The sequence below is a fragment of the Typha angustifolia genome, chromosome 8 (assembly GCF_048772165.1).
Source record: "Typha angustifolia cultivar Huaian chromosome 8, ASM4877216v1, whole genome shotgun sequence".
Classification (NCBI taxonomy): domain Eukaryota; kingdom Viridiplantae; phylum Streptophyta; class Magnoliopsida; order Poales; family Typhaceae; genus Typha; species Typha angustifolia.
In genome coordinates, this window is record NC_133246.1 from 10,731,797 (window position 1) to 10,792,744 (window position 60,948).

The 60,948-nt window shown below is 37.2% G+C and overlaps 4 protein-coding genes across 7 annotated transcripts; 2 read left to right on the plus strand and 2 right to left on the minus strand.

The window, feature by feature from the left end:
* The first annotated feature begins 3,978 nt into the window (after positions 1-3,978).
* LOC140764709 (uncharacterized protein At2g34460, chloroplastic) lies at positions 3,979-13,929 on the plus strand. Of its 2 annotated transcripts, XM_073103421.1 has the most exons (6): positions 3,979-4,139; positions 4,226-4,429; positions 4,541-4,657; positions 8,499-8,771; positions 8,884-9,073; positions 13,791-13,929. In XM_073103421.1, exons 1-5 carry the CDS (start codon positions 4,029-4,031, stop codon positions 9,046-9,048), a joined length of 870 nt encoding a protein of 289 aa, XP_072959522.1. In that variant the 5' UTR covers positions 3,979-4,028; the 3' UTR covers positions 9,049-9,073; positions 13,791-13,929. The 2 variants fall into 2 exon arrangements, with proteins under 2 accessions (XP_072959522.1, XP_072959521.1); XM_073103420.1 differs by lacking the exon at positions 13,791-13,929 and having other exon boundaries at positions 8,884-9,180.
* On the minus strand, positions 9,437-15,256 carry LOC140764708 (GDSL esterase/lipase At4g10955-like). The gene is made up of 2 exons (XM_073103419.1): positions 15,132-15,256; positions 9,437-14,118 (listed from the first exon to the last, which is right to left on the minus strand). The coding sequence occupies exons 1-2, from the start codon at positions 15,215-15,217 to the stop codon at positions 13,257-13,259; spliced, it is 948 nt and encodes a 315-aa protein (XP_072959520.1). The 5' UTR covers positions 15,218-15,256; the 3' UTR covers positions 9,437-13,256.
* Positions 15,257-32,127: 16,871 nt separating this feature from the next.
* On the minus strand, positions 32,128-36,295 carry LOC140765230 (GDSL esterase/lipase At4g10955-like). The gene is made up of 2 exons (XM_073104205.1): positions 36,133-36,295; positions 32,128-33,397 (listed from the first exon to the last, which is right to left on the minus strand). The coding sequence occupies exons 1-2, from the start codon at positions 36,216-36,218 to the stop codon at positions 32,419-32,421; spliced, it is 1,065 nt and encodes a 354-aa protein (XP_072960306.1). The 5' UTR covers positions 36,219-36,295; the 3' UTR covers positions 32,128-32,418.
* A 15,891-nt stretch (positions 36,296-52,186) lies between these two features.
* On the plus strand, positions 52,187-55,755 carry LOC140766050 (probable disease resistance protein RXW24L). Of its 3 annotated transcripts, XM_073105449.1 has the most exons (3): positions 52,187-53,554; positions 53,678-55,174; positions 55,382-55,755. In XM_073105449.1, the coding sequence occupies exons 1-2, from the start codon at positions 52,285-52,287 to the stop codon at positions 55,123-55,125; spliced, it is 2,718 nt and encodes a 905-aa protein (XP_072961550.1). In that variant the 5' UTR covers positions 52,187-52,284; the 3' UTR covers positions 55,126-55,174; positions 55,382-55,755. The 3 variants fall into 3 exon arrangements, 2 of the variants coding, with proteins under 2 accessions (XP_072961550.1, XP_072961549.1); XR_012105274.1 differs by having other exon boundaries at positions 52,187-55,178; XM_073105448.1 differs by having other exon boundaries at positions 52,187-55,174.
* The last annotated feature ends 5,193 nt before the right edge of the window (positions 55,756-60,948 follow it).

Genomic DNA, 60,948 nt, shown 5'->3' on the forward strand with positions numbered 1-60,948 from the left:
AACATGCATGTACATAATATATAATATAACCTAATTTGATAAAGGGATCTAGGGGATAAGACTACTCACACTGATCAGAAGATACAAACCATGTATCCCTTACATTCGCCCATCAACCGTGTGACACTTCTCGTTAGTAAGGACAACGGGGTCTCAAATAAGGGGTTCGAGATCTGAAAATGTTTAAGTAACATAAAGTTAGTTGTTTATCCCATTATAATGCGTTCGTGTAAAATATGATGATTTATTAGATTTTAGAATTTCTACTTATTTTTATGATTGGCTAGATTTTAATTATAAATAAAATATAAATATAGATAAAAACCTAATTATAATTAAATTATATCTTGATTAATTAGGGACTATGTAGTCATTATCTTATTTGTTACAAAATAATAATGTATAATAAATTAATAGAATTACTTAAAATGTAGATCATAAGAATATTATAATATAAATCTAATAATTATAATTTACAGATCTATCTATTAATCTAATAGATATATAAATAAATAAATAAATATAAGTATTACATATATTTATACCTAATTAATCATTAATTATGAAAATTATCATTAATAAAATTATATTGAAGGATATATAATATTATTAAAATAGTTCATGTCTAAATAATCTATTTGCATTAATTAAGAAGAAAAATACCTAAATAAATAACATAAATAAACTAATTAAGCACTGTCTGCTACAGTGCTGGGCCGAGCCCAACACTGTGCAGAAAGAAAGAGAAGGAGTTGAGGAAGAAGGAGAAAAAGAAAGAAAGAAAGAAGGAAAGAAAGAAGAAGAAGAAGAAGAGGAGGAAGAAGAAGAAGAACAGAAGAGAAAGAGAAGAAAGAGAGGAGGTGAGGGAGGCGGTTGCGGACCCGGGCCGGCGGGGAGGGCACCGGCCGCTGCTGGCCAGCCAGCGGTCGGCCTCTCGCCGGTGGCTCGGCTCCGACGAGCCCACCCTCGGGCAAGAAAGAGAGAGAGAGAGAGAGAGAGAGAGAGAGAGAGGAGCTCACCAGCGCTCATGGAGGTGGCAACGACGACGACTGGCCTCGGCGAGAGAGAGAGAGAGATAAAGAGAGAGAGGGAAGGGGGTAGAGGAGAAGTAGTGGCGGCGCCGAGGCCCGCCGGGGCCCATCGCGGCCAGCTGGCCGCAGGCGCGTGGCGCCCCACCAAGCTGCATGAGCAGCTGGCATGGGCACGAGGCCGGCCACAGTGTGGCCGGTCGCGTCGTGCCCATGAAAATTTTTTTTTTTGGATTGGGTTGTTACAGTACGTGCTCGTCTTTTTTGATATATTCTAGTGTATAGCAGGAATTGGAGCGAGCACTTGCGGCATGTGCGTGAGGTGTTGAATATCTTGCAACAAAACCAATTAAAAGTCAAGATGAGCAAGTACCTTTGGGGAGAGCCACGAGTGGAGTACTTGGGACATATAATCTCAGCGAGAGGAGTGAAAGCCGATCCAAGCAAGATCAAGAATATAGAGGACTGGCCGATTCCTACTAATTAGCGGGAATTGAGGTGATTCCTTGGGTTGACTAAGTACTACCGACGATTCGTTGCCAACTACGACAAGATTGCTGCCTCGCTGACCTCCTTACTTAGAAAAGGAGGGTTTCAATGGACGGGCATGGCGACGGAGGCATTCGAAGCATTGAAGACAACTATGTCTACCGCACCGGTTCTAGCACTATTAGATTTCAACAAGCCCTTTGTAGTGAAATGCGACGCTTCGGGTGAGGGCATTAGAGCAGTATTGATGCAAGAGGGTAGACCCATGGCATATATGAGCAAGGCATTGTCAAACCGGTCACGACAGCTATCCACCTACGAGCGTGAAATGCTAGCAATTCTACACGCCGTCACCAAATGACGACCCTACTTGATTAGCCAATGGTTTACTATTCACACGGACCAACGTAGCTTACCTTACTTCATGGAGCAATGTGTGTACACCCCAGCACAGCAACGGTGGGTCACAAAACTCCTTCGGTGCGTTCAAACACCGTGTTCGAATGCGCCTGCTAATGCCTGCATCACGTTCGCAAATCCAGAGAAGTGCGAAATATGTGCATTCGAACGCGATCGGGCGCGTTCGAATATGGTTAGCGAAAATGTACTGTTTAGGGTTATTTTTGAATTATTTGGTTAGCCTCTAAAGGTGTGGATGGCAACCATAGAGTCATTATTGATGAATTGAGTTTTTGCCTTGCCTCTTTCATCTTCTTCGCTCTCATTCTTTCGATGCTCGGCGATGTTGCTTCTAACCTCCTTCGATCGGCCAATCACTCTAGTCCCTTAGGGTGGCTCACTCCTCCCCCTTCTTCCAATCTATCCAACACTAGCCCTAATCCTTCCACCACCACTTATTCACTGGTGCCACCCCATTAACGCTGGTCCACCACCATCCACCAACATCTAGGATCTCGTGCCTTCATCCACGGATCCTAAGACAAACCTCCCAATATTCATCCACTAATCGGACGATATCTTAAGATCCCTGTATTTGGTTCGCCTGAAACTTGATTTGTTGGAAAGCTCTTTTTCGGGGCTACAACATATCAAAGTCTGACGTCAATCCAACGGCGGCATCTTTCAAAATCTATTTCCCAAATTTCGTGTCAGATCCTGTCCAGATCTGAAATTCGGAATAGATCGAGCCTTGGCCTAAAAGGGGAGATCGTATCAACTTGTCCATAAAACAAACCCGAATAGAGGGGTGAAGAGTTATTCACCAAGAGCATTCTCGAACAATCAATAGAATTATCATTTGGAGAGACATCAAAGTCATTTATCATCCTTACTAGGGTAAGCGAGTCACTAAAGAGCTTGAAGTTTGTCGTGCTAACCTGATTTACCAATCTTTTTATCTCATCCAGCATGGTTAGGACTTCACCATAAAGAGCATTTAAGCAGTAGTCCACATAAATAGAGTAACCATTTATATGTAATATAGTTTTCAAGCTTCCTATAGCCAAGCCTAAACCATAATTGATACCACCCATCCAACTTGTGTCCACCCCATAATCAAATCACTAGGAGCAAGTCCCTCGGAGCTACAAAGACTCCCATGCCACTTGGCAATGCAAAATAAGAATCCTTAGGTTCTAACATGCAAATGACCTCACAAACATTGGAAAGGGCAATCAAATCGACCACTATTGCACGAGGAGAAACATTCGCCTACTTGAAGATCTTTGAATTTTCTAGACATCCAACCCCAAAGAATGGAGAAAGCAGAAGAGAACTCAATTTGAGTAATGGTGGGGTTAATAATAGAGAGCTAATCATTAAGCTTGATAGTGTTCACCCCCTACCATGAATGTAACAACCTAGCACTAAAAAAAATCATGCACATGGCGTGTTCTCGTGCCTATGTAAGCAGCAAGCATGTAGGAATGCCACGCACCATCACCGTCGTTATAGCAGCCAAGTGGTCGTGAGGGCCCTTTGACGTCATAGCCACCGCACTCCCTCACCATCTTTCTATCTCTTTATCTCACTCTCCTCTCTCAAGCTCTCTTTTTCTCTCTCGCTCTTGCCGACACCGACCTGCTGCCACTAAAGTTACCTTCCTCCTTCTCAATCTTCTTCTCTTGCCTCTCTCTCTTGCCTCTTTCCTTTGGGTTTGGGTTCGTCGAAACGGAGTCGTCGACGGGAGGCCGGCCGGTGGCTAGCTAATAATGACCCCCTCCCCGCAGACCCATATTAATAAACACAAGATAAAATTAAAAATTAATATTGCAGTAAACATGCAATAATTTTATTTCCTTGCGAAAAGATATTAAGATATTATAATTATTTTATACATAGGATAGGTAAATTATAACTGATAAATCGAAATAACGAGAGGGTGCAAAAAGGAAGATCACATTAGTTTTTTTTTTCTCTTTTGTCCACATCGCGTAAAATATATATTTAACCCTTATCTTTTTCTCTTGCAATTTCTTCTCCGTCTCATTAAATGGGTAGATAAGAGAGAGAGAGAGAGAGAGAGAGAGAGAGAGAGAGAGATCAAACATTATGTCCACTGTCATCCACCGCATCCCTCTCCAACGGCCACCCGCCCCAACACACCTCTCTGCTCGTTCCAACCCCACCAAATTCTTTCGCTCCTCCATTTCACCTCCCAAGGTTAGCCTCCAACTCTCATCTCAGAACGCCCTTATCTCCTTTTCTCTCATTCACCTCTCTCCTTCTCTTCTCCTCCTCCTCCTCAGATGGAGGCGTCAAGCTCAAGTTCCGAGGCAACGCAGCAAGAACTCATCGATGGAGGCAAGAAAATTTTCGTCGCCGGATCCACCGGTAGAACTGGTAAACGAATCGTTGAGAAGTTGCTCTCCAGAGGCTTTGGAGTCAGAGCGGGCGCCGTCGACTTGGATAAGGCGCGGAGTAGCCTTCGTCGGGACCCAAATGTGGAGTTTGTGAGTTGGAATTCTGTATTCTTGGAGCTTGGAAGATTTTGATTTTCTGCTCTTTGTTGTAGATTTCATGGTGTGCTTTGGTTTTCGATTCTTGGTGGGTGGGATTGGCAGGTCAGGGCCGACGTCACGGAGGGCCCCGACAAATTGGTGGAGGCGATCGGCGATGCCGATGCGGTGGTTTGCGCGACAGGATTCAGGCGATCATGGGATCTTTTTGCTCCATGGAAGGTTGGTTCAGAGAAATTATCTAATACTGGATGGGTAGATGGTTTTAGCCACGTTGTAGTGCAAAACTGATCAGTGTGACTTTGGAATTTAGTAGGAAGATTTCACCTAGAGAAATTTGGAGTGTGTCGTACGAATTGCATATTTACTGGAAACTACACTAAAATGCTTCAGCTTTTAATAGATAACAGTGGTGTTTTTATTTTATATTATAATAAAAGGATTTCCTAAATGAATGGGATATGTTTGGCTGCCGTCAGTCCAATGGTCAAGGACTCCTACAAACATAAATTGGAAAGAAATCTGATAAATGTGGTATTCTTTTGATAGATATTGTTCACTATAGTTGTGTCCCAATTAAAAGTTCTGTTGGGATTCTAATCCAGGAATACTCACACAATGTGGGCCTCTTTAATTATTTGCGCACAATTTTGTTGACTACCTAATACGAAGACAAAACTAAGTAGGTTATACCTGAAAACATTACTTTTCTGTGTTTGTAGAATCTCCAGAAGGGAACTTGTTGTTGCTGTTCTTTATTTAGATACATATCGGATAAGATTAAACCGCTTCAAATTATATTATTTTTTATTTATATTTTATAAAATAAGATAACTTTTGGCAGGAGTGTTTAAACGCAAGTGGATGGCATTCGAATGCCTAATTTCGCGTTCGCATATCTAGAGTCCTATTTTGGGGCGTTCGAATGTGATCGGGGTGCATTCGAAAGCATGACGGATAAGTTGAGTCGTAATAGGATTTGTTTAGGGTTTTTGGATGATTGACTAGTCTCTAAATATGTGAAAAAGCAATCTCTTTGGATTATTGATTATTAAAACTTGTTTTTTTATCTAGGCTTGAGCTAACTTCTCTCTCTTCCTTTCTCCCCCTAGGAATCCAATCTGAGTTCTTGTCTACGGCTGAGGTTAATCTTCCGTTACTTTCCGAAAGCTCCTTTCTCCCACCTCATCTAGTTTAAAGCACTAATCCATCCACCATGCCTATAATTATATCTCATAACCCCAACCACATATTCCACATCTATTTGCTACCTCCTAATCTTTGGTTATTGTTTTCTACATATCTTTCGATCTACTCACCTGATCGATGAGATTCCGATTGCGTTGGATTTCTACCTCACAGAGGAACAACATATTCGAATCTCAAATTGTTCCAACGATTCAATCTATCCTAGGTACGTTTGCAAATTTCTTGCCGAGTTTTGTCTAGATTATCAAATCGGATAGAAAAACATTTTTACTAAAAACAACCATAACAAGTTGGTATTAGAGCCAGGTTTTCTTCACGCATCTGCAATGACATCAACCACTAGATCCATGGCAGCTCGAAGAAGAGAAAAAGAAGTGGAGACATCCAAGCACACGGAAGAGAGAAACTCTACACCTCCATGCACAGACACCCAAAGGCAAGAGGACCAAGCACACGCAATGCTACCTCCTCTTTCCTCCTTCACAGATCCAAACATGGAGATACTATCAAAATCTATTGAAGCATTGGGACAGATCTTCTCCACTATCCTTGTCCAAACCATTGGAACCTTAAGTCAAATTATTACGCAACAAAATGCCAGGTTGTTGCAAGCGATCCTAGAAGGGCCAAGTTGAGGACCAGAGGTATCCAGATCTTTCACCTTTGAACCCCCTATAATGGATCCACCAATTGACCAAAGACCACGAAGAGAGACCACACTCGAATTAAGGAAAGATGAGCCTCATCGACAAGTGCAGTTCGTTGACGAAGAACATGATGATCCCTGAATTGAGAGGGAAGAAAAAGAAGATAACGCCATAGCTGCAGCAAGAGGACACCATAGAGAGAGAGAATGACCCATGGAGCATTCTCCCTCGGTTAGGATTGGAGCTTACTTCAATCTAACCCATGATACTAGTATCCGCGGGCGAATGGTGCGGTTGGAATTCCCTAAATTTAAAGAAGGTGATCCGTTGGATTGGCTTTACCGCGTCGAGTAATTTTTCGACTTCCATTGCACTGAAGAAGATCAAAAGGTGCTCCTTGCATCTTTTCATTTGGATGCTGCTGCATTGCATGGTATCACTTGACGACGATGTATAAAGGAATAGCAACTTGGGCAGAGTTCTACCGTTTGATCTATAAATGGTTTGGATCGTCGGCATATAAGGATTTTGATGCTTTATTGACAAAGACGGTCTAGAAGACAATGATGCGGGCATAACAAGAAAAATTTGAGTGGGTGTCTAATCGTTGTGTACCACCTTGGACGGACCAGCAACATAAAGCCACCTTTATTGCTAGATTGAGGAAAAAAATTCAAGCCAATGTGCACTTTGCAATCCCTGAACCTAGGGCAAGCAATGGAGGATGCCTTACTCATAAAGGATAAGCATCGAGCACTTAGAGGGCACTTGAGACAATCATGGAGTAGCAAGCTACAACCAATGCCGACACATGCACTTGATGGACCTGTACAGTGATGCTGATTGATGGAGAAATCGAGGAGTAGCCAAAGGGATTACCACCAGAGCGTGAAGAAGGATGTTCTAGTATAATAGCTTGGACGGACCACTGACAATGTGATGTGGGAGATGAAGGATGACTTGATGGACCATTTTTCTCACTTTACACCTTAAAGACAAGATGAGGGAAGCGTGGTGGGTTACTGCGGTTCTTTATTTAGATACATATTAGCAAGATTAAATCGCTCCAAATTGTATCATTTTTTGTTCATATTTTAGGAAAATAAGATAACTTCTAGCAGATGCATTCGAACGCGGAGTTCGAATGCCTGATTTTGCATTCGCACATCTAGAGCCCTATTTTGGGGCATTTGAATGCGATCGGGGTGCATTTGAACGCGTGACAGATAAGTTAAGTCGTAATAGGATTTGTTTAGAGTTTTTAGATGATTGATTAGCCTCCAAATATGAGGAAAAGCAGTCTCTTTGGATTATTGATTATTGAAACTTTTTTTTTTTTTTTGCATCTAGGCTTAAGCCAATTTCTCCCTCATCCTTTCTCTCCCTCGGAATCCAACCCGAGTTTCCGTTTACGGCTGAGGTTAATCCTCTGTCGCTTCTCCCTCCTCTCTCTACTAACCAGCCATACCTAAAAGCTCCCTTCTATCACCTCATCTAGTTCAAAATACTAATCCATTCACCATACCCATAATCATATCTCATAACCTAACCCACATATTCCACGTTCATCCCGCTACCTCCTGATCTTCAGTCATTGTTTTCTACATAACTTTCAATCTACTCACCCAACTGACGAGATTCCGGTTGCGTTGGATTCCTAACTCACAGAGAACAACATATTCAAGTCTCAGAATATTCCAACAGTTGAATTGATCCCAGTTACCTTCGTAAGTTCTGTGCTGAGTTCTATCCAGATTATTATATCGGATAGAAAATTATCTTTACCAAAAGCGACCATAACAAAACTTACTTTTACTAAGCTTACTATACTCTATCTCTATGAATTCAATGATTGTGTAACCAGGTAATATGATTTCTGTTCTGTTTCCTCTTCTAAATATCCTGCCCTATTGCATTGTGAGACTAATATCTTTCATAGTAGAACCTTGTCCTAGGTAATTGTTCATCATCATCATCATATGGCAATACTTTCTTGGAACTTATCAGAACCTTTTATTAAATATTACTTCTTTTACTTGAAACTCGTCAATGGATTTTGTTGAAATGTTGTATTGTGATCTGTCAGCAATTTTGGCTTTTGTACTTGCAATATTTTGTCAAGTTCTTTTTTCAGTCTTTGCATCTCTATAGACACCACCTTCTCATAAATATGATTAATAACCAGCTGGACAAATATAATTTTATAGGTGGACAACTTTGGCACAGTAAACCTTGTGGAAGCATGTCGCAAAGCTGGGGTGAAGAGATTCATACTTGTCAGTTCAATCTTAGTTAATGGAGCTGCAATGGGTCAAATCCTGAATCCAGCTTACATTATTCTCAATGTATTAGGATTGACTTTAATCGCAAAGCTGCAGGCTGAACAATATATTAGGAAGTCTGGCATAAATTATACCATTATAAGGCCTGGAGGGTTAAGAGATGAACCCTCAGCTGGAAATATAGTCATGGAACCAGAGGTATCTTCAAGCGTTCTTGACCTTCTCACTGTCTGCTGTATCCTCTTAAATGCCCTAAATTCGTCGGTCTTTTACATACTCTTTCTGTGTTCTTATCAACATTGGATTGCAGGATACACTTTATGAAGGTTCAATATCTAGGGATCAGGTAGCAGATGTTGCTGTTGAAGCATTGTTGTGCCCAGATTCTTTCTACAAAATTGTTGAGATTGTTTCTCGAGGTGAAGCTCCAAACCGTTCACTGAAGGATCTGTTTGGTGCTATTAAGCAAAGCTAATTTTTCCCTTGTCAAGCTTTGAATGGTATGACCTTTATTGTTCTATTTATTGTTCCTCATAATATGCTACTCTTAATTCTTGTTACATTTTCCTCCAGTCTTATGTTGAAGAAATAGTATTTATATTGAGCATGTATAATCTCTTTCTTGAGAGTTCTTGTATGAATTTATTTACTATTTAACTGTTGTATGCTTCTAAGTTATCATGTAAAGGGTAAATATGATAATTCTTGTTCATGGCTGGCTGACACTGTCATGTATCTTCTTTCACTGCTTTTGATACGAATAGGTAATGCATGCCAATCTGTAACATCAATATCCATAAGCAGAGAAAATAATGATTATTACTGAGTCATGACTTGTGCTGAAAGTGCATGCATTCAGGGACATGATTAAGCACATAGTCCTGATATCTCTCTTGGCCCACAAAGTTTAAAAGTTTGATAATTGATAATGAAATTTGAAATAACAATGCAATGGCCTCTATTAAGTTGGCGATATATGTTTTAGTGTAATTGGTATTAAGCCATGTTAAGAGGCCTTTGAGAAATTTGAAACCCATGCCTATGTGTTGTCAAGAGTTCTTTTAGTTTATGAGTTACTTAAAACCTAAAGATAACACATGTTTCTTAGCATAGAACAGTAACAAACTAGCAACCAAAAGAAAAGAAGGAAAAGAATAGGGAAAACATAATAGTAATCCAAGACTTTACATGAAGGCTCTAAGAGCAAAAGATCAAGCTTTCACACAATCAGAAGGAAAATTACTAGTGGAACTCTCACTCTGAACTTTAGTTTCATTTATCCTTTGACAAGGAAGGATAAGTGTAAGCAGACTGTTTGTTAGTATCTAGAACCTAATGATCATGCAACAATTTTGCAAACAAGTAACTGGTCTTCCTCATAAAGTAGGTTATTGAGCCTTAGCCCAAGACCTATCGAGATGTTGAAGAATATTGGATTATTGAAATTTTGGTACCTACATACAGGGATCCACAATCATCTAGATTTTAGGTAGTCCACTAAAAGCTAATAGTGATTGAGTGGATGAAGAATAAGATTGATCCTTCATACCTGTGTCTAAAGTTTTAGTCAAGATCTCTGTACTTGCTATCTTGTTGAGGCCCTAGCTGCTCTTCATCAACTATCCTATGATCTCTCTTTTCCATAGTCCAAATTAGCATGCTTGTTCTTCATTCTTGCACTCTTCCTATTTCTTGATTATCTTTAAATTTTATTAATTAATGTCCTAATCATGTATAATTAGCTTGGACCGTCAATATTATCTGTTTAGTAGAAGATGATTAGTTAAGTTTGCAGATTGATTTATTTGTTTAGATAGTCGCAACTCATCGCATCACATCTTAAGCATATGGATAAATAAGTCTGCTTAAGTCAAAGTGTTCCTACCAGTAAACAATTGCATGAGGTCATAAGGGGAATATCATTCACCGAGTACTTGGCAATAAAAAACACTAACCAGGAACAGTGTGTTAACTCCTGCTGTTAGCAAATAGCAACTCAAACAAAATTTTACATTTATCCTGATTATGCAAGGAACTGTAAAGAAAAAAAACAGTCTCAAAATCCACTGGAAGAAAACTTCGATCCAATGTTGTGAATAAGTAACTTAGATGAGGTTGTTACAACATAAACCAAGTCTTTAGATCAACTCTGCAAACGAAGGGAATCTTGAATAGGAAAACAGTCCTAAATCTACATTAGAAGATGTGTATTGCGACATATTCATAATAAAAAGCTGAGATGAACATATTGCAGCATAAACGAGGTATTGATGTCAATCTTCTTAGACAAGGAACTTTTAGGTACAAAGAGATTAACGTATTTTCTTCACAAGATTCAAGATCCAATAATGTGAATTAAGAGCTGAGATGAGGATATTAGTAAACAGGACAAGTATTTATAACACAAGTTTATACAAGGAACTTTGCGAGGAGAATAGTGTTAATCCTAATTTTAGAAGATATATGATACATGAATGATAATAATTAACAGCTATGACAATGTTTTAGACTTGTAGGGTGAACTAAGTTTCTAAATGAATTCTGCTTAACACTGGCGATTTAGAGAATGAAAGCTCAAATGTTACTTGACAAGATATGATTTGATGGTGTGAATAAACTCATAGTATTATAATGCTAAAATGTGAATCAAATCTTTATATTAGTCCTTATATGAGGACATTTAAATTAAAAAACAATAGTCTGAAAGCTCATTTGAGAAGATATATCATTCAAAAAATATGAATCGAAAATGGAGACCAGCATCTCATACCATAAACTCATAGCATTTAATCTGTGATTCTAGAGTATAAAAACCAAAGAAATATTTCAGATGAGACAGTTAGTAATTGGTCTTTTGAGTGTCTTTATTGAGACACGTCTGGTTAGGTTTAAGTTTGTTTTGGCTACTTTTCTATTTTCGTCCTTTAATTGGCCTATTTTTATTTCTTAACTTTGGTATTTTGATCTTTTTTGGGATTAGTTTGAGGCCTTTTAACAATAACTTAGTATTTGGTGATATTTTATTGGTATCTATATGGGTAAGGTCTCTTTGGACCTAATCTAACTAGGAATTTCAAGTTTCTTATCTGCTTATTAAAAAGTGGGCTGGAGGTCTTTTGTAATAATGACTGCAGTTATGTTTTAAATTAAAATAAGGAAAAGAGATGTTCTCTCTCTTCTTCCTTTCTGTTAACTGTAGATTGGTGTGATGCCAAATTGTGTGGGTTGAAGTCCTACCAGAGTGATTCCGTATTATCTTTTGTACCTTTTATCTTCTCTTTTATTCACCTGTTCTTTCATCCCTGTTCCTTCTTTTACCAATTTTCTTTTTTTTTCTTATTTTCTTCTTTCACTGCATCGAAACCATAAAAAAGATAATAGTATCTTATCAGATAGTACTGTAGGAATCTATACAAACATTTTATTTAATCAAATTTCAGATCAGATAGCTTTTCTCCCTGTGTTGTTTTCTTGTTTTTTTCTATTGGAATCTATATATTTGCTCAATTAGGACTATTCTACCTTGATTCCTTCTCTCTCTCTATATCCGGCCTACATCAGTTTTGTATCAGAGCTGTTCGTCCTGCATCATGTTACTCATGTGAGGGACTTCCATGAGTTGATAAATGATATGGTCCTATAATGTGAAGAAAGGAGTGAGATGAGGATCTATACAAACATTTTCTTTTTTTTTCTTGTTTGTATAGATCCCTGTTCCTTCTTTTACCGATTTTCTTTCTTTTCTTATTTTCTTCTTTCACTGTATCGAAACCATAAAAAAGATAATAGTATCTTATCAGATAGTACTGTAGGAATCTATACAAACATTTTATTCAATCAAATTTCAGATCAGATAGCTTTTCTCCCTGTGTTGTTTTCTTGTTTTTCTATTGGAATCTATATATTTGCTCAATTAGGACTTTTCTACCTTGAATCCTTCTCTCTCTCTATATCTGGCCTACATCAGTTTTGTATCAGAGCTGTTCATCCTGCATCATGTTACTCATGTGTGGGACTTCCATGAGTTGATAAATGATAGGGTCCAATAATGTGAAGAAAGGAGTGAGATGAGGATGGTATGACATGAATAATTCAGATGAGATATTAAAATATAAAATACATTATTAACATAAGTCCTGGTTATGGAACGAATTCCAGACAAGGTAAACAATTCCAATCTGACATGACAAGAGATATGATCTGCTAATTTGTATAAAGAACTGGCAAGAGGTTAAGCTACAATAGAAACCAGATCTTACATCAATCACATTTACTCAAGCAAGTCAGTGAAGAAAAACTATATCAAATCTCATAACATGACAACAGATATGATGCAATAATGTGAATAAAGAGCAGAAGACGACATTGCAACATAAACCAAACCTTTGCATCAGCCCAAGTTTATGCTAGGGAATGTCAAGAGGAAAACAATCTCAAATGTCACTAAAAGATGTGCACAAGACAGAATAACATGAACATGTAGCAATGTAGATGTTGTACACAAGAAACTTGATACATGGATAGCAGTCTGACCTCTTATTTAAACACAAGATATGATCCAATATTTTCACCAAAGGATCAAGTTGAGGACGGATCGTCAAGAAAAGACCCTTGAATTGGCTCTATTGTGACTTCCTCATAGCAGATGATGGTGTGACTGTGTATATGACCTTATATGCTTGTTTATGAACCTTTTGCATACAATGATCTTAGCTGCTTGTTTATGAGGTCGCTATCTTGGAGAGCTAGTTGGAGCTCCACATCATTAGACCACCATTGTTGCAATTGATGAGCTTCAAGAATCCTCGTTGGGCCTTTACCCACCTTAAACAACTTTGCCTTTGCCGGAGTCGGATCAGTAACAACCCCTGTGCGAGTATAATGGCAGGAGAGATAATCTCTCTCATTCACATATAAGTTTGGTACCCATCTCTTAGGGTTACCATTTGAAGTAGTAAATCTCCTAAAGGCAGAGCCAGCCGTTTCCCTTATAGTCTTTACAGTCCTAGCAAGTGAAACCGAGGGAGGATTAAACACATGGCAATCAACATATATTCCTTCTCCAGCCAATGCTTTGCCTACTTGGAGAGCAAAGGCTGCTCCCAAGGAGTGCCCAGCTATGCTCACATTGTCTTTGCCGCATTTCGCAACCATTGTCTTCAGTGCCTGTAGAGCTCCATGGAACCTGACTGAAGTCTTCAAACTTTCATATGCCAGAATTCGAAGATCATCCTCTATATCTCTTCGAAAAGTTGGCCTTCTCAGTATTGTTCCCCTGAGTGCTAGGACAGCTTTTGGAGCGCCACAAGGTCTCATTACTACAAAATTAGATAGGGCTGCCGAGCGGTCCCATTCAAGAATTGCACCGTATATGGAGCCATCCCTTTCATCGATGAGAATTTCTGCAAGCTTATACTTGAAGGGCTTCCACCACCTTGGAGCAATACTATCATTTCCAGTCCTCTTTGCCTGCCTATCGAGTTCTAGCAAATATGCTACCTGAATGAAGCATGCCATTACCATCCTCTTGTAATTTGGATCACTCCTGAAAACCAGATTTCTTTTATTTTAGGTGTTGCAATGATAGTTGAGATATCTAGGAGGTACATCTGAAAGATTGTAGCAACTAAGTAGATTAATAAGTTTCATTGTGTTTTTTATGTTTGGATGGAGAGAGTGGCTGAAGAAAGAGAAAATAAAGGGGAGATAAAATAGACAAAATGTTCTACAGGAGATTTCTATATATATATATATATATATTGGTTCTCATCTTGTTTGAATGTATTGTAAATAACACGGGACTAACATTTGTTATATTTCTGCGTGGTTTGAGAGAAGAAGAGAAACCAAGTGAAGCTACCATCATGACTTTCATATAGTAATTCATGTCTCCATACTCTCTTTAGGTGCTTGTTTATATGCTCTTAATTTTAGTCATATATTAGAGAGATTATATAACTTGAGCACCAGATGCATTTTTCTTTGCTTTCCCCTTCCCCATTTTGAGGGAAAGAAAATGGAGCAATTTGAGAGCTGTCTCAAGTTCTGTCACCAAAAGATCAATTCCAAAAGGAAGAGAACTGTTTTTTCTTTTAAAAAAAATTAAATTCTAATCTAGCTCTCTTTTCTTCACTCCGATTGTCTTCATCCAAATTGGTTGAGTTTTTGAATGATCCAATACTCGAGTTGAAAGAAAGGTTTCCTTCTAGATATTGTTCAAGGAGGCATAAATTTCAAGATGCATCTGATGGATTTTAACTAGCGATGATTCCCTATTCATGAAATTCAAACTGATCAATAGTCTTTCTTTGCATTGCATTTCTTCCATGGGGATTAATGTGCATTGCGAGAGCAAAATCCAAATTTCTTCTTGTTCATTCCATTATGATCAAACAAACATTTGTAAATTATACAGAATTCCTCTTGACCCAAATGGTAGGAAATTGTACAAAATTGAAGAGTGAACCAACCAAACATTTGTAAACCTTACTTCATCCAATCCATGAATTATAGTATTGAAAGAAATGTTAAGACAAACCAGTCGAAGAAGAGACTTACCAACTGGAGCTGATGAGATCTCTCCAGTTGGGCAAGGCGAGATCGCGAGGGCCGTAAGCTTTGAAATCATGGGGATGTCCCTCCATCTCCGCGGCCGCCTCTCAATCTTTCTCAGTCTTCTCCACCTTCCTTCTCTTCGACAGACAGCAAATATTATTATTCTCGGTGCCTTCGTTTAATTCTCCTGCACCCCTCTACCTATTATTCTTGCATGCTGGCTATGGAGAGATAAAGAGGAGGAGGTCACGTAATGAGAGACGTAGAGGAAGCAGTCAGCTCCTATTATATTATGCCTACTGCCCATAGAGTCTTCACTGCTTTAACTATTCATAAATCACAAACCTCTAATTCCAACGGTCAACTCCTATTAAGCCTTGTGTAGATAGTAATGCCCCCCCTCCCCCAAAGACAGCTAGGCTGACATTGGGTCACTACAAAAGACCATAATATCACACACAAAAAATGAAGAATTCCATGCATCTCTTATGTCTAAATACAATATCTAGCTTAAAAACCATTTTTTTTCCCCTTTTATCGATAGTGCATTAAAAGAAGACCTGCAATGGAGTATTATTTGACCTGCACTTTGAATAAGTTTAATTCCAAAGCAGATTATCTGAGGTTTGCTTAGAAGAAGCACAACTAGCATAACCCACAATAAATACTTGATGCAGAAATTGACACATCCTACACATAACTAAGTTTCAAGCTCTCATAAAGCCAAGAAAAATACTGAGTTTGATTTCTAAATACAAGATTTAGGTATGCTTGTATTCCTAGATATAGTGACCTCTAAATGGGAGGGGCACAAGAGAACAATAGATTAAGACTCCCACTACTTAGACCTGACAGAAGACGACGGCAAACAACCTACGGTAGAAGGGAGCTTGTACACTCCCATGCATTTTATTACACATCGTTTCACTCTAGTCTATACCATGGATAATCCTTTTGGCTTTGTTTAATTTGACGTTAAGTTATGAATTTGATTAGTTGATTTTATTTTTTAGTTTTAGTTTTTTTTAGAGTGAATTTAGTTTGATATAAAAAAGATAAAAAGATGTTTAATTACTGAACCAAATTAGAAATCGAGGATCCCACAAACAAAAAGCAAACAAGACCTTTACTTCTATACAACAACTAATATACAATTAAAAGTGGAAAAAATGACACTATTATTGTATCCTCGACAACGGCCGTAGAAATTTCCAGTAGAAGTTTACTTTTAAGAGAGTAAAAACTTATGGGGTTCTAATTAAAGAATAAATTGCTCCAGTGTAGGGAATGATAACAACTACTAGGGTACTAGTTATAAGACGGGAAGTATACAAGTTTCTGACCTTTTAAATTTTATTTACCGAAATAGACTACATCTCTAGTTTAATACCAACAAAAGTTTACTTTACTGTAGCTACTAGTAAAATGCTAATAAATTCAATGTTTTACTTTTATGAGTCCAGGGTCTTATCTTGTAAATAAAACAACAAAATTATCAATATTTTTATTAAAAAGAAAATGCTGAAAAGTTCAGTGATTTACTAAGGTAAGAGAATTCTATTTTTTTATATAAAATATAGAACAGTTAAGTATCTTATTGTTAAAAATACTAAACAATTCAACATCTTATGTGAGGTAGAACTACTCAGTTTTGAAAGTCATAACTTTGCAACCAATAGTTTATTTTAGATATATGATGTACCATGAAAGAGAAATGAATATAATGATGTTATGAACTAGATCTGGACTGATTTGAATCTAAAAAAATTACAAAAAATTATGTCTGGTAGGGTTTTAATGGCTCTAGTTTTATGTGAATTGAAGGTCTAAATAAAAAGTTATAAATAAAATAGTGGAGGAATGTCGAAACGGGGCAGAATTGTGATTATCTGACGTTGCGGCGATCGTCGGAGAGTGGTGGACAACTGCATAGTAGGGTGGCTCGTGGTGGAGGAAGATGGCTAGGGTTTGGAAGCTTGGAAGATTTTACGACTATGATCTACTCCTATAAAAATAAGGACAATTTAACGGCCAAAAGAAAAGGTAAAGGCAATAAAAAATAATTGGCTAAAATCAAGATTAATTCTTCCTCTTAATCAACACATACCCACTCCTATAAAGTAAAATCATAACGAATCGAATCCGCATACGAACTATCCACTTTAATTGAAAATTAAAGCAATAAGATATAGCTAATTAACTAACTCAATTTAACTCGATTGACTTAATCCATGTGGTCGGATCGTATCAAATAATTTTAATTAAAACTAAATATGATTAATGAGAAATATATAGGTAAAAATATAAAGAAATTTAGAGAGTTGTAATTTTGTACTCAATTATCCATTTTGATCATAAAATATGTCATTATGAAGATATGGAAAAGATCTATATGTTACAATGTCATAGTAATTCTCTATAACAAACTATGCTCCGAATCACAAAAAAGGACGATAACTCTTTCAAATTTTGATTTTAATTTAATTTTTTATTAATAAAATACTAAACTATTCAGCATTTCAAAGTATGACACTGAATAGTTCAGCGTCTTCTAAAAATAACTTTTCGACATTTGCATTTAAAAGTAACATGTCGATAAGTTCAACGTTTGCTAATAGTTACAATAAAACAAATTCATTTTGATATTAAGGTCGGGGTGTCATCCATTTCGATAAATAAATTATAGGAGAAGGCTGGTTTGGTCAAAAATACAAAAGTATAAATACTTACACTATAACGCCTCTGCCTAACCGCATGCATGCCCACACACCCACACAATATGATAATTAGGCCTGTCACACAAAGCCACACATGTACTCAAGATAATCTAAATTAAAAATTAATTATACTACAATCTAAGTATACATATTAATATATGAAAATATAAATCTACAATAATCATACTAAACTACTATATAATCTAGCAAGACCCATAGGCCACGAAACTATTGAGATATAACTAATCTATGAATAAAATATAATCCAACTTGTACAATATTTCCTATTATACAAATCAAAGTCTAATATACTACCACCGTGTACGTTCAATACCTAATACCTGATCTCATAATCTAGTAAGAAAGCCCAGAGCATATCTTACTAATCGTTAATAGTCTCTCAACCATAATCATATCCAGCCAACCGTTAAGATATCAATATCATCTAGTTTAGAATACCCAACTAACTGATAAAATTACATAAGAATAACTCATCATATATGCCCTAGCGACCGTATGTCTTCAAATGTCTACTACGCATACAAACTACTGATCTCGGATGTAAGACTACAAGATCGTGACTATATATTGATTAATCAACTCCAGGCACTTCTTAACTCTTAGGCTCATTCAAGTATCCTCATGCTTTCTACCAATTATTTTATCCATAAGAACTTTCGCATTTCCTTCTAAATGACAAATCGTGTGCATTTTATATAATACTATAACAAATTATATATATAAAAAATTTAGGTGGTAAGGAAGTCAAGAAAAATATCATGCAATACAATCTTCAATCATAGATCTATCATATGCATACTCATACTAGAGGTCAAGTCAACATAAAATATAGATAATATATTCATCTTTGATCATCTTTATATATATTATCAGCATACTCATATCTAAGATTAATCTAACAAATGCATGATAAAAGTATACTCATCCCATAATTTTATATATATATATATATATATGATCATATAATTATGTTGAAAGTCAAAGCAGAATGCATGACATAAGAGAGCTGTCTAAGGGTAAAAACTATTCACAATTTGATCGAAAGATATAGAACACGCATCTCTCATGTCCTTTAGTCAAGCATCAACTTATTACTAGGATTTGAGTAGGAGGTCAGCTTTTTCTTTTAGGGCTGGGTTGTTACATATACTTTCTAGGACGTAGTTTTTTCTTTCATCTGATGATGCATAATAAAGTACAAAAGTTTCTATCATTTGATAGCCTTGGGATGTTTAGTACGAATGCTATTGAAGTTTTGATCAAAACGGGCATACATAAAATATGATTTATTAGAATGGTTCACCACTAAAATTTATTATTATTTAGTCCAACTCAATTGCCGTGTCATAAGTAAATAGTAAATAATGTACCGATGAACTGTTCCATTATTTATATAGAAAATAAATTGCTAAACACTTCAATGATTTTACTATTTATAAAATACTGAATAGTTTAGTGAATATAAAGTTCTCAACGCTGCTGAACGGATAGAGTATTCATCGTATTATGCGGCAATGATAAAGTATCCTTTTTATCTGATGAATTTGATGGGTAGACCAAAATCCTCACAAAATAATAATAATAAAAAAAAATCTAAGAAACGCCCATTTTGGTGAAAAGAAAAAAACTCAGTGATCTCAGCAAATTTCTAACGCAAATGCTGCAGAGAATTCAATCCCTTCCATCTACATTACTACCTTGGAATTGGTTCATAAGAATGAACAAATAAAAACAATCTAGAGTCTGGATGTCTACACGCGATGTGCTGTATAAAACCAGAGATACATCCCTACATCTCGTATAATAAATGTTTTTATAGTGTGTACAAGAACCAAAGCAAGACAGAATGTATTATAGTACAAGATAGTAATAAGATCCAACGTCATATTCTTGACCAACCCAATAGGAATTCGAGATCAATCCAGAATTAGCATTAGTGGGGCATAAATGTGTCGATTCATATAAAACTCATTAGATGGGATGAACAAGTCATCACTGTGTATTATTCTATTTTCAGACCATTTCATTATTTCAGCCTGTATAATTTGAATGGGTCATATTCAAGTTAACACACATGGATTTGATGTTCCAGAAATTAAGATTTAGAGTTTCAACTCTTTTTAAAGCTTTTTAAGTCTCTTTTCTCAACAAAAAAAAAAAAAATCCTTTTTGTGAATAAATCGGCGAAGTTCTTTATGTGATAACAAAACGGAGTCTTTTTTTTTTAAAGTTTAATTACTATTAAAATCTTTTGACTCTTCAAGAATTGCCATTAAGGTTGATTACCTTTTAATAGAATGTTCCTAGTAAGATTAACATGCTCGAAGTGCTTAGCGTAAAGTATTGATCAACATTTTTGTCTTGCATAAAGGAAGATAGTTTTCCTTGGATGTCTTTTGGTTCATTTTAGGTAACTTTATTTAAAAAAAAAAATCTAAGTTCTACTTCAAATCACAATTAATTAGATCTAACTAACGGTTTAATTTTTTTTGAAAGAGCACAATGATAGTATTTTAAAGAATGTAGCGGGAATTATGATTTTTTTTTTAAATGACAATTATGTAAAACTTCTCAAAACATATGTTTCAAAAGAAAGTGGCAGACAAATAATGGTAAATTTGTTTTTAAAAAAGAAACGTTATATATCCATTCTTGAGAGATGGTTATGGTCTGCTCACAAGATTGCATGCATTCCAGATGTTCACAACTAGAATCCATAATTCACAGTTGACCTAACAAAACCCAAGCTCGATCGAGATGTTACTCTTTAAAGTGGTGGATCTTTGTTCAGAATTGACTGGCTTGTTTAATATTATGTGAAAGATCGATGTTCTTTCAAAGCCCACGCTTGAGAATGTGAAACAGTCCATCATTGTAGGATCACCTATTGATAGTATTGGCAACAATGAGAATAAGATATGCTCATCTAAAGAAGGCAACTCAGTAATCTAACTGTTACATCAAATTATTGAAATATTTGTAATTGATTAAGAGAATCATGCTTTACTGTTTTAAGTTTTTCTTTATATATTCTTATATATACTATTAAACCTATGTTCTCAATATGTGAGAACAAAACCCAATCAATTGTATACTCTCTTTCTTCATGGTATCAGAGTAGTAAACAACCTGTGCCTCTTTTGATTCTTTTTTTGTGCCTCTTCTCCATAACCAATGCTTCTCTTAATGTGGGTGAAACATCCACTTCCAGAAATAACGTGTTTCTCATATGGAGAGATCCACGTGACACTCACATGACCTGTTAGTATAATAATTTTACAAAGTATCTAAGCTAAGTCTAGAAATATCATGATAATCCAAACAAATAATCTAAAGTTACAATTATTGCAGACCTCAACAAGTCTCTAGGAATACAAGTCCATACATAAATTTAAAACATAATAACCCTTGCAGGGGCTAAAGTCCAACTAGGAATAATAAGATAAATAATACTACTAGGAAAATAAATATGCTACTCCTCGATATTCGCGTCCTCCATAATTAGCTCTGACATATCTTCACCAAAATGGCGGTGAGCACAGTGTCCAGCAAGTATAATTCAATAGTAATCTATGAATATTATATTATATGATAAATAAAAATGCATAGCCATAATTATCAACATATCGAGGTTAATGTGTACAATACAATTTTTTATAAACTTTCATCATCATAACTCAATATATCAGAATCCACACAGCAACCGTGTCAATATTGTTATATTTTACATAGCAACATAGTAATGAGGGGGACTAGTCATCTAACGGTATTATTGTTCGTATATGCCTAGCGACATTGCATATGATCGATTATCTATGACCATTAGACTAAGGACCCCAATCGTAGGCCCATCTTCAACATCATCACCGCTATAGTAAATCATCGCATGGAGCATAATCATTACTTGTAGCTGAATCATCGCATACAGTGGGAAAGAACTCACAACTTATTAGACGCCTTGCGTCCTTGGGTACCGCTAAAGGTATAATCCCTACCTCGCAAACATCTTACTAATATCATCTTAGGCTAGTCTCCTAACAGGGCAGTGTAATCACCTGAATGCCCCATCAGCTAATGACCTCAGGTGTAGATTGCTATATAATACTTATGTGCTACACTTTACTCTTAACCCCAGGTTGAGTGGGTGAGAGGCACTGCCTAGTTGGAACTAGACTAAAAATGATACGTGCATGTTGTGCCATAACTTCTATTATTTATTATATCATGATCATCAAGGTAACATGTATCATAATTTAGCATGGAATCTATCATACATAAACGATATATAATAATTAATGCATGTAAGAAATTACTAATGACTGTGTAATTATCATCATAATAATATCATTTTACATAGACTAACATATAATCTAACTCGCCTGAAATATCCTTGGAATCGGTCTCACTCTCCTAAACAGTCGGCTCCTCCTAAATCTCGAAATCCTCATTGCATAGTAATGAGTCTAATAATTTATAAAATAAAATAAAACATAAGAATTATGAACTTATAAAGCTAACTATCTTGTTGCATAAATTAAATTTGATTTTCTAAGTCCAAATATGTGATTTGGTCTTGCTTTTATTCTTCCCTTTTAATATATTATTTTATATTAAAAAAATGATAATTTATGGTAAAATTAGAATTATCCTTATTTGCAAATGTCAAATGAATTAAATAAAGATAATTGAAATGATTATTAAATTCACCTACCTAATTTTAATTATGTATTATCTTAAATTATGTTAATATAATGATTGAGAAAATTTTTAGAAAGGTTACATTTGAAAAAGAAAATAAATACTAATAGTGGCTAGCCTATGGTCCAAAAGCTAAGCTGAAGCCCAGTATTGCATTCATTAAAAGGAAGTGGGCTATGAGCCTATCCACAGCCTACTAGGCCAAAACAAATGGGCTGGCTACAGGTGTGGGTCACGGCCCACGTTGTAGTTCACCTAGAGATTGGCTAGGCTTGGCTTAAGAGCCCAGCCCACCACTGGCTATGGGCGTGGGCTGTGGCCCACCTTATAGCCCATAGAGATCGGGTGGACTGAGCTCACAAGCCTAGTCCACCACTAGCGTTAGGTGTGGGCTACAGCCCACCCCGTAGCCCACATGACCTGGTGGGGGTTTGATCAAACCCCCACTAGCTCAGCCATCCTTAAGAGAAAGAGACCGAGGGAGGGAGATGGAGTTGCTACCGACGATCACCATCATTGGCAGCCAAGATCACCGGCTCCCAAAGTCGACAAGGTTGACTTGGGTTGAGACCGTGATTGAACTATCGGCTGAGGTGGCCGATAGTGAGAAGTAAGGAACTCCATGGTTGGCGGCCATGGAGGTTCCTACTTCGGTGCAAAAAGGGCTCCTAGCTCTCAACCTGAGTACTCACCTCTTCCATACGAAGAGGCGAGTTGATCGGGGTTGGCGAGCGAGGCCACCACCGGCGGTGGTGGCCGCCCATGACTAAGGAACCCGGCGGTGGGAGGTGACATGGCATCGCCTCCCACTGACCTCGTGGGTACCCAATTTGGGTACCCATGGCAAGGGGTTGACGGAGGGAAAATTTTCGGACCAGTGGTTGATTGACTCAAAGTCACCGGCCGATGAATTTCTCCAGCGCAAATAGAAACGAATAAACTACAATTTAACTATGATTTACTGAGCAATATTCAAATTAATCTAAAGGGGAGAAGGAGGCTGACTCAAGGATCGAAGTGAGGGGGTTTTAATTGGCCGCCGGTGCTTCGGTGATCCACTGACCACGGCGAGATCTTCGACGGCTCAGAAAGAGAAAAGAGAGGAAGAGGTGGAAGAGTGAGAGAGAAGGAGACTGCGAAAGAAAAAAGTATGAGGGGGTGTGGATTTATATATATAGAGATGAGGGGGAGAGTGAGGGCGAAGTGGAGTTCGACTGCACTACGGCTCCTCTCCCACCTCTTGCAACTGACTGCAAGAGATGGTGGAGAGATGGGCTAGGTCAGCGCATGTGCCAAGCATGTGCACTGCGGTTAGAATGCATAAATTAAGTTTGATTTTCTAGGTCCAAATAGTTGATTTGGTCTCGTATTTATTCTTTCCTTTTAATATATTATTTTGTATTAAAAAATGGTCATTTATGGTAAAATTAAAATTATCCTTATTTGGAAATGTCAAATGAATTAAATAAAGATAATTGAAATGATTATTAAATTCACCTACCTAATTTTAATTATGTATTATCTTAAAATATGTTAATATAATGATTGAGAAAATTTTTAGAAAGGTAACTATATTTATAAAAGAAAATAAATACTAATAGTGGCTAGCCTATGGTCAAAAAGCTAGGCTGGGCTCAAGGCCTAGCATTACATTCATAAAAAGGAAGTGGGCTGTGAATACTAGGCCAAAATAAATGGGCTAGCTAAAGGTATGGGTCGTAGCCCACCTTGTAGTTCACCTAGAGATTGGCTGGGCTGGGCTCTTAAGCCCAGCCCACACTAGCTATGGGCGTGGGCTATGGCCTACCCCGTAGCCCATAGAGATTGGGTGGACTGGAGCCCAGTCCATTGCTAGCTACAGGTGGCCCACAAAGATTGTGTGGACTGGGCTCAAAACCACTAGCTATGGGCGTAGGCTGTGGCCCACCCGTAGCCCACATGACCTGGTGGCCATCCTTAAGAGAAGGAGACTAAGGGAGGGAGATGGAGTTGCTACCGACAATCACCATTGCTGGCAGCCAAGATCACCGGCTCCCAAAGTCAACAAGGTTGACTTGGGTTGAGACCGCGATTGAACCGTTGGTCGAGGTGGCCGACGGTGAGGAGTAAGGAACTCCATGGGCGACGGCCATGGAGGTTCCTACTTCAGTGCAAAAAGGGCTTGTAGCCCACAACCTGAGTATCCACATCTTCCATGCGAAGAGGTGAGTCGATTGGGGTTGACGAGCGAGGCCACTACCACCGGTGGTGGCCACCCATGACTAAGGAACCCGGCGGTGGGAGGCGACATGGCATTGTAGGGAAACTTTTCGGATCGGTGGTTGATCGAACTAAAGTTGCCGGCCAGTGAATTTCTCCAGCGAAGATAAAAACGAATAAACTACAATTTAACTAAAAGGGAGAAGGAGGTTGACCTGAGGATTGAAGTGAGGGGGTTTTGATTGGTCGTCGACGCTCCGATGATCCATTGGCCACGGCGAGATCTTCGACGGCTTGGAAAGAGAAAAGAGAGGAAGAGGTGGAAGAGTGAGAGAGAGACTGCGAAAGAAGAAAGTATGAGGGGGTGTGGATTTATATATATAGAGATAAGGGGGAGAGTGAGGGCGGAGTGGAGTCTGGCTGCACTCCGGCACCTCTCCCACCTCTCGCAATTGACTATGAGAGATGGGGAAGAGGTGGGTTGGGTCAACGCACGTGTCAAGCGCATGCTCTATGGTTAGAGTGCACATGCATGGCGCGTGCACTATTATTATTTTTATTATTATTTGTCATGAGTGTTACAATGGGCAATCTTGTCACACTCCGTCTCAAGCAAGAAAACTACCCTTTATGGAGAGAGCAAATTTTAGCCTTGGCCGAGAGCTAAGAACTAGTCAGCCTCTTTACCAGCAAATATCAATGCCGGATCAATTTCTTCTTGCTAAGAGCATCTCCAACCGGGCTCCAAAACTCCAAATTTGGAGCCTGGTGGAGCTCCAACCGGGCTCTATATGGGGCTCCAAATTTGAAGCCATGAATAGTGGGGCTCCAAATTTGGAGCCCCACCATGAAAATGGAGCCGGGCTCCATTTGTCACATCTACTTTTTGAAAATGCCAAAATTGCCCAATAAGTATTATATTCAATAATTTTAATTCCATTTGTATCCTTTGTTAAATAATTTAGTTATTTAAACTAAGTATATAATTAGTTTTACTAATCGGTTTTTAACAAAAATAATACCATTGGAAAGGTCTCACCGAGACCTTTAAAATGAGTCTAATATTAAATTACTTTTGAGTTAATTTTAATTTTAATTTTTCTATTATTTATAAAAATGAGTCTAATATTAAATTATTTTTGAGTTAATTTTAATTAATTTTTTTTATTATTTATAAAAATAAGTCTAATAAATTATGTATCCTAAAATATAATTACTCAAAATTATGCCCAATGTAAATATTAAAAATTAAAATACATTAGATATGAAATACATCAAACATGAAATACATTAAAAATGAAATACATCAAATAAAAATTACATTAAAATTTATATTCCTTCATTTCCGTGCCTCTTCCATAAGTGTTCAATTAGTACATTTCGAATGCTTATTTCGATGTTTATTTCGTGTAATGTAATTTCGATACGTTTAATTAAAAAATTAGTAATTTAAAATTAGTTCTAAAACTATTGAATATTAATCTTATTTTAAAGATCTCGATGAGAGTTTTCTAACCATATATTTTTTAATAAAAAATAATAACGCTAAGATGATCTATTAAGCAATTTAAAATAACTAATATAATAATATATATTATATTATTATTATAATATATATGGAGCCCGGTGCATTGGAGTGCACCGGGCTCTTGCTCCATTTTTGGCTCCATATTTGGAGCCTTTGGAGCAAACATTGGAGATGCTCTAACAAAGAGACTAATGATGGGCTAATAAGTCCAAATCCAGAATATAATATTTGGAAGAAGAGTGATCGCCTTCTTCGTGTGTGGATAATTGGTACACTTATTACACTTATTGAAGAATCACTTAGCCTTGTTATTGGCCTTGAAACTTCAGCTCAAGTTTGGACAACATTGAAGGAATTCTATGCACAATCCTCCCTAACGAGGGAATTTGAGTAATTGTAGCAACTTGCTTATATGAAGAAAGATCCTACAACTTCGTTGCAAGACTATCTTCGCCGCTTCAAGGGAACATATGATAATCTTGCAGCAATTGGGAAGCCGATAGCAAATCGCACGAAGGTATTGTCACTCTTAAATGGACTTGGACCACGCTACGAGCCCTTCACAACTTCGATGCTAAAGCTACCCACACCTTCCTATGCCGAGATCATTCTATATTATTACAGAGTTATGAAACTCAAACATCTGCACACCAACAAAATACTCAGATATCGTCAGAAAGGAAAAGGATGTCAATCACAACAGACCTTTTAACTCCAAAGGAAAGGATTTTTACTTCACTCTCAATATACTAATAGACAACATGCATGAAATTTTAGCCATCCTATATAAAATCAATAATAAAAAAAAGATCAGACACATGTGCTTGTGTGCCAAATCAGTAACAAACGCGGTCATGAGGCCAAAAAAATGTTGGGTACAATATAGCGATGCACCTTCCGAAGTTGCCAAAGCTCTTGCTGCTCTCACTCTTGACAATAGGATAGAATAGCATGAATGGACTACTAACACTGGAGCATCAGCACACATGACAACTGACAAAGGTATATTCCAAAATTTAGAACCTTATGAAGGGTATGATCATGTCATGGTAGGAAATGGTCAATTATTAAATATAACACACACTGATAATGCAGTTTTGGTAGTTGGGAATAACAAGATTATATTACAAAACATGTTACTTATTCCTGAACTTGAAAGAAACTTATTATCTGTTGGATAATTGACTTCGGATAATCCGTTAAACTGTAAATTTACTGGTGTTGATTTTTCGATGAAGGGCAGGGCCACCAACAAGATCCTCCTAAAGGGAATTAAGCGTGGTAATCTATATTATATCTCATCGTGTCCAGAAGCTCATTACTCAGTGCGTTTTCGAGCAGCAAGCAATGATGTCTGGAACCAACGATTAGGTCATCCACAGGAAGCTAATGTTAGGATCATCAAATCTCTGGGTCTTACTTCAGTACCTGGAAATAAAATTAATTCTCTTTGTGATAGCTATCAACTTAGCAAATCTAGCAAATTGCCTTTGTTAGTTTTCATAGTAAATAATCTGACATTTTTGAAAAAATTCATCGTGACCTTTGGGGACCTGCTCCTATTAATTCAGTTAATAATTTTTTATACTATGCATGCTTGATTGATGATTGTAGTCGTTATATCTGGTCTATACCCTTAAAACACAAGTCTGATTTTTTTCCATGCTTTTTATCTTTTACTTCAGTATATTGATTGACAATATTCTGCAAAGATTAAAATTTGCTAATCAAATGGCGGTGGCAAGTTTGTGAACACTGCACTAACAAATTTTTTGTAGGAACAAGGCATTCATCATTAAATCTCATGCCCACATATGCAAGAGCAAAACGGTGTCTCTGAACAACGGCACCAAACACCAACTATCCGTGAACTTGGTCTCACCATGTTAATAATGCATAGTGGTATGCCTAAACGATTTTGGGTAGAGGCTTTCTCTACTGCTGTGTTTTTACTAAATTGATTACCATCATCATATTTAAATAATGATAGTCCTTTCTTTCGAATTCATCATCGTTATCCCGACTACACTTCTTTGAGAGTGTTCGGCTCCAAGTGTTTTCCTTTTGTTTGGGATAACACATCCAACACATTTGACCCTAAATTATTATCATGTGTGTTCATGGGATATATAGTGAAAAACATAAAAGATACAAATACTTTTACCCTCCTATCAGAAGAACTTACATCTCCCGACATGTGACATTTGATAAAGGATCATTCCCTTTTAAAGAACCTGGTGCTTTACATGCCACTCCACCACCTCATGACATGACAATATTTCATCAATGGCTTGATTCACATCTCTGTTCCACTAACACAACTTCAAGTAATGTAGGACTAAAAATTTTACCACATGTTATCCTACCAGAAGTCATGCAAATACTCCCACAAGTTTGTTCCTCTGTTGTCGCAAAAAATAATCAATCAACTCTTAATGATCAGTCCTCCGCCGTCGTTGAAAATCAGTCACTATTTGGGCTCACAAACTCTGCACCACCGACTCCAAGCTTCTCTACACCTATGGCATCACGTGGTAATGTTCTCAATGAACCAAGTGCATCTCCCATGTTATCGCCTAGCATCGACCCTCCTAGTGCACCAACAGATATATCTACTGAACACACCATGGTAATTAGAGCAAAAGCAGACATTCAAAAACCCAATCCTAAATATGCATATTACCATGCTTCTATCAATTTACCTATTGAAACTAAATATATTCATACAACTTTAAAACACAATGAATGGAAACAAGCAATGCTTGATGAGCTTCGTGCTCTGCACCATAATCAAACATGGACGCTTGTTCCTCGTCAACTTAATATGCATGTAATTGGATGTTAATGGGTTTTTAAAACCAAATTAAAAGCTGATGGATCCCTAGAACGTTTGAAAGTCCGATTAGTTGCCAAAGGGTTTTATCAATTAGATGGTGTGGATTTTAAAAAAACATATTCCCCGGTAATCAAACCGGGAACCATGCGCATTGTTTTAACTATCGCCCTTTCACAAAATTGAGAAATTCAATAATTAGATGTTAAAAATACATTTCTACGTGGCAACTTAATTGGAACTGTTTTTATGGAACAGCCTCTTGATTTTGTGAATTCCTCCTTTCCAACTCATGTTTGCCAATTGAAAAAGGCTCTTTATAGTCTTCAACATGTCCCCGTGCTTGGTTTGATCGCTTCAGTACTTATCTTTTGCAAAATGATTTTTTCTATAGTGTTTCTAACCCTTATTTCTTTATATGTCACATGCAAGATATCACTATTGTTCTTTTATATGTCGATAATATCATCTTCACTTGATCAAATAGCTTTCTTTTACGGTCTTTTATTAATTCTCTTTATACCGAATTTGACATGAAGGACCTTGGCTCTCTATATTTTTTTTCTAAGGATCCATGTGACCCCAACTACTAATAGTTTGGTCTTGTCTCAGTATCAGTATGCTGTAGAAATCTTACATCGTGCCCAGATGACAAATTGCAAGCCTATGATTACACCTATGACTTCCAAGAGTAAGGAATCAACAGATCCTACTATCTTTTCGGATCCTGCCCACTACAGAAGTATAGTAGGAGCTTTGCAATATTTAACACTCACTCGACCAGACATTGCCTTCAGTGTCAACTTCATTTCTCAGTGTATGCAATCACCTACTATTGGACATTATCAAATGGTCAAACGAATCCTTCGTTGTATTCAATGAACACTACATCTTGGCATTCATCTATGCCGATCATCTCATCTTCATCTCATAGCCTTCTCTTATGCATAGCCTTCTCTGATGCGTATTGGGTCAAATGCTCCCAAACTCAACAATCTACAACAGGATATTGCACATTTTTGAGTTCTAATTGTATTTCTTGGTGCACCAAGAAGCAATGTACTATCTCTTGTTCCAGTATTAAAGTATAATATCGCGCCATGGCACACACCATCGCTAAAGTTACATAGATTTCCTTTATTCTGCGTGACCTTGGGTTCTCTCTTCACACCTCCCAAGTTATTTATTGTGATAACCCAAGTTCTCTATATATGACCATCAATCCTGTATGTCATGCTCGAAGAAAACACATTGAGATTGACTATCATTTCGTACGTGAACGAGTTGCCCTTGAATTACTATGCACCAAACATATATTGTCCTTTGATCAAGTCGCTAACATTTTTACAAAACCTGTCTCAGTCTAGTTTACATAAATTGAGCATCAAACTCAGCCTTATTGATCGGCTATGTTTGAGGGGACATATTAGCAACAATGAGAATAAGATATGCTCATCCAAAAAAGGCAATTCATTAATCTAGCCGTTACATCAAATCATTCGAATATTTGTAATTGATTCAGAGAATCATGCTTTACCGTTTTAAGTCTCCTTTACAACTTGTCTACATTCTTATATTTACCATTAAAACCATGTTCTCAGTATGTGAGATCAAACCCCAATCAATTGTACACTCTCTTTCTTCATATAGGAGTGTCAATCTAACTCGTCGTTTGTGAATAACTTGTATTTGGCTCAAAATTTTATTCCAAATTTACTAGCTCATTCAATAAATTATTAAATGAACGGAACAAAGATTCAAAATTTGAGTTTGAAATATAAAGGAGTCGAATATAAGCAGGCAAATATCTGACTACATATGGCTATATATATTTATATATGAAAATTAGTTACTACTTAATAGGTATCCTAGTCACTATCTGAGATAGGTGAATAGCTTGTTATGGCCAAAACTATCTAGCAAAAATAAGCTACAAATATGCTCGACATAGCTCTCTCTAAGCTAAACAAGCCAAAGGAATCAATGGAACACGAGCAAGCATTTCAACTTGATTATCCAGCTTGGCTTTGTTAGTAGGACTATATGTAATGACAAATTAATAGACATAAATCATTTTGAAATATATTATAGGTTTAATATAAGACCAGGACATACGACTTGCAGAAGGGTGTATTGTGAAAAAGATCGAACGAAGAACAAACGAGAAATCAATGCTAAAAGAACAAGTTCAGCGTTACAAGGCTGGGTGCCCATCTAGTAAGTCTTGTGGGCACCCTCGCTTAGAAACCACATGTAAACTCGTATGTTAGCGCCAACAAAAGAAGAGTCTAAAACCTATTCAAATTTGGTGTTTTCTTTTAAAATTCTCTTGGTACAACATTCCTCATCTTTATATAAGTGATCCAGAAATTTAGTGGAAGTCATCCGACTCAAGAAAACTTCAAATAAATTATCTACGAGTTTTATGATCCCTCAAAGAATATATTTCCTATCAATTTGAGGAGAACCATGTAGAGATATCTGACTACTTGTGCTTCAACAAAGGATGATCTAAAAGCATAGGAGAAGCTAAATTGACATTATCTACATCGATATCTATCACCACATGAACACGAAAATTGAGAATTGACCTATAGCTCGAGTGCTTACCAAAGACAGCCCTTCTACTTTACAAGAATAATTAATTAGGCACTATAACATTAGTGTCGGGAGATATTATAAGTAAATCTAATTTCTATCTCTCTGCGAAATAGATCAATCAGTTTTAGATGGGTCTGTGATTTTTTCCTCTTATTTTAAAGAGGTTTTCTACGGTAACGAGGTGTGTTTACCCTATTTTACTTTTCTTATCCAGTCTTGGCATTCACTGAATAGTAGATATGAGACAATAATGAGAATAAAGAATAGAAGCAAGCACATTGCAAGGGATGTAATGTAATCCAAAGTGTGGACAAGTCACTGCAAAGAAATTACGACATGAACCTAATACTTGTACCATTCATTGCAAGTAAATTTAAAAAAAAAAAAAGTTATAGTCCCACGTCTCAGTTGAAGAAAGATATGATACAATAATGTGCATAAAGAAGTGAGAGGGAGATGCTACAACAGAAACCAAATGTCACCAGAGAAGAGATGATGCAGTAAATATTCATGAGATGTTGAGATGAATATGATACAAAAGAAACCAAATTTTTACAGCGGCTAACGCAAGGAGCTTTCAAAAGGAAAAAAAAAAGTCTCACATTTCATTTGAACATGATAAATGATCCAATAATTTGGAGAAGGAATTGAGATTGACAAGAAAAGACCCTCAATTTGGCTCTATTATTATTTTCACAAAAGTACTGGTGGTGTGATCGCATATAACGACCTTAACTGCCTGTGTAGGAGCTTGCTGTCTTCAAGAGCTAGTTGGAGCTCCACATCATCAGACCACCACTGCTGCAATCCATGAGCTTGAAGAAACTTCTGCGGACCTTTGGACACCACAAAAAACTTTGCTGCTGTAATGCCATTCCTATCATTTTCCGTTTCTTTTGCTGAGGTTATTTCAGTAGCAACCCCGGTGCGGTTATAATAGCAGCAGACATAGTCATTGTCATTTACATATAAGTACGGAACCCATCTCTCGACCTCTGTAGCTGCTTGATCTTCTCGATTTCCAGAAGACTCTGAGCCCTTTGTGTCAAGTTCGACCTCACTATTTGAAGGAGATATAGCTCTAAATCTCCTCAAGACAGAACCAGCCTTCTCTCTCACAGTTTTTAGACTTCTTCCAAGTGAAACTGAGGGAGGATTAAACAAATGACACTCGACAAACATTCCTTCTTTGGCCAGTGCTTTGCCCACCTGGAGAGCAAAGCCAGCTCCCAAGGAGTGCCCACCTATGCACACTTTGTTGCTGCCATACCTTTCGGCCATGTTCCTAAGTACTTGTAGCGCTCCTTTGAACCTAACAGAACCTGCCAAGGTCTCCCATGCCAAGAAACGGAGATCATCCTCTACATCTCTCCGACGCGTTGGCTTATTCAGTAGTGTTCCCCTTAGTGCTAGGACAGCCTTTGGAGCACCACTAGGTCTGATCAGTACCAAATCAGATAGTGCAGATGAGCGATCCCATTCGAGAACCACACCATATATGGAGCCATCCCTTTCGTCCACAAGAGTCTGTGCAAGCTTATACTTGAAGGGCTTCAACCATTTTGGAGCAAGACCATTGTCCCAAGTTTTTTTCTCCTGCCTATCTAGCTCTAGCAAGTACGCTACCTGGATAAAGCATGCTATCACCATCCTCTTGTAATTTGGATCCTTCCTGAAAAAGCCAATTCTGATGTCAGCGATGGGTTGCAATATAAAGGTTTAGATAGTAAACGAAATAATGCATCATCCATGTACATTAAGAATTTTTCCAATTTTCATTTGCTTTCCGTATTTGACTAGAGAGAGAGTAGATGAGGAAAGAAGAAATAATTTTCTCCCATGTTTTTTGGTCACAAAGAGAAGAGAAGAGAAAAACTCCTTTTAGAAAAGCAGGAAAAGCTAGTAAAGCTATCATATCACTATCATATACTAATTCCATGAAAGAGTAGAAAGTCTCTACACTCATTCATTGATCCCCAATATGATCAATATGATCTGGATTATCTGGTGCATTATATGACTGGAATCAAATTAAATGGATATGGATCTTAAAAGTAATATCATTTAATAAATGGAACCTATATGGTTTGCCATCTTTATGATTCAATTGTAGCTCCAATAAATATTCTGTACTTAAACCAAAACATAAGTACACCTAACAAGAATGTTGGTATTATATTTTATAATTGGCAATTCGTCAACAAAATAAAATTGTATGATATATCTAAGTCTAGATAAAAAATTATTAGCTATGACACAAGTAATCATGTGAGGTTGTCGGACATTTTACGTTAATAACATGGTGTACAAGATAAATTCAGCATGAGGGTTTGGACAGGCCATGCCCTAAGGGCGTTTGGTTCCCATTAGAACTTGGAACATTTACAGAATTTCATAGAGAACAAAGTTAGTAAAATGTTCAAATTCCATTTAAGCCCGTTTGAACAGAAGGGATTTAGCTTTACATGTGTTCGTATCACATTCAAAAACTCGATAGAAACTCAACTATTGTCAAAAGGATCCCGAATTGTTCGAACATGCTGCATTAATTTGGAAAGTTTTGGAGCCAATTTGTTAAAGATCTGAAAGAGATTTTATGGCGACTTAGTCACTACTGCAAGAAGCTTTCTTCACCTATATAAGCAGGATGAAGATAGTTTGTTAAGTGAGCCTTTGGAGATCTCTTCCACATCAAAACTCTAGGAACTTTATTAAGAAGAGGGGAGATTAAATTTTGTCAAAGATCAACTTCATCATCGCAGATACAGTGTGAAAATCTTAGAGGTTACACAATTGTTTAACTACATCAGCGTCTTGAGGCGTGGGCTTCAACTCAGTGGATTGTAATGGTGTTGATTGTCTAGTGCACAGGAACTTATTCGTCATGGGGTCTACCGAGCAAGAAGAACTTCAACCATTAGCCATGGATCGAGCGATAGGACAGGTTATAAATATATATATTGTATCTACATTTATAGTGTGATTGGTTTGATCCTTAGGGAGGATCTATGGCTATTTTTCCTTGGTGATAGGCGTTTTTTCCACGTAAAAGATCTTGTGTGTGGTTGCATGTTAGCGTGATTATTTTGGTTTTCCTATTTGGTTTATTATTTTCTTCTACTAAACTTAACTAATATGACTTATGAAACCATATTCTAGATTCACCCAGAAAATTCTTTTAAAGAAACTTTGCAAATCAATTTTAGTATAGACCTAACCTAGGGTTGTAACAATTGACTAATTCAAGATCTTAAGCCTTCGACATTGTAATCTGAGGAAGCTCTCTCATCAATCTCCGAAATGCTTAAGCAGTGGTGATAGTGATAATCACATTCACTAGATACTTGACTGAGTAACTAGGTTCCACAAGAGAGCCACATACATTAAGCATATTACATGTACATTTATAGTTGATATAGTATGAGATTTGAACTCGGACTAATTCACATTCCAAATGATCGAATTCTTAATAAACCAGACATGGATCACGAATTAGATCCCAACTGAAATCTATTAAATGTACCTTGACTCAAATTCATAACCTATCCAACAGAATTCGACCATACAACACCCCGATTCAGAACTAATAAAATCTGAAAGTACCAACATAAATAAAAGAATGTATATTTCAAAAGTGTTAGTTTCAGTTTGTTTGGCTTTTTTGTCCTTGATCAATGAGTTTCAGCATTATTCTTCAATAAGTTTTGGCTAGTATTATTTCATCTCAAGTGAAACTTCAAACTAGAAGGATTACTTATTTTCTCTTCTCTACGCTTCCTTTTTTTGGGAGGAACAAATGGTAGGCAAAAACAGTTCTCATAGTTTCTCTCCTCTCCTCAAACCATAATTTGCTGTTACCTTCTCCTCTCTAATATCTTCATCGAAATTGTACGATTATTAATTCAGGCCACTTAATTTGAAAGAAAACATGCTTTCAAATACTGTCAATAGGAAAGAAGTTCGTTGGATGGCATAGTATTCCTTTGTCTTATTTTCTTGTAGGCTAGAAATCAAGTAAAAAGGGCTATAACAGGATGAAGAATCATGAATTCCAAAGAGATCAATATCAGAGATTTTTTTTTTATACACATGTTGCATTTCAGCCACAGGATTGAAGAGCATTATCCAGAAGAATCTCATTAATTTTCTTTCATCTTCTTTGGATTTTTGACACCGAAAACCATTTCCCTCTTATTCTTCTATGTTGATTAATGTGGAAAATGGTTACATAATACCCTCAATCTAGCTAATTACATCCCATTTCCTTCAATGGGCCACGGACCCAATTCATCAAAAATACAAGAATGATCCATGATTTGCAAACCCAGTTAGCCAAATCCTATGGTTATCCTATTAAAAAGAAAATTTCAGTACAGAAGAGAAAGGAAAAGAGAAAAGGTAACATACCAATTGGACTGGAAGAGATCTCTCCAGTTGGGCGAGGAAAGGTTGCGAGGGCCCGAGACATGGAAATCATAAGGATGACCCTCCATCTACGTCGGTTTCTTTCTTGCCCTCTTCTTTCTACCGCTTAGAATTTCCTCATTCCAGACCTTGCGTGATACTAAAATCAAGGACAAAGTAATCTGATAGGAGAAGAGTTTTAGTCGGCCGGAGGTCTTTTCTGCTTAACGGTTTAGGTCGTTTTGCATTTCACCACCTACATTAACTCTTATTTCAAATCATTTAGGAAAATGATATTTACTGAGGAAAAAAAACCAGAAAAATAAATGGGGTGTATGAGTCCAAAACTCTAAATGGATTATTACTATGTCAATAGTAATTCGTGCTCTTTATCCTGTTTGAGAAGAGAAGAGAAAGAGAAAAATAAGAAGAAATAAGTATTTTCTTTTATTTTATATGAAAATTTTAGAAGAGAATGGAAAAAATAAAATGGAGAGAAAGAAAAAGAAAATAAAATGACATGTCACTTTTATTCATCTCTTAGAAAAACAAAGAGAATTCACTTTCTTTTCTTTCCCCTCTCCTTCCAGCTTCCTTCCACATAAAATGCCCTTCGAATGCGGGAGAAAGGGGAGATGTTTCTTAAAAAAAGATCTCTTTGCAATTAAGCGCAAAAGTAGGTGCTAATTTGCAAAACTTCCAAACGTCAACCCAAAACAGTGTGAAGACGTGGAATGTATGGAAAAAGGTATCTTCGAGGATTTTTCTGCCGTTAGACACTGCCAGGTCATCAAGAGCTGTCACGTGCGACAGTTAAAGCTCAAAATTTGCAACTAACTTCATGTCTAATTAAGAGCTCAGTCGTTGAACTCGTTTACAGCAAATTTCATTATAGTAGAAGTAGCTAGATTAAACACTATCTATGCTCTACTACTATTAAAATACTTCAAAAAGATGTCTCCATTACTTGTGGAATCAAACTTAGTTAAATGTTTCCTATCATGAAGAATGAAACATTTGCTTTTAAAAAACCTGAAAATATTTCACATTAGGCTTTCTGTCTTTCCATAGATCATAAGATGTTTTCTTGGTACCCGGACTAATTAGACTCGATTAATCACATTAATATTACGAACCAGATTTTAATTTATGTAAACAAAAATTATGATATTTTTGTGAATGATAGTGTCAAGAGTTAGGATTTTAATGTGTCACGATCTTCTCTTAGGCTAAGATTTGATCTCTTCCAATTCTCTGATTTGGACTAGATTTAGTACGGAACTTTAAAATAAGATCTCAAAAGATGCTGTCGTTGGATTGACATGAAATTAATATATTGTAGCCCTAAAAAAGAGCTTTCCAACAAATCAAGTTTCAGGTGAATCGGATGTGGGGATCTCGAGATATCGTCCGAGTAGTGAATGAACGTCAGAGTGGTTTGTTTAGGATCCGTGAATGGAGGCACGGGATCCTAGGATGATCGTGGTTGGAGGTGGACCTACGTTTGTGGGGTGGCACCGGTGAAAAGTGGTGATGGAAATGTTATGGTTGATGGAAGGGTTAGGGCAAGTGTTGGATAGATTGGAAGAAGGGGAAGGAGAGGGCTGCCCCTAAGGGTCTAAAGTGATTGGCCGGTCGAGGGAGGTTAGAAGTGACGTCGTTAGGGATTAAGAGAACGAGAGCGAAGAAGATGAAGGATGCAAGGCAAAACTCAATTCTTCAATAATAATTTTTTAGTTGCCATCCACATCCCTTTCAGAGGCTAACCAAACAACTCAAGATTAACTATAAACAATACAATTTTCGCTGACCGCGTTCGAACGCATCGAGTTTGCTCTTCTCTAGATTTGCAAACGCGATACAGGTGTTCAAACGCGCAATCGAGCGCGCTTGTTTCCCACTTCTCTGGATTTACGAACACGATGCAGACGTTCACAATGCGTTCGAACGGGTCGTTTGAACGCACAATGCACACTCTCACAACCGGTTCACAACCGCATTCACAACCGCGTTTGAACGCACTCAACCGCGTTCGAACGCAACTTACAGAAAACTTATTTTCTTAGAAATTAAACATTAAAGTAAGAAACAAAGATACTCCTAAAGTGAATCCATGCCTGAAACGACATTGATGAAGTCCGAATCGTATCATAATGGTTCTCATTTCATGTGAATCTAAGGTAGAGATAAAAAGATAAAAATAAAAAATAAGGACAAGATAATAAAATAACTACACTCAATGATCAATTTCACGATAAATATGAACTCATGATCACTCTTATTTATAAAAGTAATATTTTAGCGGATCAGATCAACATAGGGATTATCCACTTTATTTAAAATTAAAAATAATAACTTGACTCTACTTAACTCGATTGACTCAACTAACTTATTGTATTAATTCACCATGCTTCCGGCACCTTGTTCTTAAGCTGACTAGTACGTGAGATGGATCTTCTAGGTTTACATCGTGCTCGTGGGTTCCCAACTAATTTATTTGAGATGGTCGAGCTGAATTGACAACAATTCAACACTCATCAAAATACATGCGTTTCATAGCTTCCACTCAATAGCCAAAAACACAAACCTTAGGGTTGAAAATATTTTTCAGCCTAGAGGCACTACTATTGGCTATATAGGCACCAACGGCTGTTGTGCAAGGTTGCTAGTCATTGGTAGTTGACGTCTGATGGGTCCTCATGGCGGCGGAATGGTGGCGAGCAGTTATGGCAGGTGAACATTGAGCTCGAGCTTGGGTTGCTATAGCGATGTCCATGGAGCATTGCCGCATGGGTCCACTAGCCCCCAATTGCTGCGGTTGGTAGACATGGCCCCACTGAGCAAAGTGGTAGTGACCTCAGCGAAGCCATCCTGATATGACTTGACTCAAGCGACATCACCGCAAGCGTGGCTATCGGGTTTGGCCATGTGACACGCTCTAATGACTACGATGGCCACTACTAGATGGCCATCAACCTAAGGAAGTCGATTGTGGCTGCTAGTGGCCGTTGGAACACCGGACCCAAGCCAACGAGCCGTGGTTTAACTACAATTAAGGAGGCTATCGACAATGGCCTTTTGGCCAGTGTTGGCACAAATGAGCCATGAATCGAATGCGAGTGGTCAAAGGAAGGTGCCGGCGGTGGCAACTTGAAATATGAACATATTTACATTGGTTTGAAGATTTTCAAGATTTGAAGCATTTAAGTCAACGCGTTCAAAAGCATTCACATATACGGAGAAATACTTTTGGCCCTTCGAACGCACTCTACACCATTCGAAGGCATTCAAATGCACTTGGAGGTCATTCGAATAGGGCCAACTTAGGTTCAAATAGGTTTGCAGAATTTCATAAAATTTGGGATTTTATGAGACCTAATTTGACTTAGATTTGACTGTATCTTCATAAGGTATATAAGGGTTATGATTCCCTAACCTTTGAGGATGTCGGGCATTGATTAGAAGAGAAACTTTTGAAAAAAAATATTGTTTTTCATCAACAAAGATTTTCACTCATTTTCTACATTGAAAGGATTCGTCTTAAATGTCACTAAAATGAAAGATCAATCTCGAGGATTACTGAAATTAAAGGTCAATCACGGAAAGTAGTGAATTATAGGGTCTAACAATCAAGACAATGCTAGATAAAATTGTAAGAATTGATGGATTGTCTATAAGTCAGTCTTGTAAACTGTTACATTTATTAGTGATTGGGTTATTTCGAGTTTGAATCCATGTTTTTTTTACCCATTTGAGATTTTTCCACATAAAAATTTTGGTATTCATCTTTACATTATTTGTTTATTTTTCTATATTTTTTAATTAAGTCAAAAGTCAAAAATTGTGCCTAGGGTTTTTGTAGATATATCTATATGTCTATAAGTTTTTAATTGATATCAGAGTAGGCTCTTTTAACTTAGAGAGAGATCCGCTAGGAATAAATTTTTTTGTAGCACTATCATCTTTTTCCATTAGATCACCTTCCATGTTAAATGAAGCAAACTAATCTTATTGGAAGGCTAGGATGCATGCATATTTAAAATCAATAAATGAAGAGTTTAGTCTTCCTACTTATGAAGTAGAAAATAAAATTGTTGAAGAACTAGCCGATATATGGAATGAAGTTAATTATGAGAAAATTGATTAGAATAACGAGGCAATAAATTCTATCTTTTGTTATTATGTCTCTTCTAATCAATTTCGACCGGTTTCTACTTACGAAGTAGTTAAGGATGCATAGGATATTCTTGAGACTATTCATGAAGGGTTATTTTTGAGACTACTCACGAAGGAGAATTAATCTTTTGATGAATTTTATGCAAAACTTAGTGGCATCTATAAAAATTCTAACGCATGCGTGACTCACACGTGCACTGTTGTCTTACTTACCCGCAGCTATTGTTTGCCTCTTTTGGTTCCCGCCACGCCAAAACATCGCCGGGCTCCCCTATTCAGCAAGTAAGTTTGATTTAAAATTTGTTAATTAGTTTTCTTTTCCTTAGCTATTCACCCTTCTCTCGATTTCACTGGAATGCGGTCAGTCGATGGCCTCATACCTTGTCGACCCAGCCTTGTTATCTTCCCCTCATTATCTCCCTTCTAGTGGTGCCCTTAGTGAGCTATTTCATTCCCCGATGGAGGCTATATGTGATAGCCTCCCCATGTCTAGTTTTAAGCTATTTTTTAGCCATCGCCCATTTGGCTACCTGATCAACAAGTTAGCTTTCTCTTTGCAAGGAGTTGTTGTAGGTCCCAGCATTTGGACTCTCGTTTTCAGAGCCGCTAAGCAACCCTTACCCTAGCTGCTAGCATTGACGAGGACAGTTCTCACAGTTGGTCGCCCCTGGTGGTTGGGCTTCCCCTCAACTACTTCTCCTTGTCGAGGGGAAGGTGCTGGTGGGGTCAATTCGGATTGCCAGTGGTTGGCACCGCCAGTAGCTACCCTACCCCACTAGCAAGTTGTTTGGTTGGTTGTGGGTGGTCGTTGGCTCCTCCACCGGCCATTAGCACAATGGTGCCTTCCTCGACCGACGGGGTGTCGAACGGCATGCTTGCTCAACTGCCCGCAACAATGCTCGCCAACAACTCCTTCCATCCTTCTCGGTTAGGCTGAGTTATGGGGGTGGTTGGCAGGGCTAAACCTTGCCTTGGTAGGTTGCGACCTATCCTATGTGGAGCTTGGGTTTGTTTGTGTGCAACCAAAGTTGGTTTTGACTGGGTGCAACCCAACCCAAGGATGGGGTGGGTTGGGTTGCAACCCAACCCATGTTGTTGGTGGGTTGCAGCCCAACCCATAGTATTGGTGGGTTGGGCTATGACCTAGCTCAAGTTGTTGGCTAGGTTGGGCAGCTAGCCTAACCCAGCATGTGGTAGGCTTGGTTGGGTGCAGCTCTACCCAAGTTTATGTTGAGTTAGGCTGCAGCCTAGCCCATTTTGTTTGTGGGTTTGGTCGCGGCCTAACTCATGTTGGTTGTCGGTTGGGTCGCGGCCCAACCCAAATGGCTTTTCGGTTAGTTTGGATTTCGGCCCCAACCTTGGTGGGTTAGTGTTGTGGCCTTTGGGTTAGTTGCAACCTAGCGTATTACTTTAAGTCTTGGGCTGACTCAAATAGATTAATTCATTCTAATTTTTGTTAACCTTCTATTTAGTTAATCATATCAAACTCGAGCTTTAATTAATTACTTTTAGAGAATATCTTGATAGTTATAATATTTATTGTAAATTAATTTTAATAATATAGATTGTGGCCTGAGAGTGCCAATGCTAATTGCTCTTGTTGGGGAAGTAGCTCTAAGTGGACTTCTAACATGCCTGGTTGATTATAATTTTGGGTTCACTTTAAATATTTGTATGCAACTTTCTCTTTGCGTCAAAAGCTATTTGTGGAATTTTTACAAGAGCAGAGTATCACACTGTACCCAGATGCATTATTGATTGCAAACGGAAGGAAATGCCGGAACCATTATCATAATCAATACTTGACCTATATTTTTGTGAAAAATGTAAGGCAATTCAGAAATTATGTGGTACAATAATTTACAAAATACTAGAAGGTAAATATCATCCAACTCTTATCCATATTTAGTTATTTGACAACCACTTATTAAACAAAACTTATAATTATTAAATATAAGTTATAAAAAAGTATCTCTCTAATAAATTAAGCTTTTAAAATAATAGGTAAGTTAACAATAAAAATATATAACTAATAGAAAATTCAGTACATAGCTTTTAGAATAGTTCATTAATAGCTTATCTTCTCAGTTGTATTTCATATACAAGTGTGGAATCGCCATTGGAGCATTCTTCTCTATTCAAAGGAAAGTATTCGACAGACTGACTAAGAATGATAACGAAGAATAAAGCCAACCATGCAAGCCTTAGCATTCTGAACTTCCACAGATTAGTTCCTTTGTAGACGATAAATATTTCATATTCTTATGCACATACATATAGACATATAATGCACATATGCACGTACTAGAAAACAAAATAAAGGTGCAAGAAATGGAAATCAAGGTAACATATATGAATATGTGTGTTATCAACACAGGCATAGATATGTAAATGATGCTACATAATTTAGATATATGGGGAATGGGCCAATCTCGCATAGAGGACTCTTGATATAAAGCTAGGTTCTACGTGCAGATTGAACGCTGCATTCGTGCAAGTTGCAAATAATTTGTGGTAAATTTTTTAGAAAGATAGAAAAACATAAATTATGAGAAATAGTTGATCTTTAGTCACATGCCATTGTGCCATACATATCAATAATGCCCACGCAACAAGGTGAGCCATCAATTTAACAATTGCAAGGGTAGTATTATTAATTTGTTGGGTGTATGAATATATATTTTAAGGCTTGTTGCGGTTTGTGATATTTTTGGTTGGCAAATATTTTATGTAAATTCAGGTGTTTATGAATGTATTGCTCGCCCCAGCTATCATGTATTTCTCATTTATCATATGGGCATGTGGAGTGCACGTGATTGACGAGCAGGTAATATAATTAGGGGTGGCAAAATTTGATCTGATCCGATAATCAGACACGATAACTCGACTCTTAATCGGGTTCAGGTTGTAAACGGGCCAAACCACCTAATCTGTTTTATAATCGGGTCATGTTCAATTTTATACTATTGACCCGTTTTGACCCATTTGACCTGTTTAAGCATATAAGTCTAATCGGGTTGGGTCAACATGCGAACCCGTTTAACCCGTTATATATATATATATAAACTAACTCACGCACGCACGCCTCTCCACTCTCCATCCTCTCCAGCCACGTAAACGAAAGGGGGAAAAGAAAAATTGCCCGCCTTCGTCTGCCGTCTACCCCAAGCATCTCCAATTCCGTCTGTCGCGGTGCTTATTTCTACGCTTGCCATTTGCCCCGAGTGTTTGCCGCTTGCAGTGCCTCCGTCTCCGCCTGCCATCTTCCCCAAGCATCTATAATGACAATCTCAAATCACTTCTCTAACTACTCCCGAAAGACTACCAATGGGAGCAATTAGCCTTGCTTAATGATTTTCCCCTTCCTCAAGCTGAGAAGAGACAGAGCTATTGTATTCTAGAAGATGATTATTATTACAGAAAAGGGATCGATGGGTTTATATCATACCCTCTCAGATCCAATCTCTCACTCTCTAACTGATTGGACTCTTGACCCTACTACCCACGTGATAGTCACATGATGACTTAAGGACTCCTATGAAAAACAAAAAGCTGATATAAAATTATTTTGTAAAATTTTAGTCCCTAATGTTGCTGATATGGGATCACAATGCTAAGGCTCTTCTTTTCTTCTTCCAAGCAAGCTCTGAGCATGACAAATGCCCACCTCTTAAGATCCTTGTCCTCAAGGATCTAAAGTAGGAAACTGGCGTGTAATGGCGTAATAGTCCTCCCAAGTAGCTTCCTCAGGGCCGGAGTTTCTCCACTATACTAGAATTTGTGAAATGGCTTAATTATTCCACTTCACCATCCTCCTAGCCAAGATCTTGTTGGCGTGGAGAAGTGACTCGCCGTCTGCGTCGACTATGGGTAAGGTAGTACTAATGTGGTCAGACCCCAAATGTTGTTTGAGTTGGGATACGTGAAAGATAAGGTGAATCTTCGAGTCGACTGGTAGGAGGAGGCGGTTTACCACATTGCCAATTTTCTCTAGAATTTGATAGGAGCGATAGAACTTAGCAGCCAACTTGAGGTTCTGGCAGACTTGAACTAAAGATTGGCGGTAAGGCTGAAGCTTCAAGTATACCCAGTACCCCACTTGGTACTGTCGCTTCGTGCAATTCTTATCGGCAAAATGCTTCATCTTAACATGTGCTTTGGCTAGTTCAGCACAAAGGAGTAGTACCATTTGGTTTCTATCATGTAGATATGATTCTACAGAAGCAAGATGAGAAGTTGGCTCTACCGAAAGAGCTAATTGGGGTGGAGGATACTCATATAGAGTTTGTAAAGGAGTTAGATTAATACTATTGTGATAATTTGTGTTGAACCACCACTTGGCTAGAGATAACCAATTTGCCCACTTCTTTAGTTTGGAGCTAGTCATGCAATGGAGATAAGACTCCAAACAACTATTTACTCGCTCCATCTGTCCATAGACTGTGGATGATAAGCAATGCTAAAGTGCAATGAGGTGCCCAATCTACTAAAAAGTTCCTTCCAAAACGCACTAAGAAAAATTGAACCTTGGTCACTCACAATGGTATTTGGCAAGCTATGTAATTTGTGAATATGATCCAAGAAAAGAGTGGCACTTGAGGAACAGTGTTTGGGTGAGGAAGAGCAATAAAATGAGCATATTTGCTTAATCTGTCCACAACCACTAATATTACCTCTTTACCTTCAGACCTTAGCAATCCTTCAATAAAATCTATTGAGATGTCAGCCCATAGCTTTTCAGGAATTGGAAGTGGTTGTAATAGGCCAGCTGGGTGGGTGTTCTCATGTTTGTGCCGCTGACATATATAACATATCTTGACATATGTGAGAATATGTTGTTTAAGTCTAGGCTAATAGAAATACATGTTTTTAACTCTTTTGTATGTGGCTTGCAATCTTGAATGTCACCCAAAGGGTGAAGCATGTAGAGTAGAAATGATTCGAGATCAAGATCTGTATTAGTTCCCACATAGAGACAAGTATGAAACTTTATAAGACCTTGTGCAAATGAGTAGTCACCAGATTGAGAGATAACCAGTTTAGGGAGCATATTTTCAGCAAATGAATCACCTCGATAAGAGATCAAAACCTCTTCTAGCCATGCGGGGGTGACACTAGTGATGGCAACTAGGGAACTGGTTCATTCTGGTAATCTTGAGAGTGCATTTGCGACATTATTAGTCCGACCTTGCTTATATTTCAACTCATAATCAAAGCCTAATAATTTGGATAACCATTTCTGGTGTAAAGTGGTGTGCAACCTTTGTTTAAGAAAATATTTGATGCTTTGATGGTCAGTGTGAATAATAAAATGAACTCCCTCCAAATATGACTTCCACCGAGTGACGGCCATGACAATTGCTAATAACTCCTTCTCATATGTGGAATATGATGAAATCTTGGGACCTAATGCCTTACTGAAATAAGCAATGGGATGCCCTGATTGGTGTAGCATAGCACCCATACCTATATCACAAGCATCTTTGTCCAACTCAAAGGGCTTACTAAAATCTAGTAAAGTGAGAACCGGAAGAAATGTCATGGCCTTCTTGAGGAGTTGGAATGCCATTTCCGCTTCTTGAGACCACTTAAAGAAGTTCTTCAATAATTCAATAAGGGGTCTAGCAATTAGCCCATAGTTTAGCACAAATTTCTGGTAATAACCGGTAAGACCCAGAAATCTCCTAAGTTGTTTCAATGTAATTGGGGAGGGCCAATCCAACATACATTGTATCTTTAAAGGATCTACAGCTACACCTTGATTAGTTATAATGTGTTCAAGATACTTCACTTGGTCGGTTGTTATGACACACTTTGAGAACTTAGCAAAGAGGGAATTTTCCTTTAGTATCTTCAAAACTTGTTTAAGATGATCCAAGTGAGCTTGTAAAGAAAAGTTGTAAATCAATATATCATCGAAGAAAATCAAGACAAACCTTCTCAGAAGAGGCTGGAAGATAGTATTCATCAAGGATTGGAAAGTAGCCGGGGCGTTGCAAAGGCCAAATATAGAGGTGAAAACGGATCGGATAGTGCTCAATCCATATCCAGATCCATATTTTTAGTCCGAATACGGATATTAGACGGATAGCAAAATTTAAAATCATATCCTAACTAAACGGATACGGATAATTTTTGGATAGAGGATCGGATCTTAAACGGATATTGATTGAATTTAAAATAATTATAATATTTTATCTAGATATAATTAACACAAAATTATTAAGAGTTTTATGACAAATAATTTTTTTGTATGTCAAATTTATAAAACTAGAGAAATTAATCTCTATAAATAATATATAATGTATTATTAGTAATAATATTAATATTTACTATTTAAATAAGCAAACTAAAAACTGTAAATTATTTTAAAAAATATGTGGGTAAACGGATATCCGAAATCCATATCCGATATCCATATCCAAATCCGAAAAATATATCCGATCTGTATTCGAATCCGTATCTGAATTTTTTTCAAAAATTTTATCTGTATCCGAATCGGATAGAAATTTTTTATCCGAATCAGGTCGGATAGCGGGTCGGGTCAGAGTTAATCCGACCCGTTTTCACCCCTAGCCAAATGGCATCATTTTGAATTCATAGTGGCCAAAGTGAGTCTAAAATGCTGTTTTTTCAATATTAGTGGGGTGAATTCGGATTTGATGGTAGCTCGATCTCAAATCTAGCTTGGAAAACACCTTAGCTCCATGTAACTCATCTAGTAACTCATCTATGATAGGAATTGGATATTTATTTTTTATTGTGATATCATTCAGCTTCCTGTAGTCCACACATAGCCTCCAAGTACCATCTTTTTTCTTATCCAAAAGAATAGGCGAAGAGAAAGGGCTGTGGCTCTGTTGTATTACTCTAGAATTCAGCATTTCCTGTATTATTTTTTCAACCACCATTTTTTGAGCATAGGGACCATATAGGGCCTCAAATTGGGTGGAATAGCCCCCGAGTACAAATGAATGTGGTGATCTTGTGCCCTGTGTGGTGGTAGGTGTTGGGGTTCCTCAAAAATGTCAGCATATCGAGTTAACAACTCCTTGAAAGGGGGTAGTATAACAGCTGAATTTTGTTCAGAAGTGATAGAAAAAAGTTGACCAATATATGCACAATGCCCTTTAGAGATCAAATTTTGAAGTGAAGCACCTGATATTAGCTGACAACTTGCATAAGATTGGTTTCCCACAAGAGTAATTTGTTTGCCTTCCTTCTGGAAAGTGAGGGTAAGTTTTTCAAAATCAAAGAGAATAGGACTATATGTTTTCATCCAATCTACCCCCAAAACCATATCACAACCACCTAAAGTGAGAACCTTTACATATGCTAAAAATGCATGCCCTTGCATGGTCCAAGATAGATTTGAACAAGTTGATGAGCTAATTAATCTTTGCCCATTAGCCATAGTGACATAAAGGGGATTAGTACACTCTGAAATGTAATTACTATCTCGAATAGTATGAGGATCTATAAAGCTGTGTGTACTTCCACTATCCACCAATATGCAGATTTTTCTTTTGTTTAGCACTCCCTTGAAGCCTAATAGTGTGAGGGGAGTCATGGCCGGCCAAGGCATGTATAGATATTTTCATTGCTAAATCAGGCAGTTCATCTGTCCTAAGTAGTTCCTCTAAAGCCTCCTCTTCTTCCTCTTGAGTGTTAGTTTCCAAGTTAATCATATATAATTACTACCACACACACTTATGTCTTTTTTTTATAAACTTCATCACAATTATAGCAAAGGCCTCTATCCTTTCTAGACTTCATTTCAGCCGGAGTGAGCTTGTGGACGAGAGGAACATTGGAGCTAAGCTTTGAAGGACCTACATTGGGCTGTCAAGTGACTACAGAGGGAGTGAAGAGTGGTGCAATGGGAACTCGTCCAGTTGAAACAAGATTTATAGTAGTGCTAGCAGCGAAGTTTGAATAATTGATAATAATAGGAGAATGATTGTGGGTTAATGAAGATCTAGGATATGAAGGGGGAATAGTATTTGGTGCTCTCTTCATTCGATTATTAGAATCCATGACATGTTTTTGCATCTTAGCAATGAACACTGCTTGATGAAAGTTTTGTGGATGGAACATGTGAACCATTGGCTTGATATCATCTCTCAATCCACTAATGAAACTTTGGATAAAATATTTTTCAGTGAAAAATCTGATCTTAATGAGCATTAGAGACTTTAACTCTTCAAATCTCTCTTGGTAAGCTATAACAGTGGTCTCCTATCTAAGCTTATTGAATTCTCCTATCACATTATCATACCCCAAGTTATCAAATCGTAGACATAAGTCCTCTTCAAAGCTGTCCCAGTCCAGCTTGCTTTTGCCCTCTTCTTTACCATCCAAAAACAAAGATGCATAGAGTTCCTTATGTTCTTCAGGAATAGCTATAAATATGAAAAACCTCCTACATTTCTTGCACCATGCTGTATAATTATCACCCATAAAGTGAGGTAACTCCACCTTAGGAATCTTTAGAGCACTAACATGTCCATTACTAATCCAATCAGGACAGATTTTTTCCTTGGTTCCAATTGGCTCCTCCCTACTAATATGTGGATATGAAGATGATTTGGGTGAAATATTTGGGTTAACTCCTGAAGTTTCACCATTATCTCCCTCCTTTCCCTTCATTTTCATTTCATTTAGCCCCCTGAATAATACTTCAAGCTGAGAGCATAGTTGAGCTTGGAGGTGCTCCATGGACAGCTTCGTTGATTCTGAATGGGATTGAAGTTGCTCAACCAAGTCCTAGATTCGGTTGTCATTCTTCCTTGAAAGATTTGCCAATGCTGCCAAGCGAGTAGATTCCGCCATGGATGCTCCAATTACTGCTCTAAGCTACCTCTAAGCTAACCACGAGCTGACCACAAGAATTGATGCCTGCTCTGATACCAAATGTAATGATATGAGATTAACAATCTCAAATTCCTTCTCTAACTACTCCCAAAAGACTACCAATGAGAGCAATTAGCCTTGCTTAATGGTTTTCCCTTCCCTCAAGCTGAGAAGAGAGAGCTATTGTATTCTAGAAGATGATTATGATTACAAAAAAGAATCGATGGATTTATATCATACTCTCAGATCCAATCTCTCATACTCTAACTGACTGGACTCTTGACCCTAACTACCCACGTGGTAGTCACGTGATGACTTAAGGACTTTTATGAAAAACAAAAAGCTGATACAGAATTATTTTGTAAAATTTCAATCCCTAGTGCTGCTGATACAGGATCACAATGCAAAGGCTCTTCTTTTCTTCTTCCCAGCAAGCTCTAAGCATGACAGCGTCTCCGTCTCCGTCTCCGCCTCTGGCTCCATTTGCCGATCGCCTCACCATCTGCCCTCACCCTCGTTGGATCTAGTGTTTCAAACCTCACCGCCTTCACTCTTCAGGTAAAATTAATTACAGAGTGCAAGTTCACCTAAATCCTAAAAAGTATACTACTGACCAGTTTTTAATCTTTTTATTTTTACCCTTCCTAACAGATCTAACCATTGATTAAACATTGTTTAATTCATGTCAAATATTGTTCTTTATATGATAAATTGTATATGGCAGATTAATTGGTACTTTTTAATGGTTAGATCTGTTTAATTGGTCTGCTAGTAGCGTTGATTAAACAGTGTTTAGTTCATGTCAAATATTGTTCTTTATATGACAACTTGTTTATGGCAGATTAATTGGTACTTTTTAATGGTTAGATCTGTTTAATTGGTCTTCTAGTAGCGTTTGATTAAACAGTGTTTAGTTCATGTCAAATATTGTTCTTTATATGACAACTTGTTTATGGCAGATTAATTGGTACTTTTAATGGTTATATCTGTTTAATCTGCTAGTAGCATTGATTATGGCAGATTAGTGACATGCTGCTATAGGATTCTGCTTGCACCCATTTCACAATATTCACAACTCACCTTATAGACATTATAGACAATATTTAGTGACACGATGTTATTGGAGTTATACTTTGTTCAGTGCTTTTCACCATGTTTTGAACCATTATAAGTTTATAACATTAACTTCTGTTGCTAGAAGATTAATTAAGTTAATATGGGAGAATAAGACGAGGTGTTAATTAGTTAATTTTAATTATAAATATTTGCACATGAATATATTTTTACTGCAATGTTTTAGATCTATTTAGTTAGTTTTTTTAGATTTGCTTAATTACTAATTCATTATAATATTTCAATTGGTCGCGTTAATGTATTGGGTTAACACGACTCATTTAAGTATACACGTTAGATGAGTCGTATTAACGTGTTGTGTTAATCTGATCCGTTTATCAAACAAATTAAGCGGATTGGATAGTGTTACCCGTTTATTAATCAAGTCGTATTCGTGTTAAGGTAATGATGACCCGACCCCAATCCGACTTGGTCCGGACTTGCTTAACTAACACATATTGCCACCCCTAAGTACAACTAATCCTATTGAACCAAACAGCTAGGCTAAGTAAGTTTAACTGTTTTACTCTCTTGCAGACGCTTGCAGACGCCAATGGAAGTTTCAAAAATTTTGACCTGAAATTCCAAAACTTTTCATTTCATATGATTGAGTAGCCAATCAAGAGCTGCCTAGTGAAGGTGGTCCTACCATAAATCATACAAGACCTAATATAAGACCTAAACAAAATATAGTAGCAGGTACTCCTATTTACAGCTTAAATCCATCGTCTTGAAATGCAAATATGTTTGAGCATTTCCTAACAACTTCAAGTCAGTTATTTGTTACTCCAATAATAAGCCACTAAAACAAATCACAAGCAAAAGAAATGTTCAAGCTCATTTCGGACAAGTATACCAAGATATTGCAAATTGCCAGCTCCACTAGCTAGTGTTAACAAACAATACATCAGAAAATTGACACTAGACTTGGCTGGAAAGCATCTTTAGATCAATCGGTGTGAAAAAAAAAAAGAAAAAAAAAATTAAGTTGATGACATCTGCCTAGGTTGTTCAATAAAGCAACTAGTAGACAAATGATAGTTGTACGAAAAAATAATTAGGGAGAAGACATCTAGCTATGGTGGTCACCGAAGAAACTAGTAAACAAACGATAGTTGTACGAGAAAAATAAATAAACATTTGAAACATAATTACATTTGGTGGACAACTTTCTAATATCATCAAAAGAAATTGGGCAATGCAAGTAAAAGCGACCTGCAACCAATCTTTACTAAACGACGAGTCCAACTCAAATAGAAATAATACCTGTGCATTGCTAGGCAGATAATATATATCTGCAGCAGGAGCCGTAGAAATTTCCATAGGCTGCCTACATTGGGCGCCGTAAGGAATCCTCACCAAGTATTTTATCAGGTGCAGACTGAAAAATAAAAAAGAAATCCACATAAGTTAAGTTAATGCCAACTAACTCTAGTAGAGTTGAGGTATCTTGCTTATAACCAAGAAGGTCATGAGTTTAACTCTAATCCCCAAATAATATTATGGAGAAATTGTTTAGTGGTTTGGTGGCTTGGATCGATTCGATTGATGGCTCGGATCGATTCGATTGATGGCTCGGCAATGCGGTTAGCTTGGAATAATAGTTTGACAACGTAACGGCTTGGAACAGGTCTCGGTGGCGTTTAGTTCAAAACAATTGTTCAGCGATATATATGGCTTGAAGCCTAGACTAGACAGTTAAAAGTTCGACGGAACCTAAAGTGTCTCTGTAACTAGGGAGGGTTGGCCTTTTGTCCAGCTCATATCTAGCCTTCGAGCTCATGAATAATCAGAAAAAAAAAATACACATAAGTTAATCTTATGTTAATCTTGATTGTTGATTCTAATCCTTTGCCCTCACCCTCTCATTATCTGTTAGTTAACTATATGTGATATTTCCAACCAGGGTAGGCAGGAAGTTGCATCCAAATGATCAGTGTGCCTCGCCATATGTGAGAGCATTCCTCAATCTCTAGATCTTATTCCAAATCTGTTCCAGATTAACTGAGAGCAATGGTGGATGTTATTGTTTCTCATCTGGTTTTCAAACTTGCCAAGCCAATCGTCCAACATATCAGCTTTCTCTGTGGGGTGCGCGATCAAGTGGATTCACTCTTAGCAGAGCTACGTGCCATTGAGAGCTTCCTAAAGGATATGAGTACTTTCCGGCCACTGCCAGACGAGAGGACGAAGAACTGGGTGCGGGAAGTGAGGAACGTGGCTTATGAAGCGGAAGACATCGTGGAGAATTTCATGCTCGAGGTTAACCCGTACACTCCTCCCCGAAGACCACTGAAGCACCATAAGATTGCAAAAGATATTGTACGCGTACTTTCCAAGATTCGGGAGATTAGTGATCGTAGGTCCAGATACAGTGCAACTACTACTCTTGATGAACGTGGAGGGGAAGGCACCAGCCGTACTACTAGTAATATATGGAGAAGATCTTCTCCACATCTTGGTGATGATGTAATTATCGGACTCGAGGAGGATGCAAACTCGATGTTGCAAAGGTTGTTGGCTCCTAGTGGTCGACGAGAGGTAATAGCTATCACCGGCATGGGTGGTAGTGGCAAGACAACTCTTGCTACAATGGTTTACAACAGAGCCCCTAAAATTATATTGCCTTCTCAAGGCTCCACAACTCTTCCCAAAGAAGACAACACTAATGGGAGAACGGAGAACTATTTTGATGCTTGTGCATGGGTGTCTGTGAATCAAGATCCTGATGTTGGAAACCTTTTGTGGGAGATGATGGTTCAAGTAGGTTTCCCAGTTTCCTTAATATTGTGGAGTAATGAATTGACTTCTTCAGAAGGAAGAGATGCGTGGATAAGACGACAATTCGTAGAGATGTTGTTCCCATTCCTGCTCCGGAAAAGGTATCTAATTGTCTTGGACGACGTGTGGAGGAATGAAGTCTGGGACCAAATAAAAGTAGCCTTTCCAAATTCTGGTAATGAGAGCAGAGTGATACTCACTACCCGCTCTATGGAGGTCGCTAATTATGTCGATACTTCTTTCAATCCTTATGTGGCACGACTTCTAAACGATGAGGAGAGTTGGGAACTTTTTCGCAGTAAAGTCTTCCGGGCATCAAATATTGAAGCCAGAGCAGCCTGTCCTCCTGAACTTGAGGATCTCGGCCGCTGCCTCTCAAAAAGATGCGGAGGTCTTCCTCTTGCATTGGTGGTCTTAGGATCTCTACTATCTGGGAAGGATAAGCATCCAGTAATTTGGTCAAATTTGATCAACAATTTGAGTTGGGAATCCTCAGATGTAGGTAGGCAATGCTTAGAAATACTATCTTTGAGTTATCATGACTTGCCTTATTATATAAAATCTTGTTTTCTCTACTTGGGTTCTTTTCGGCAAGGTTCTGATATTTGTGTGTCCAAGTTAATAGAGTGGTGGATCGTAGATGATTTAATCGTAGAGCAGAAAGGAAAGATGACGAAACTAACTGCTGTTGATTACTTGGAAGAGCTGATCCAAAGGTCGCTCGTTCAAGTGCGGAAGAGAGGATCTGATAAGTGGCCTAAGAGGATACGTGTTCATGATCTAATAGGAGACTTGTCCAGGTTGGAAGCTCGAGAAAGTCGATTTTTTGAAACTATAGATCCTACTTCTCTAAATGCAGAGCAAGAACCAGAATCATGGAAGATCACATATCGTCGTCTTGCATTACACGTGGACGATTTGAAGTTTCCCAACCCCAATTACACAAAAAGACTGCGAACACTGTTGGTCTTTCCGAAAAACAGAAATTATCAGATTGTTGGCGGAAATGGGAATGGTTACAAACCCGTGCGGCGGCGGCGGCGCATCCTAAAGATGGTACCTCATCTCTGCAAGATTTCGACAAGCAACACTCTACCCAACACGAGCATGAAATATTTACGAGTGCTGGAGCTGGAGGGATTGCGTGGTGGTCTTTTGTTACCTGAAGACAGTATGATTCATTTAAGGTACTTGGGATTGAGAGATAGCGAACTAACACACCTTCCAATATCAGTAGGGAACCTCCAATACCTGCAAACTTTGGATATTAGAGGAACAAGTATAGAGTTACCAAAAGAATTCTGGATGCTTCGCATGCTTCAACACTTGTATCTGAATCGTATATCTCCTCCAAGACTTCGTGGCTTAAGAAATTTACAAACGCTACACCAAGTAGTTCCTGGCAGCTGGGTGGAAAAGGACTTGCCAACCCTTATCTACCTACAGAACCTTCGAATTGATGGGGTTTCGGAATCTTATCAGAGTCCCCTCGCTGGCACAATCTGGGAGTTACGTCATCTTTCTTCTATCAAGTTACATGGAGAATCAATTGCACATGAGATGATTACATCGACACATTTCTTCCTATACAAATTGAAGTTGGATGGGCGAATGCAACCAGCTCAATTACCGAGTTGGAGTGAATTTCCGCGATACCTCACCAAGCTCACATTGGTTTGCTCAAGGTTAGAGACAGATCCAATGCCGACTTTGGAGAAGCTGCCAAGCCTCAGAACTCTAAAGTTGAAAGATGATGCCTACTATGGGCCATTGATGGTCTGCTCTGTAGATGGGTTCCCAAAGCTTCAATACCTGAAGCTGAGTAAATTAAGTGTTGTGACATCTTATGTTGTGCATCCAGGGTCATTACGCAGTCTAACACGTCTGTCTATCCATAGCTGCCCACTAGAAATGCTTCCCGAAGGATTACAGTATATCGAGACACTCAAGGTATTGAAGTTGAAAGATCCCCACCGTGCTCTGCTGCTCCGGGTCCAGGAGGGACAAGGAGAAGATTGGTATAAGATTCGGCATGTCTCCTCTGTCGTCCTATGCAATAGCACACAAGGATGATTGATCATCTTTTGTGTTACTTCTTCCAGTCTCCAACACCTAAGAATAAGTACGTAAGTATATATGTATCTTACCATTAGAAATGCTACTCTTTTTTTAATGCTTAGATGATTCTTTACATCTGCTTCTCAAGAGCTAATTGAACAGAATAAAGCATACACATGAGACATAACTTCAATTTCTGACATTCCAACATGATTTCAAGGAAAGAATGATCTATTTCAAGAAATTTCACTTAGACATTATTGTTTTTCAGGTTCACAAGAACTTCCCAAGTAATGAACTTTTGTTGTTCACCAATCCTACGGATCCAAAACCAAAAAGATGGGCAAGAAAAGGAGCTTAAAATGGGTGTTCTCTTTGACGATTAAGATTGCATGCATGCTGACCAGTGTGTATCCCATTTAAGGAACAACCTTTGTGGTAACGACGACGCAGACTCATATATCTTTCCTAATATTGGCAGGAGCCTCTGCACTAATGCTATTTATCATGTTTTTTTCTACTCTTGTTGCATTGAAGCTATTTGAACATGGAAAAGGAAAACATATTAGTGTCGTTTATTGTTTAAACGCAAGTGCATTTTGTCGACCGGATTTTGCTCTTTAAAGGAATAAACATTCTGTTCATGTGTGTATCACTACTTGAGCTAAGCATTCAAATGGATGTATTGATATATTTAATTGGATAAAATTGTAATGGAACATAATTAGAATAAAGAAATTTATGAATTAAACCCATCTTCCGAAGTGAACTTCTAAACTATGCAGAGGAATAAGGGATTATTTAGTGTTATTGTTGTCGTTGGCATCTTCACACTTGCATCTTCAATTGGGGTTTTACAACCAAAACTCATGTTAGAAGGTAAATCTTAAAAAAATTGCTTCATTAATCTCAATTGAGTGAACAGTTGGCTTTTATATAGAGCTTACAATGACAATAAGTAAATAATATTCTAAATAACTGTAAAAATACAAATATAACTCTAAACATCAGAAATAACAAATATATAATAAAATAATTGACTCAACTAATTTCTGAAGGAGGAACTATACTGAAACATGTATCTATGAAATATGTCGGTGATGTCCGCATCATTCTCTCAAGATAGGAGAGAATCGATTTTCGAGTGTATCCCCTACAACACTCATATTCCTCTAGTCCAATAGTTTTTTGTCACTCTAAGTCACTTGGATCAATCCAAATATTATTATATTTGTTGATAGGTTTCACACATTTAGGGTTTTTTCCCAAAATCATCATAATAATAAGTCTTGTTCTTAGTGATTTTGAATAGCGAACCAAGATTTTCCTCATTCTACTCTAGCTTGTCGAGTTCCTATCATTTCAAATCACTTCAGTCAAGCTAAGTATTATCATGATTAGGGTTTGTTGGTAATTTTATATATTTGACATGAATTTTTTATTAACTTTGAGCTAAGTTTTAAGTGGAGCCCATACATTATTAATGATAGTTTAATTGTAGAATTAATTTACCTCAAAGAGTACTTTATTGTCATATATTTACTTAGTCAAATCTATAAAGAGAAGTGAATAAAAATTAGCTCTAAAGTGGGTATCATGACAATGGAAAATAAAGAAAAGTGAGTTTAGTATCATATTGGATATTTAAGAAATGTTAGTATGGTATATAAGTAACAAACTTCTTATGTGCTTTGGGCCCAAAAATGGTACATATTTTGTGGGTAAAGGTTACTATGCAACTTAACTCACACGTGCGCGCCGCCCGGCCCGGCTCGACTTAGTTCGCACACATGGGTCAAGTCCAATTTTAATTTTTTGCCTAATACAGATTTAAATCTGGTCTGGTCGAGTTAATTGGTTGGTTGAACCTACCCGAAGTCAAAGTGATGTGTCCCTTCGATGAACATTTAATTAGTCAGTTAGTTGGTTGAACCCGACCTGAAATGGTGCATCCCTTCACGTTGTAACTGTTAATTAGTTTCATACCCGAAATGGTGGGTCGACACTAGAGCTACTCGACATATTTGTGACAATAGGTGAATATTTTCATCTTATTATACTACAACAGATGAAAAACTTTACATGGGCAATTCAACGACTTCCAAGGTGGAAGGAATAGGGAAGGTCATGTTAAAGTTGACTTCAGGAAAAGAACTTACTATTAATGATGTGATGCATGTGCCCAACATTCGAAAGAATCTGATTTCAGAATCATTATTAAATAAGAAAGGTTTTAAATTGATGTTTGAGTATGATAAGTTTGTACTTACTAAAAATGACATGTATGTTGGAAGGGGTTACTTGTCAAATGGCCTCTTTAAGATGAGTGTAATGACTATGACTCCAAGAATAAATAAAGATGAATCTTCTTCTTACTTGCTTGAGTCTTGTGAAATTTTGCATGGTAGATTAGGATATGTTAATTATGGTACATTACGTAGATTAATTAATCTTAACATGTTACCTAATTTTTAAATTAATTTAAATAATAAAAGTGAAATATGTGTTGAAGCCAAATTAGCTAAGGCTTGGTTTCATTCCATTAAACAAAGTACAAAACCTTTAGAACTTATACATACCGATGTACGTTTTAAAATTTGTTCAAACTAGAGATGGAAAAAATGAGGCATTAGAAGCAAAGATGAGGCATTAGAAATGTTTATACATTTCAAAATTGAGGTTGAAAACCAACTTAGCAAAAAAATTAAAATACCAAGAGGTGATAGAGGTGGTGAATATGAGTCACCATTTGCACAAATTTGTATAGAAAATGGAATTATTCATCAAACAACGGTTCTATATGCTCCACAACAAAATGGTATTACTAAACGTAACAATAGAACTCTGAAAGAGATGATGACTGCCATGTTAATAAGTTTTGGTTTACCCCAGAATTTGTGGGAGGAAGCTTTGTTTTCTGCAAATCACATTCTCAACCGATTATCCCATAAGAAATTGGATAAAATACCTTATGAGTTATGGAGAGGTCGAGAACCTAGCTATAAATTCTTAAGAATGTGGGGGTGCCTAGCAAATGTTGCAATTCCAGTTCCTAAAAGAACAAAGATTAGACCTAAAACTATTAATTGTATATTCATTAGTTATGCTCATAACAGTAGTGCATACCGTTTCCTGGTTCACAAATCAGATAATTTTCAGGTACATGAGAATACAATTATTGAGTCTTGGAATGCATCATTCTTTGAGAATATATTTCCATATAAATCTACATCAGAAGTAAGTTCTCTCAAAATAACTTATAAAAATAAGCAGGATGAGTCCATGCAAGAAGGAAATGATAATGAATCTAGATGAAATAAGAGGGCAAGGACTTCTACGTCTTTTGGTCCTGATTTTCTAACATATTTGTTAGAAAAAGGACCTCAGAGTTACAAGAAAGCAATGTCTACTTCTGAAGCTCTTTTATAGAAAGAAGCTATTGATAGTGAAGTTGAATCAATTTTGCAAAATCATACCTAGAAATTGGTGGATCTTCCACTAGGGTGTAAACCTTTGAGTTACAAATGGATCTTCATAAGAAAGATGAAAGCAAATGGTTCGATTGACAAATACAAGATGAGACTTGTAGTCAAAGGATATAGACAGACAGAGGGAATAGATTATTTTGATACATATTCATCTATAACAAGAATAACGTCTATCCAATTAATAATTGCTCTTGCGGCATTATATAATCTAAAAATACATCAGATGGATGTGAAAACTATATTCTTGAATGGTAAATTAAATTAAGAAATCTATATGGAATAACCCGAAGGGAGATATCTTTAATTTATTTATATGTAAATTGTAATGGTGAAATATATAAATTCTGCAATGTAAATAAAATAAAGATAGTTGTTAAAAATCAATTAAAGTTTGTTATTATATTTATGGAAGTAACTAATTAGAGATATTTTTCCATACAAGCCTCTCTAATCGCTCTTTAATTAATATAGTAAGAAACTAATTAAAGATAGTTTAAACTATGAATTTTTATTAGAATTTCATACTTAAAGTATGAATTTTTCATTCTATTGTAGATATATTTCAAATCTAAATAAGCTTCGAATAAAAAAGTTAATCTGATATTACAAGTAAATTATGATATATACTTAAAAAAAACTATAAATTATTGTCAAAGTTTCATGCTTAAACTATGAATTTCTTATCAATTTTTTTTAGATGTCAGATGCATATCTTCTAAATATTTTGCTAAAATTATGTAGAATTAGAATTTCATAGTTTAAGTATGAAATTCATACTTTAAGTATAAATTTCGTACTCAAACTATAAAATTTTAATTGTGCATAGTTTTGAAAAAAATATTCACAAGATAATCATTTGAAGTCCAAAAATTATGAAACCTATTAGATAAAATCTATGACATCATGATCTAGAACTTTCTTATTGAGAGTTCTTTCATATTTAAAATACATCTATAGTGGAATGAAGAATTCATAGTTTAAGTATGAAATTCTAATAAAAATTCACAGTTTAAACTATCTCTAATCAGTTTCTTATTTTATTAATTAAAAAATAATTAGAGACTTGTATAAAAAAAGATTAAGAGATAGAAAAAGGAGCAGTAGAAGGATAAGAAGAAGAAGAAGAAGAAGATGATGATGATGATGATGATGATGAATTAGTAGCAGCATATAAAGTAGAAGATGATGAAGATGAAGAAGAAGATGAGTACGGATCATTTCTCTCTTTCTTATAGTGTTCCGTCAATATTTAATAAGGCACTAAATGACAGAAAAAATAAAGTTGGAAGAAAAGTAGGATAAAAGCCTCAAATGCAACAGAAACCAAAAATGACCCTACTTCACCAAATCGAAAACCAAGTGGGTTTTCGATGCAAATAACCCTTTGTGAACATAATGGGTGCACTTATATTTGATGATATCCAGCTCTTATATTTAGTTTGCTGAAAAATGAGGCGCCTGCCAACTCGTCCAACAATTCCTCAATAACTAGAATAGGGTACCATTTCTTAAGAAAGACAGAGTTCAATACTTTGTAGTCCATACAAAATTGCCAACTCCAATCCATTTTGCTCACCAACAACACAGGTCAAGAATATGAACACAGATTGGGCTATATGGTCCCCTGGTCCAGCATCTCAGTTACCAATCTAAAGATCTCCTCCTTTTTAATGTAAAAGTAGTGGTAAGGCTTCAAGTTCACTGGTTCAGCATCTAACATGATCTCTACGCAGTGGTTCTCCTCACGCGCTGGTGGTAACCCCTTTGGCTCCTCAAAGATGATGAAAATCTTCTATAAAAAATTAGCCAAACCATCAGCTATACCTAACTCTTGTATCTCCTTAGGCTTAGTGGGAGCTAGCTACATCAAGTAAGCTAGGTACACGGTGCTCGGCAAGCCAAGTAGTGGCTAAAAGTTAGCTCCCTAGTGTGGCCAAATGCCATGAAGTCGCACCCTCCTACCGTTGTGCCTAAAGGTGAGGCATATCTCCCCAAAGTCAAAAGTAATTGGTCCCAAGCTTAGTAGCCATTGTGTTCCCAAGACGATGTTTGCTCCATGAAGTGCAATCAAATACAAATCCATAATAAATATGTGATTCTAAACTAGCACCTGAATAGTACTACAAATTTTGTTAGCAAAGCATCATCCCATTGCCAATGGTGACATCAAATCCTATCATCAGTTCGAAAGTGAGTCCGATCTTTTGCACTAGCTACTCATCTAGAAAGTTGTGCATACTTTTCGTATCAATGAGGATGTGCATAATATGCTTCCTTATGATGTCGTCCACCTATAAGGTCTTTGGTGGTGTAGCAGCTTCGAAGTAGTCATGCAATGAGATGCCTGACC

What these genes read in the sequence shown, in the direction of transcription:
- LOC140764709 (XM_073103421.1), top strand. Translation starts at nt 4,029, where the DNA reads ATGTCCACTGTCATCCACCGCATCCCTCTCCAACGGCCACCCGCCCCA. An exon ending in CCTCCATTTCACCTCCCAAG is followed by an intron (nt 4,140 to 4,225) that starts GTTAGCCTCCAA and finishes CCTCCTCCTCAG; the next exon opens with ATGGAGGCGTCAAGCTCAAG. An exon ending in ATCTTTTTGCTCCATGGAAG is followed by an intron (nt 4,658 to 8,498) that starts GTTGGTTCAGAG and finishes ATAATTTTATAG; the next exon opens with GTGGACAACTTTGGCACAGT.
- LOC140764708 (XM_073103419.1), bottom strand. Translation starts at nt 15,217, where the DNA reads ATGGAGGGACATCCCCATGATTTCAAAGCTTACGGCCCTCGCGATCTC. An exon ending in GATCTCATCAGCTCCAGTTG is followed by an intron (nt 14,119 to 15,131) that starts GTAAGTCTCTTC and finishes TCTGGTTTTCAG; the next exon opens with GAGTGATCCAAATTACAAGA.
- LOC140765230 (XM_073104205.1), bottom strand. Translation starts at nt 36,218, where the DNA reads ATGGAGGGTCATCCTTATGATTTCCATGTCTCGGGCCCTCGCAACCTT. An exon ending in GATCTCTTCCAGTCCAATTG is followed by an intron (nt 33,398 to 36,132) that starts GTATGTTACCTT and finishes TGGCTTTTTCAG; the next exon opens with GAAGGATCCAAATTACAAGA.
- LOC140766050 (XM_073105448.1), top strand. Translation starts at nt 52,285, where the DNA reads ATGGTGGATGTTATTGTTTCTCATCTGGTTTTCAAACTTGCCAAGCCA.